This window comes from Benincasa hispida, chromosome 7 (genome assembly GCF_027475165.1).
Source record: "Benincasa hispida cultivar pf3 chromosome 7, pf3_genome.v1.1, whole genome shotgun sequence".
NCBI lineage: Eukaryota > Viridiplantae > Streptophyta > Magnoliopsida > Cucurbitales > Cucurbitaceae > Benincasa > Benincasa hispida.
The window spans coordinates 49,049,518-49,121,606 of record NC_143484.1 but is presented as its reverse complement, the minus strand read 5'-3'; the positions used below and the strand labels follow the sequence as shown (position 1 = coordinate 49,121,606).

The following is a 72,089-nucleotide window of genomic DNA, read 5'->3' as shown; positions in this document are numbered from 1 at the left end:
AATCTATATCAAAATGAAATAAAACTCAACTCTCAGGGGTAAACTTGTAAACATTTTGAAACCCTGTAATTAAATTGAAATCAAACTTATAATTTAGGGACTAAAAATGTAATATTTTGAAACTTATAGACCATGAAAACTAGATTCGAAATCTAAGTATTAAAAAAATATTTTTTCTAAAATGTTATGTAAGAGACCTTTTAAACCTATTTGTTTAAAGTTCAAAGACTAAAGTTACCGATTTAAAAGTTGAAAGACCGATTGCCTCTATTCTTAAAAACTCGAGACTAATAAAATCAATTTTCCTTATTTTTTAGTCCTTTTATATTTGATTTCTACCCAAAAAAGGAAAATAAAAAGAAAATTATCATTTCTTTATTAGGTGTACATTTCTATTTGCCGATCCAAATTCAAACATATAACTTGGTGAATACATATCAACTACTATCCAAAAGGCCTCTATCCCTTCTTGTTCAAATTCAAACAACTAATTAATTAAAGGGTTATTTGGCAAACTATTTGATTTTCTGTCTTCAATTTTGTTTGACAACCCATTGGTTTTTCCATTTTTAAAATCTCAAAAATATTTTTCAATTTTATACTGAAAACATAAAAACCTGTTTTCAGAAACTATATTCATGATTTTTTCATATATCAAATTGTTCAATAGGTTTTTTATTTATTTTTTTCCTTCGAGAAAGAATTTACATCTTTAGAAATAAGAGAATTTAATCAAAAAAGGTAAAGCAATTACACCAAACACCAGACAAACGAAATCTTCTAGCTGGCAGCTTCGTGGGCAACAAAATTTAGATTTCTTCTGATATGCACAAATGAAATGGCCATGAATTCTTGATCTAGCATTCTACCTCAATGTGAGATGATGATTTTTCATTCATCAAATTAACTGCTTCTAAGCAGTTTGATTCGATGACGATGTTCGAAAATCCCCAAATATTTGCCAACCGAAGACCTTCTAATATTACTTTCATTTCAGGTAGAGGAGGAGTTAAAGCAAATGATAAGCAATCAAGAGTGTTAGTTTTTTGGACCTTAATCAATTAATGTTTTGATGATAACAAATCAGCTTTTATTTATTAAAAATTTGAGTGTTTTGAAGTGTCCATTGTGTAAAGCTTGGAACAACACAATTTGAATCACTAAAATCGGAGTTGAAACGAAGAATATATGACCGAAACAAGTTATGACGTGACAATTTTTCTCATTAAAGTGGACCAATCGAAAGGTGCCACTTGGAGCATGGGAGGAAGGACATATAGTGGCCTTTTGAGATTTTGGATTGATTTAAAAAAAATGAATTTAATATTAATTAATTTTAATAAACCCTATTCATCCCCAATGTTGTCATATCGATCCTACAAAGAGCTAATCCTTTTAAAGATCCATTTGAGCTTCTACATACTACTCCCACCCTAAAATTGAAGGAAATTTCCCCCAAGCAGCATCGACGTTAATTTTCAAAGCATCACTAAGAGGACAACCATCTTAAATGGCTTGAATCGATGAGATTTAAAGTTAATTTAGGGTAGTTATCTATAGAAATCTTGTATTTGGAAAATTCTGACAAGTAATTTTGAATCCATGAAGCTCAGATTGAATAATCCGCAATACGAGAATTGTGCACAACCATGTGATCATACCAGATACTCCAGCACGTCATAACAATTAGATCAAATGTGAACCTCGAATCCTAATTTCTCTACTTGAGTATATTCCCTACTGAGACTAGTGTGGTGAGTAGGTTAATGTGGAAACTAGTGTGTTGGTAGAGAAAATGGTGGAAAATTAGAAGAAAAGTGTGTATTTGGAAGCTTGACTTTTCAGGAAAAACTTGGAAAATTGGCTAAGTATAAACCTATATGATGGATGCGTTGGATGCATTGGATGGATGGTATGCGTCCATACGGCTGAAGGAAGGAAAATTGAAGTGATGCGTTGGAAGGTTGGATGGCACAAGGGTAGGCAAGGACCCAGGCAAGGCATGCGTCGAGCGGCCAGCCTATGCGTCGAAGCGCCCTTCCGAGCGGCCATGCATCGAACGCCCCTGCCCATGCGTCAAACGGCCATGCCTATGCGTCGAGCGCCTTGCCAAGCACCCATGCGGCCGAGCAAGCCTTGCGAGCGATGGCCAGCGCCTATGCAACACGCCCATGCGTCGAGCGGCTAGTGCCTATGCCAAGCACCACGCGCCCATGCCGAGCAAGCCTTGCGATGATACCTAGTGAGCCATACGTCGAGGATAAGCGGCCATCCTATGCGTTGGTGGTGGTTGGCTCTTGTGATGGCTAAGTTGGATTGCGATGGTAGTGAGTTGGCTTTCTATGCGTTGATGTCACTATGCGTTGAACATCTAAGGGTTGTGGACGCATAAGAAAGATGAGCTCACCTAAGGACGTCATCAAACATGTGTCTTCTTGAGAGGAAACCTTAAGCCTTAAGAATTTGAGGTAGTTGTATAAGAGGACATGCAATTTTAAGCCCTTGCATTGGCTAGTTAGGAGAAGGACACTTAGGATGTGTTGATCAAAGAGTTGTGTTGTTAGTGTGAGGAGGAAACACTTGGACATGCAGCTAAGTAGGAGATGTCGAGTTTGGAGAGTGTTTGGACGCCTATAAATAGGAACAAGGATTTCTTTTTCAGATCACAACTCAAAATACATTTAAGAAGAGTGGGAAAGCTGAGTAAATATTGCGTTGAAAGCAAAATCCATGCGTTGATCATAGAGTTTCAAAGAGGACGTAGTGGACAGTAAAGTCTAGAAAACAGTACCAACTTGGGACGAGGAGTTCTCCCAAAATACTCTTGCGTTTGGAGTGATTCCAAAACCACCTGAAAGCTCTGAAAGTCTAGTTTTCAAGGTAGGGCTTCTGGAGAAAAATATCTAAGGGTCAGGCTTTCGTGTAAGCTTGGGCCAGTCTTGAAGATTTTGAGATTTCGGCCAAACCACGAGAAGTTCTGATCTTAGATTTTAGGGTAATCTTTCTGATTTAATTTAGAACATATTTGTAGAAGGAAGTGTCTCGAAATAAGGCTTAGAACTATGAGTAATCTAAGTTGTAAATCAAATCTAGATTCTAGGGGTGGAAAAGGGAGCCCGAGGTAAACAAGGAACTTCTAGAGTGAAAAGATCCTAAGCGATCGAGGTGAGTGACTAAAACATTTGACTAAAATTTTTGACTAAAATATTTACAATGTTCTAAAGAAATCATGTTTTAAAGAAGATTATTCTCATGCCAGCTAGTTTTGCAAAGTGATTTCCAAGCAAACCATGAGTTATGTTTTAAACGCATGCATGTGTGGGAAGTTTGTTGAAAAGCTATTTATATGTGTTTAATATACCCAGCATGCGTTAGTATCTTTAAATCCATGTTTTTATATGTGTTATACTTTACATGCTTTAAAGAGAAAGTCATTTATGACTAGTTTTACTTAAAACGCGATACCGAAGGACGTTTGAGAAGGTATCCGCCCAACTAGATACCGAAGGACGTTTGAGAAGGTATCTATTGGTATTGAAGGGCGTTTGAGAAGATACCAAACTAAACGGATACTGAAGGACATTTGATAAGGTATCCTAGCAGCTCGATACTGAAGGACATTTGAGAAGGTATCTGAGCAGAAGTACCTAAGGTATGACGGTACTTAGTATGGCCACGTGCACGTAGATTGTTAGGGTCAGAGATTGAGAAAAAGGGTTCTCTCTTGACTAGCAGTTGGAGTTGGGATTATTTTTACCCACAGTGGGGTTATTCACAACTGAGAAACAGTTTAATGTTTTATGATTAAAACAGCTTTATATGCTTTATGCTTGGAAAATGTTTATACTGCAGTACAAGGTACTGTAGAAGCTTATATTTCAGTTTAAACTCTTTATTGAGATTTTGCATGAGAATCGGTTATCTTTCTTAAGTCACTCACTAGGCTAGCAAGCTCACCCCGTTTTCAAATGTTTTCCTTTCCCCCAGGTAGCGGTCAAATCCTCAGGAGACAGCTCTGCATCTGCTCTGCCACTAAAGGATAAAGATATTGTAACCCATCGGTTTAGGTGGTTACTATAAATATTGTACACATGTTTCCGTCGTTCATATAGGGATTAGGGTTTTGGGGCTTTAGGACTTATGAATCTAGTGTTGTAATAACTCTAAACATGTTTTGTTTCTGAATTAATAAATTTTTGGCCTAAAGACATTCTACTGCATATGAGTTATATATCAGTATCAGAGTTATTCCGCAAAAGTTATTAGGCAGTAAGTGTCAACCAAAGGGTTGATAACTGCTGCAGTCACTCCCTTTCCTAGGCTAAGAGGGTGGTCTGGGGCGGGGTGTGATAGCTTGGTATCAGAGCATAAGTTTCTGGGAAGGTTAAGGAATTAGTTTATACTAGCTTAGTATTAAAGCATGAGACTTTAGGTGAAAGAGAGAGTTCATGCATTAGATTAAGTCCCATAAGTAAGTCTCTAATATGTGTACTTAATAATTAGGCAAAGATGCTGAGGAGAAGTGGCAGGCTGAGTAAGCAGACTAAGGAGAGGAATGTTGACCCTACCAGCGGAGGTCCTGAAGCTAGATGGGACCCAGATCCGAAAGGGAAGAGAGTTAGAGACTCAGTAGAGCAGGAAGCGACTTCTGCAAATGAGTCGAGTACCTCATGAGTATATGTAGATCCCCAGATGGAGAATCGAGTGTTTGATAGAATCTCCCAGAGATTGACGGCGAGTGTAGGATTGATTCAGACTGATCCAGAGAAGAAACTCGACGTCGAGAGGCTGAAAGCTTTAGGTGCCACAACATTCGCTAGAGCCACAAATTCAGTAGATGTTGAGGTTTGGTTGGACTTGATTGAGAAATATTTTAAGGTTATGAGATGCCTTGAGGATCGTAAGGTTGGGTTAGCGACATTCTTGTTGAAAAAAGGGGCTGAGAAATGGTGGAAAGTGATAGAGGCCAGAAGGAGTAGTTCGGAAACTATGACTTGGCCTGAGTTCAGACAAGTACTTGAGGATAAATAGTATCCTAGTGCTTTTAAAGAAGCGAAGAGGGAAGAATTTCTTAGGCTAACTCAAGGAGTGATGACGGTTGCTGAGTATGAGCAAAGATTTACTGAGTTATCTCAATATGCCCTTCTGATCATCACGAAAGAGAATGAGAGGTGTAGAAGATTTGAGAATGGCCTAAGAATGAAGATACGTACACCCGTTACCTCTACATCTAATTGGGTGAATTTCACTCAGTTAGTGGAGACCACTATCATAGTTGAGCAGAGTGTAGCGAAGGAAGATATACTTCAGCCAGATGCGAGACAGTTTAAGATGCCTGGAGAAACGAGAGGCGAGAGTTTTAGACCCCCATTCTCTGGACAGTAGGGTATGAGAATTTTTGGAGGCACGAGCCAACAAAGTTCAGGTTGAAAGAGGTCAAGACCTGTAGCTGGACCGAGTGGTAGATCAGTATCGGGTCGTGCTAGTGAGTCAGTAGCTAGTACAGGAAGGAGACCACTTTGTGTAAATTGTGGTAGGCCCCATATAGGAGTATGTTATGGCAATAGAAAGGTGTGCTTCCAGTGCGGACAAGCGGGGCATTTCAAGAGAGATTGTCCTCAGCTAGGTTATGAAGCACAGAGTGAGCAAAGAGGAGTTACCCAGGTTGTAGACCAACCCAGAGCGACCAGAACTAGAGAAGAGGGATCTGGTGCAGCTAAGCAGAAAGGGGTAGCTGGACGACCCCAACAGCAACAGCAACAGCAGCAGCAGGGTAGAGTATACGCTATGACACACCAGGAAGCGGAAGAGGCTTCAGATGTCGTAACTGGTACGATAAATTTATGTAAACAATCCGCTTATGCATTATTTGATCCTGGTGTTATGCACTCATTCATATCTAGCATGTGTGCATTATATATAGATAGAGTGTCTGAGCGTATGAATGATGATTTGTTTATCTCTATGCCTGTAGGAGATACTCTAGTTGTACATGAGTATTATAGAAATTGTGAAGTAATTCTTGGAAATCGAAGTTTATGGGTTGACTTGATTCCATTAGAATTATTAGAATTTGATGTTATCTTAGGTATGGATTTCCTAAGTAAACACTATACCACTATGGATTGTTTTAGGAGAGAAATAGTGTTTAGAAAACCAGATGAAAAAGAGATAACCCTGGTAGGAAGTAAAAAAATACTTCCCGAAAGTTTAATATCAGTAGTGAAGGCTAAGAAACTGTTGAGTAAGGGATGTGAAGCCTATTTAGCCTATGTGTCAGTTTCATAGGATCAGAAACTATGACCTAAGGATATACTTGTGGTACAAAAATTCTTAGATGTGTTCCCTGAAGAGTTACCAGGTTTACCACCTGACAGAGAAATAGAGTTTACTATTGAGTCAGTCCTGGGTACAACACCTATATCCCAGGCACCATATAGGATGGCACCAACGGAATTGAAGGAGTTAAAAGTTCAATTACAAGAACTTGTAGATAAAGGGTACATTAGACCCAGTGTGTCGCCTTGGGGAGCATCAGTCTCGTTTGTTAAAAAGAAAGACGGTACTCTTAGATTATGCATAAACTATAGACAGTTAAATAAGGTGACCATTAAGAATAAGTACCCATTGCCTCATATAGATGATCTCTTCGATCAGTTAAAGGGAGCCACGGTATTCTCTAAGATAGATTTGAGATTGGGTTATCACTAGTTGAAGGTGAAAGACACAGATGTTCCAAAGACTGCATTCAGAACTAGGTATGGACATTATGAATTCCTAGTAATGCCGTTTGGATTGACAAATGCTCCTGCGGTATTTATGGATTTGATGAATAGGATATTTCATCTTTATCTGGATCAGTTTGTGATAGTTTCATAGACGATATACTAGTAGATTCTAGTAGTGCAGAGAAGCACAAAGAACATCTGAGGACGGTGTTGCAGATGCTAAGGGAAAAAAAGTTATATGCCAAATTTAGTAAGTGTGATTTTTTGTTAAAACAAGCAGTATTCCTTGGGCATATAGTTTCAGCTGACGAAGTTAGCGTAGATTCCTAAAAGATAGAAGCAATAGTTAACTGGGAACGACCCCTGAATGTAACAGAAGTACGCAGTTTTCTAGGCTTAGCAGGTTATTATAGGAGATTCGTGGAGGGCTTTTCTAAGTTAGCTCGAGATAGGCAAAAGAATTATGCCGATAAGCGGACAAGAGAATTGGAGTTTGAAGTTGGTGACAAAGTATTTCTTAAGTTATCTCCGTGGAAAGGAATACTCAGGTTTGGTAGGAAAGGGAAATTAAGCCCGAGATATATTGGACCTTACGAGATAATAGAAAGAGTTGGCCCAATGGCATATAGATTGGATTTACCTCCATAATTATCTCGTATTCATGACGTATTTCATATGGCAATGCTTAGAAAGTATGTGTCAGATCCTACCCATGTGTTGCCTAAGCAACCAGTACAGTTGAAGGAAAATTTGTCTTACGAAGAAGAACCAGTGGAGATCCTTGATTGAAAAGAACAGGTCTTAAGGAATAAGACAATCCCATTAGTAAAGGTACTATGGCAAAACCATAACACAGAAGAAGCAACGTGTGAAGCCGAAGAGCAAATTAGAAATAAGTATCCGCAGTTGTTTAATTGACGGACTTGTAGCGAAATTTCGAGAATGAAATTTTCATAAGGGGGAGGTAAATGTGAACCCCAAATCCTAATTTCTCTACTTGAGTATATTCCCTACTGAGACTAGTGTAGTGAGTAGGTTGATGTGGAAACTAGTATGTGATGATAGAGAAAAGGGTGAAAAATTAGAAGAAAAGTGTGTATTTGGCTTGACTTTTGGGGAAAAACTTGGAAAATTGGCTAAGTATAAACTTATATGATGGATGCGTTGGAAGGATGGTATGTGTTCATGCGGCTGAAGGAAGGAAAATTGAAGTGATGCGTTGGAAGGTTGGATGGCACAAGGGTAGGCAAGGATGCGGGCAAGGCATGCGTCGAGCGGCCAGCCTATGCGTCGAAGCGCCCTACCGAGCCGCCATGTATCGAACGGCCATGCCTATGCGTCGAGCGCCTTGCCAAGCACCCATACGGCCGAGCAAGCCTTGCGTGCGATGGCCAGCGCCTATGCAACACGCCGATGCGTCGAGTGACTAGTGCCTATGCCAAGCACCATGTGCCCATGCCGAGCAAGCCTTGCGGTGATACCTAGTGAGCCATGCGTTGTGGATGAGTGGCCATCCTATGCGTTGGTGGTGGCTAGCTCTTGCGATGGTAGTGAGTTGGCTTGCTATGCGTTGATGTCACTATGCGTTGAACATACATGGGTTGTGGACGCATAAGAAAGATGAGCTCACCTAAAGGACGTCATCAAACATGTGTCTTCTTGAGAGGAACCTTAAGCCTTAAGAATTTGAGATGGTTGCATACGAGGACATGCAATTTGAAGTCTTTGCATTGGCTAGTTAGGAGAAGGACACTTAAGATGCGTTGATCAAAGAGTTGTGTTGTTAGTGTGAAGAGGAAACACTTGGACATGCAGCCAAGTAGGAGATGTCGAGTTTAGAGAGTGTTTGGATGCCTATAAATAGAACCAAGGATTTCTTTTTCAGATCGAAACTCAAAATACATTTAAGAAGAGTGGGAAAGCTGAGTAAATATTGCGTTGAGAGCAAAATCCATGCGTTGATCATAGAGTTTCAAAGAGGAGGCAGTGGACAGTGAAGTCTGGAAAACAGCACCAACTTGAGACGAGAAGTTCTCCCAAAATACTCGTGCGTTTGGAGTGATTCTAAAGCCACCTAAAATATCTGAAAGTCTAGTTTTCAGGGTAGGGCTTCCGGAGAAAAATCTCTAAGGGATCGGGCTGGAAACTGAGAAGAAGACAGAAGGGTCAGGCATTCGGGTAAGCTTGGGTCAGTTTTGAAGATTTTGAAATTCCGGCCAAACCATGAGGATTTCTGAGCTCAGATTTTAGGGTAAGCTTTCTGAGTTAGTTTAGAACATATTTTTAGAAGGAAGTATCTCGAAATAAGGCTTATAACTATGAGTAATCTGAGTTGTAAATCGAATCTGAGTTCTAGGGGTGGAAAAGGGAGCCCGAGGTAAACAAGGAACTTCTAGAGTGAAAAGTTCCTGAGCGATCGAGGTGAGTGACTAAAACATCTGACTAAAATGTTTGACTAAAATATTTACAATGTTTTAAAGAAAGCATGTTTTAAAGAAGATTATTCTCATGCCAGCTAGTTTTGCAAAGTGATTTCCAAGCAAACCATGAGTTATGTTTTAAACGCATAAATGTGTGGGAAGTTTGTTGAAAAGCTATTTATATGTGTTAAATATACCCAGTATGTGTTATTATCTTTAAATCCATGTTTTTATATGTGTTATACTTTACATGCTTTAAAGAGAAAGTCATTTATGACTAGTTTTACTTAAAACGTGATGTCGAAGGACGTTTGAGAAGGTATCCGCTCAACTAGATACCGAAGGACGTTTAAAAAGGTATCTATTGGTACTGAAGGACGTTTGAGAAGGTACCAAACCAACCGGATACTGAACGACATTTGAGAAGGTATCCTATCAGCTCGATACTGAAGGACATTTGAGAATGTATCTGAGCAGAAGTACCTAAAGTATGACAGTACTTAGTATGGCCACGTGCACGTAGGTAGTTAGAGTCAGAGATTGAGCAAAAGGGTTCTCTCTTAACTAGCAGTTGGTGTTGGGATTATTTTTACCCACAGTGGGGTTATTCTCAACTGTTGTTTTAATGTTTTATGATTAAAACAACTTTATATGCTTTATGCTTGGAAAATGTTTATACTACAGTACAAGGTACTGTAGAAGCTTATATTTCAATTTAAACTCTTTATTGAGATTTTGCATGAGAATCAGTTATCTTTCTTAAGTCACTCACTAGGCTAGCAAGCTCACCCCGTTTTCAAATGTTTTCCTTTCCCCCAGGTAGCGGTCAAATCCTCAGGAGATAGCTCTACATCTGCTCTGCCACTAAAGGATAAAGATATTGTAACCCGTCGGTTAAGGTGGTTACTGTAAATATTGTACACATGTTTCCGTTGTTCATATAGGGATTAGGGTTTTGGGGCTTTGGGACTTATGAATCTAGTGTTGTAATGACTCTAAACATGTTTTGTTTCTGAATTAATAAATTTTTGGCCTAAAGGCATTCCGCTGTATATGAGTTATATATCGGTATCAGAGTTATTCCGCAAGAGTTATTAAGCAGTAAGTGTCAACTATAGGGTTGATAACTGCTACAGTCACGCCCTTTCCTAAGCTAAGAGGGTGGTCTAGGGTGGAGTGTGACATCAAGTTCTTCACGATTGCATAATTTATTAATCCGATGTTGATCATTCATGTACAGACATGTGAGCAAGAATATTCTATACTACAAAGGAGTTTGTATAAGACTAGACCACGAAATGTTTAGTATCATTATATAATATCGTTCATAATAGAGACTTACATTTTACTAGGATGACCATAGGTAATATGACCTGAATCCTGAGTGAGTTGTGAACTCCTGCCTATGAGGGCGGTCTTTTGATTTTTATGAGTGAGAGTGGCCAAATCGCCGACTCAATAAGCTTACCATTTTGGGGATTCGTCTGATTGGGGAGCTGGGAACATTGCTACACAAAAAGGAATTCACTCCTTTCCCCAGGTCGAAATAAAAAAATAAATTGCTCCCTTAAGGACTGATTCTGGGGCATGAACAATGTGACGCTACGTACCCCCCCCCCCTCTCCTGGCCCGAGAGGAGTTTAGTCATAGTTGAACTATGTTCTATTATTCATCAGAGCGATCAGTGGTACTTAAAGAGAGAGATGTAACTACAGGGGCAAAACGGTAATTTTGACCTAGTTGTACTTACGAGCAATTTGTGAAGGGTCATTGTAATGTTGATTGGTTATATCCAATGGACACAGAAATATATCTGTAGTGCGAAGAGTGCAGCTTAGGTCTTTAGTGAAGTGTCCGACAATTAATGGATGGTGAATAATTAAGTTAAAGAGTTTGATTAATTATTCATGTACAGTTGAAGCTTCAAATACAGGTCCATGAGGTCCCCTTGGTAGCTCAATAGGATTAAATGAGAATCAATTTTTGGATTAATTTGAATTTTTCAAATTAATTGTGGGATTTAATTATATATGATATATAATTAAGTTATTTTAATTATATATGATATAATTATTATAATGTACTTGATACATTATAGCATATCTAAGAGGAATTAAATATATGAATATGATTCAAATATTAGTTATATGAATTGGATTCATAATTGTTAAATTTAATATAAATGTGATTTATATTAAATGTCATTTGAGAAAGAAAAGAAACTATATGTTATATTGTATATGATACAATATTAAAACTATAGAATATATGTTATATTGGATATAACATATAGTTTAATATATATATTATGTGGTAAGTTAATTATCATATTTATATATATTAATATTTTTTTAATAAAGAAATAAATTTTAATTTTATTTATTTAATTGAATTAGGGAGAGAATTACAACTCCCTTCCCTCTTCTCTCCACCCACGTAAGTGGATGATGGATGATATTTGGCTTAGGAAAAGGAGAGAATCTCCTACTTCTTGGATGCTGGAGGGAAAAGAAAATATTCTGGGTAAAGATCGTCTCAGAGAACAATCACAATTCCTCATCCTTTTCTCTTCTCGTGATCCTTTCCCTCATTCCAAAATAGTCAGGGCTCACCACTCCTGGGTTCTCTACCTGAGAATACCAATGTCACTATCATGGTAGTGCCCGTTTCCAGTTTGAGGGATTCTTGAAGATCTTTCTTCAAAGGTAAGGGTTTCTGAAACCCTAATTTTGTTTATCTAAGCATGTTGTAATTAATTTTATAATTGCATAATCTACTTGTCTATAATGTAAAATTACTTTCTATAAAATATTGGTATTTGGGACGATCCCGCTTCCGCTCAAGGTTCCCTTAAGTTAAGGATCCTTCATCTTGGACATCCAAATTTTAGGAATTGTGAAGTTTTGTAGTGAAAGCGGGGATCGACCCAATTTTCAATTTTTTTACAGAACAATGAAATTTACAGAACCAAACAGAAAAATTATGCATTAATTAGACAAATTTACAACATGTGTTAAAAAGAAAAAGGGAGAAGAAATTCATACTTTTGAATACCACAAATCTTCTTCACGAAATCCCTTCTCCACAAATGATTACGAACGTGTCAGTGAGGGCACCACCACAAATTCATCCTCTATATTCTCCCTATGGTAGGGTGAGAATATGCAAGAGGTGTGGGCTTTGCAGAATTTTGAAAGAGGGAGGGAGTTTGAAATAGGGAAATTTTTTTCTAGGAAAAACATAGAAACTTTTTCACTCTCGTTTCTTCTTTGTGAAGAAGAAGATAGAAAACCAAAAACCAAAAATATCTTATGGGTGAAAAACCACCCACACCCTATGTTGGATCAAGAAAGAAAATATGGGAGGGAAGTTATTTCCCTCCCTTTAAATTTTAAATTAAAATTAAAATTAAAATAAATTAAATTAATTTTAATTTAAATGAATATTATATATATATATATATATATGTGTGTGTGTGTGTGTGTGTGTGTGTGTGTGTGTGTGTGTTATATCATATATAACACATAACCTATAGTTTTATATTATATCAAATACAATATAACCTATAGTTTTAATTCTCTCATTAATTTGTGGTATTTAAGTATACATTATATCATATATAACATATAACTATAAGATTTGGTCACTCCCACCCATACAAATCACAACTCATACAGGATTCAAGTCGTGTCATTTATGGTCATCTTGGTGAAATGTAAGTCTCTATTATGAACGATATTATATAATAAGACTAATCATTTCATGGTTCGGTCTTATACAAACTCATTTGTATAGAATACCCTCGCTCATATGTCTCTATATGAATGATCAGGATCAGATCATTTGTAGCACTTTAGAACAATTGTAACATCTACAAAGCGGGTCATATTCGTAGTGTCATCAGGATAAGGTACCCAATCTTATCCATCTACTACAAACCATTTGAGTTATTACTTAAAAATGATCCACTTGTATGTCTCTACATACATGTTTAAGGTATAAATTATAACCTTGGATGTTAGTTTATTGGTTTGTGGGTTAATACTACTAAATATTGAATAAAACATCTCATATTTTATTAAATAAATAAAATATTTGTATATTACAATTGCAAACTACAGGACCTACGGGATTTAAGGCATCAATCCCAACAATAGCACATGGTTGATGGCTTCATATTCTTCATTACATAAAGGACAATAAGGTGTGATCTCCATCCTTTTTCTTTTTAACATTATTCTGGTAAGAAGAATATTATGTAATGCTCTCCATAAGAAATATTTAATTTTGTTTGGAAGGAAGGAAATTGAATTCCTGCGAAAGCGTGAGATCGTCTTGCATTCGGTTTTTCCGTTTAGAAGAAACAAAATCACAGCAGTCCATACAAAGAACATTGGAGAATAAACATTATATTAAGCATGTTATTGAAGATGATGAAAAGGGAAATCGTAGCTTACCTTTGTTGAATCCCAAACTTCTCGAAAAATCCTCTTTCTTTGATCATGAACACTTCACGATCAAGGACACCACTGTAAGAATAACCTTGTTATTCTCTAGGATTCCAAGGATTTGATGAGTGATCTCCAACATTTTGAAGAGGAAGAGTTAGAGAGAAATTGATGAGAGAGTAAAGGGGATTTTAGTGTAGAGGCTAGGAGTTTTTTTTTGCACAATGAAATCCTTACCCTGAATGGGCTATAAGGATATATTTAAATGGAGAAGGGTTAACTCTCCAAGTATTTCCTTTTATACCCTTAATGCTAATTAATTACATAACTCTTATTTAATTAATTGGTACACTAATTAGATAACTATATATTAAATCCTATTTAATATATAGTTAATTAACATATAAACATCCTGTATTTATATGTATCCACCTCTCTGATATTATAATTAATTAATTCTTCATGAATCTAATTCACTTAAATTTGTTGTTTGAATCTCATTCAAATATTTCTCTCTTACATAATTTGGATTATAGATCACATCTACAATTAACCATTATATATTAATCTCATTAATATATAATTCCCTCAGTTGATTTGAACAATTTAAATCATTCCTCATTACTATTCTTTAGCAAGCTAACAAGGAGACCTTGTGGATTTGAAGCTCCAATGATATGGGATTAATTAATTAAATTCTTTGATTGAATTAATCAATAATCATTAACTACCGTCACTCCACTAAAGACCAATAGCTACACTCTTCGCACTACAAATATATTTTTGTGTTCATGGATATAACCAATCAACAATGAGTCGACCCTTCATAAATCGCTCATAACTACAGTTGGGTCAAATTACCGTTTTACCCCTATAGTTACATCCAACTCCTTAAGTACCATTGATTCCTTTAATGAACAAACAATTTATAGTCCAACTATAAACTAACACCTCTCGGGCCAGTGAAAGGTTGAGACCTTATTGTTCAAGACCTGAAATCAGCTATTGAGGGAGCAATTTATCTACTTTCTCTAAGATCAAGAAAAAGTGTATTCCATCTTGTGTAGTTGTGTTCCCAGTTCCTTACTCGGACAAATCCCCAAAATGATAAGTTTGTTGAGTCGGTTAATATAGCCACTATCACCCATAAAGATCAAAGGATTACCCTCATAAACAGGAGTTCACAACTCATTCAAGATTAAGGTCAATTCACATGTGTGTTGGGGTTGATGCCCTAAAGTCTCGTGTTCTGTAGTTTGTAAACACATTTTGTACGAATGCTTGTGATGTATAATATATGATATTTACTTCACTTCTTGACTTTGCACATTTAGATATTTTATTTTCTTTACCACAAACCAATAAACTTAAAATCCCTAGTTGTCTTCATGTAACTTAAGCATATATGTAGTGACATACAAGTGGATCATGTCTTAAGTGACAGCCAAAATGGTCTGTAGTATATGGATATACAAGGGAAACCTTATCATAGTAACGCTACAGACGCGGCCCACTTTATGGAATAGTTACAAGTGTTGTGACTTGTCACAGATGGTCTGATCTTGATCATTCGTGTAGGGGACATGCGATCGGGGGCATCCTATATAAAGAGTTTGTATAAGACCTGACCATGAAGTATTAACATCTCGACATATAACTCCGTTCATGACAAAGACTTCACTTCACTAGGATGACCATAGGTAACATGACCTCAATCCTAAGTAAGTTGGGAACTTTTGCCATTGAGGGTGGTCCTTTGATTTGCACGGGTGCGAGTCGCCAGAGCATCGACTCAAACCTACCACTTTGGGGATTCGTCTGATGTAGGACCTGGGAACTCAGCTTCACAAGATGGAGTTCACTCCTTCCCTGAAGCAGGGGTAAGTTGATAGATTACTCCCTTAAGGGCTGATCCCGGGGATTGAACGATGTGACACCACACACCTTCTCATGGCCCGAGAGGTGTTCACACATAGTAGGACTATGTTTTATTGTTCATTAGAGGGATCAGTGGTACTTAAGGAGTAAGATGTAACTATAGGAGCAAAACAGTAAATTGGCCTAACTGTACTTACGAGCATCTGTGAAGGGTCATCGTACTGATGATTGGTTATATCCAATGAACATAGAAATATATCTATAGTAAGAAGAGTTCAATTGTTGGTCTTTAGTGGAATGTCTAATAGTTAACAGATGGTGGATATCATGGCTAAAGAGTTTAGCCAGTTATTCACGTACCGTTGGAACTTCGAGCCATAGGTCCATAAGGTCCCTTTGGTAGCTTGGATACAAGTTGAGAATCAGTTTTTGGGTCAGTTTGAAATGTCCAAATTTACAAGAGGGAGTTTGATTATATATGATATAATTGACTTTATGTATGAGATACATTAATTTGGAGGAAATTGGATATAAATATGATTTATATCTAGTGGAGAAAAAATACTATGGTTAATATATGATATTAAGCCATCGGTTATGAATATAATGAGATTATATTTATTAATTGGACAGTTATGGGATAATTGGCTGGCGTCTCTTCTGTTTTGATAACGGATGAGTAAGATGAAGATCTCTTTGAGATGTTTAAATAGCTCATGTTGTGTTAAGCATGTTAAAGTGTGGACATAGTGTTTATGTGTGTCATCACTTAGTAAAAATCAGAGCCTATACAATAGTGCTAAACGATCGCTTAACGCTTACACCCGCACGTGCCTTGTACTAAATGATCGCTTATCTTTTACTAAGCAATCGTTTAGGCCCGAGTTTTACAAAACGATCGTATAGACGATTACTTAGCTTTTCCTACACGATCGTTTAGACGATCGCTTACCTTTTCCAACACGATCGTATACTGCATTTTGTCTATACGACAGACGAGTCTTTCTTCCACTTGCTTGATCGTTATATATGATCTCTTTACCTCCTCCCCTCTACCAAATCCGAACAAAGCCCACCCTTTGGATTCTCATTTCGAGAATACTGAGGGCTGTGAGTAGTAGTGTCGTCCCCATTTCCTTCTGTTCGTGTGGAGACTGTTCATGGTAGACGATTGGGTGTTGTTGAATGATAGCTTGTCGTTCCAGCGAAAGTGAGATTTGCTGTGAAGAAAAGTCTTCAACTGGTATGATCTCACGGTCTCTTATTTATTGATCCTTTAAGCATGCTAGTAATTTAGCATTACAATGCGTATCTGTATGTTTGAATGTATATGTGGAAATTCTATCACAATGAATTGAAAAGATCCGCTTCCGCTCAAAGGTATTCTTGAATAAGAGTTCCTTCAATTGGTATCAGAGATAGGTTTCTGATATTCCAATTCATTACTTCAAAAGAATTGCATTTACGTTCTTGGTGGGTGCAGCATGTTTATTCTCTGTTTTAATTGTTAAATCATTTGTGGATGTGTGGATTAATGGAGTATTCTAGGATGTAACCTCGGTTTGTTAAAGTCTCCAATTAATTGTAAAGGCCCCTGCGTTTTTGGGCACAATTAATTGCTATCGAGTCTGTAATTTCAAAGTTAGTTTGGGTCTTGAGTAGTTCATGAAGAAGTTCAGAGCAAGGGTTGTTGTTCTTCGAGGAAGAAGACGATCAAGCGTTGGTCGAGTCGTGTAGACAATCACTGAGTATCGAATGCTCGACTGTCGTTTAACGCACGCGCACACTAGACAATCGTATAGCTCAGCAAGCCTCATCGCTTAGTTACTGACTATATGATCGCGGAGTAAATGTGTGGTAAATCATTTACCTTTCACGTGTTAAGCGATCGTCTAGATGATCAGGCTTTGCGCCTCGTTGTCGTCTATGCGATCGTTTAGCTTTCGCGCCATCGTCTAGTGTGTGCTACACGATCATTTACCTGGAATCAGTTTGCTCAGTGGAATAATGTAATAGATAGAATTTTCATTTCGATTTGTGTTGGTTCATCCTGATCCATTAATTTATGGTTTTATATATGTGATGTATGTTTTTTATGTCATATGGTATGTACATATAGAAAATTTCACCTTAGGTTATGCATTGGTCATGCATCTTCTCTTTATTATGAGTGGTATGATTTAGAGAAACATGATTTAAATTACGTAAGTGCATGCTCATGCATCATATAATATAAGAGTTATATTTATGCATGCATTATTTATTAGGCGTTATAAATACCACGTCATGTGGCAATATATATTTTAGTTGTTTCTTTTATAAAGGTTATAAAATGAAATTAGAACTAAAATCAATAATAAAATGTTAAAGTGCAGCAAATCTATCTATAAGGGACCTTTTGTCTAAGGCGGGTTCTGTCTAGGCTGGGATATTTAAGGTGACGGCAACAGAATACCCCTACTTAGGAACCTACCTGGAAAGGTGAATTAGATAGATTTGGTTCGTGCATGCAAGTTAAGGACAGTTCATTAAAGAGTTTAATGTGACTACTTGAACTTGTTTTATTTCAAAGACAAAAGTTGTTTTTTAGTAGACTTAATAAATAACTTAGATTTTAATTAGTAGTCGGATTGTCTAGGTTAATGAACCCCTAGGTAGAACATTTGGTGGGAGCTACTTGTGGCATTTGTTGCTTCATTCAAACCTCTCGTGTTTCTCCCTCATAGTCCACACCATGAGATCTATTCTCGGCCTCGTGACACCCTAGGAGTGTCCCCCTAAAGAATGGTGTTTAGGTAGGTCAATATCAAAGTGGATGGAGAGAATGTCCATAGTAAGTGGGAGCGAGACGTGCGACAGCATATCCCACAATCTCTCTAATTGGATTAAATAAAATTTATGTGCATCGCCTCGAGGCACCTTGGGAGTGTCGCCCTATAGGATGGTTGTTTTGCACGTTTCTTTATTTGATATCCTGTAAGAGGATATGGTTACTTTGTATCTTGTCCTAATATGGTTTTTTCCTACGGTGGGTGCATTAGGGCGGGACTCTGGGACCGAAAACGAGCGGAATTGTTAAGGGTTAACAGTTCTGGACCGAACAAATGGTGGCTATTAGGTTCAATTCCAAGAGTTGGTTCTGCCTAATGGTTGAGAATGTCTCATCTCAGTGAACGGACATCTGATCACCCCACCGGTGACGTTTGTCCTGCCTTGCTGGGGCATCATTGCAAAATAAAAGTCTTATCACTTAGGGTACTTAGAAATTGTTTTGCTAAAACTAATTGGTTAAAAATGTGGTTTTGCAAAGTCTTATAAAAGTTTATTCATTTTTCAGCAACAGTTTTAAATGGCTACAGCCACTATCAGTTTACTTAGGGTCGAAAAACTCAATGGCCAAAACTATTCGAGTTGGAAACATATGCTCACGATGATACTCATCATCGAGGATCTGAAGTTTGTCCTTACGGAGGACTGTCCTCCTATTCCACCTCAGGACGCTACTCAAAATGTTCGAGCGATGTACGTGCATTGGACACGGGAAAACGAGAAGGCCTGAGCCTATATCTTGGCCAGTCTTGGTGACGTGTTGGCAAAGAATGGTCTCAGCACGTGAAATCATGGAGTCCCTGCAGAGAATGTTCGGACAACCATCTGGACAGCTCAAGCATGAGGCTTTGAAACACATCTTCAGCTCTAAAATGGAGGAAGGCACCTCTATTCGTGAATACATGTTGAATATAATGGTCCACTTTAACGTGGCGGAGATGAATGGGTCTAAAATCGATGAGGGCAGTCAGGTTAGCATTATCCTGCATTCATTGTCGAAGAGCTTCCCCCACTTTGTTAGCAATACGATTCTTAACAAAGTGGAATATACCTTTACTACTCTCCTCAACGAGTTGTATACTTACCAATCCTTGTTGAAAAGTAAGGAGAAGAAGGGAGGTGAGGCAAATGTTGTCTCGTCTTCTAAGAAGTTCCATCGAGGTTCAACCTCAAGGACAAAGTTTGCACGTTCAACTTCTAACTCTGGAAAGGGGAAGAAGAAAAAGGGTGGTAAAGGGAAAGGGAAAGCGCCTGCTAAACTGCCACTTATCACCCAGAAGAAGCGTCCACCGTCGGTTGAAAAAAGAACATGTTTCCACTGCAACCAAGATGGACACTGGAAGAGAAATTGTCCTTGCTATCTGAAGGAAAGGAAGGCAGCCAAGGCAGACAAAGGTAAATGTGATTTACTTATGTTAGAAACTTGTTTAGTGGAGAATGATGATTCTGCCTGGATAAGTGATTCGGGCGCCAATAATCATGTTTGTTCTTCTTTTTAGGGGATTAGAGCCTGGCGACAGCTGGAGGCTGGTGAGATGATGTTGCAAGTAGGTACCGGACATGTCATCTCAATTGTGGCAGTGGGAGGCATCCAGTTAACTTTACATAATAGGTTTCTTATATTAAAAGATGTCTTTGTTGTTCCTGAACTAAAAAGGAACCTTATTTCTGTAAAGTGTCTATTACAATGCAATTACACTCTTTCTTTTAAATTGAATAAAGTGTTTATTCATAAGAATGGTGTTGAAATTTGTACAGCTAATCTGGAAAATAATTTATATGTGCTAAGACCATTAGCCTTAAGTTCCCTCCATAACATAGAGATGTTTAAATTTTTCGTAACTCAATCTAAACGTCAACGAGTTTCTCCAAAATAAAATGCCTAAATTTGGCACTTTCAATTAGGGAACATCAATCTCAATAGGATTGAGAGATTGGTGAAGAATGGCCTTCTAAGCGAGTTAGAAGAAAATTCTTTACCAGTGTGTGAATCTTACCTTGAGGGTAAGATGACTAAAATACCATTTACTAGAAAAGGTTATTGAGCCAAAGAGCCTCTAGAATTAGTACATTTTGACCTTTGTAGTCCTATGAATGTGCGAGCTCGAGGAGGCTATGAGTACTTTATAAATTTTATGATGATTACTCTAGATATGGGTATTTTTATCTGATGCAACAAAAGCCTGAATCTTTTGAAAAGTTCAAAGTATTCAAGGCTGAAGTTAAGAATGCTTTGGATAGACAGATTAAAACACTTCGATCATATTGAGGTAGAGAATATTTTGGATTCTGAGTTCCAGGACTATTTATTAGAACATGGAATCGTTTCCCAACTCTCAGCACCGGATACACTCAGCAGAATGGTGTAGCAAAAAGGAGAAATATAACCTTGTTAGACATGGTTCGTTCGATGATGAGTTACGCTTCCTTACCGGACTTGTTTTGGGGTTTCCCAGTGGAGACTGTGGTATACATACTCAACTATGTTCCTACTAAGAGTGTTGCGAGAACACCTCTGGAGTTGTGGAACGGGCGTAAAGCTAGTTTACATCACTTCCGCATATGGGGTTACCCAACACATGTGCTTGAGGCAAATCCCAAGAAGTTGGAATCACGATCGAGGTTGTGCCTCTTTGTAGGCTACCTCAAAGGTACACGAGGGGGTTACTTTTATGATCTGTCCAAAAACAAGGTGTTTGTTTCCACGAATGTTACTTTCCTGGAGGAAGATCATATTAGGGAGCATAGTCCACGTAGTAAAGTTATGTTACGTGAGCTTTCCAATGAAACTACTGAAACTTCAACAAGAGTTATTGAAGGATCTGCATCATCAACCAGAGTTATTGATGATAGTTCATCTGGCAGGTCGGTTCCACCTCAAGAGTTTGGGAAACCTCAACGTAGTAGGAGGGTTACGAGCCCCCCTGATCGCTATCTGGGTTTCACGGAAATCCTAACTATGGTAGCAGATGACGACGTTGAGGATCTGTTGTCTTATTAAAAGGCAATGGAGGATGTTAACCGGGATGAATAGGTCAAAGCCATGAATCTTGAGATGGAGTCGATGTACTTCAACTCAATATGGGATCTTGTAGATAAGCCTGATGGGTAAGACCTAGGTTGTAAATGGATCTACAAGCGCAAACAGGGTGTTGATGGGAAGGTACAAACCTTCAAGGCTCGACTTGTGACAAAGGGTTATACCCAGGTGGAGAGAGTCGACTATGAGGAGATTTTCTCACCTGTTGCCATGTTAAAGTTGATCTGAATCCTCCTGTCCATTGCCTCTTATTATAATTATGAGATTTGGTAAATTGATGTCAAGACGACTTTTCTGAATGGTTATCTTGAAGAGACCATTTACATGGTGCAACCCGAAGGATTCATTGCACAAGGTCAAAGGCAAAAAAATTGCAAACTAAATCAGTCCATTATAGGCTGAAACAGGCGTCTCGATCTTGGAATATTTGGTTTGATACTACGATCAAATCGTATGGCTTTGACCAAAACGTTAATGAACCTTATGTCTATAAGAAGATCGTCAACAGTTTAGTAGTTTTCTTAGTGTTGTATGTAGACGATATACTACTCATTGAGAATGATGTAGGTCTACTGACTGCAGTTAAGAACTGACTAGCAACCCAATTCCAAATGAAAGATTACCATTTTGGGTATAAGACCAGATGAATAGTTGGGAACATAGCCTTGCAAGATGGAATTCACTCCTACCCTATTTAGGGTTAGAAGATAGGTTGTTCTCTTAAGTACTGATTCCACGTCCTGAACAATCGGGTCCCCGCCTTCTCATCATAGAGAAAGGATTTGATTCATAGAGATTATGAATCAGAATTGTTTATTAAAGAATTAGTAGGAACTTAAGGAACAAGATGTATTCAAAGGGGTAAAACGGTATTTTTTACCTAGTTGTGATTACGAACAATCTGTGAAAGATCGACTTACTGATTATGGTTATTAAGTTGACATAATATATCTACAATGAAAGGAGTTCAACTATGGGCTATAGTGGAGTGTCCCATTAGTTAACGAATGGGGGTTAGATCGGACTAATGAGTTTAGCCGATTAATCTCGAATCGTTGGAGCCCATCATTTGTAGGTTCGCGAGGTCCCCCTACTAGCTTATAAATGGTTAAGCTTTAGAGTAGCTTGAGAAATTGATTTGAAACGTTCAAATTAAACGGAATTTGAGAATATATATTTAAATATGGTCTAAATATATGAAGATGATTATTGTGCAAAAATTAATTTAATATTTTATATTAAATTAATTAATTTAATTAATTTTAAAAAATCATTTTTCTGTTTTATCAAATCAAAATTGGTTTTTTAAATCAGTTTTGATTTTAAAAGAAAATTGGAAAAACAGTTTTGCATGATTTAAAAATGGAAAGTGTTGTTTTTCCATTATCATCTTCATCATACTCACAAAAAGCCAATTTCCTTCTCTTCATTAATACTCCAAGCATGAGCTGCAAGGAATGAAATTCACTTCTTTGCATGTTCATCTACAATAAATAAAGAAGTTTGGAGTGATTTGAAGGAGTCTAATACATAAATTTTGAGAGAAAATTTCAGAGAGAAGAAGTTGTTCTTCAAAATGAGCTGTTGTGACTTCTTCACTATTCTTCATTGGTTCAAGTTGTTCTTGAGTTCCACAACTCTATCTAAAGCTCCAAAAGGATAGTGAGGAAGACCTTAAGGTGGTTCACGGTGATCTTTGGTGAAAACTGCTACTGTACAATCAAGTTCTTGGAGAGTTCTTCAAAGGTATGATCTTAAAACCCTCTTTTTAGAAAAGCATGCTTTAGTTTATGTCAAAATTAGAGAATTTGATGCTTATGGATCCTTGATACTTCCGTTACATGTTAGTTAACTCTTATAATTGGTATCAAAGCATCGTTTAAGCATTCAATTCAGTTTAATTTTGGTGTGGTGGGTGTTTTTCATAAGATATATGAAATGATGCACTGGTATGGTTTTCTGAGTTTTCGCATCTTAATTCTCTTTAATTTCTCAATTAAATTTGTAATTGGCTCTTGTTTGATGAGCTTTTATGTGTTAGCAAGAGTCTATAATTTATTTGGAGCCATTAGAGTTGAAATTAAAATGTAATTAAAGAAACAAGTGAAAAAGGTCGAGCTGTTGTTCTAGTTTTTTCAGCTTCTGCTCAAATTTGTTGTTGAGGTTCAGTTGCTAAGCGATCGTTTAGTTCTAGAAGTTACACGATGTGAAGAAAAGCTAGACGCTCGTTTAGCAATAGGCGCTGTTCATTGTGATGTTGAATACTAAACGATCGTGTACCTGCGGGAGCTAAGCGATGCATTTATTTACTATACGATAACACTACGCGATCATTTAGCTTTGGCGTGGGAACTAAACGATACGTTGGATTTGCTAAACGATGGCACTATACGATCGTTTAGCTACGACGCGCACTAAGCAATGTGATGAAGTGCTATGCGATAGCACTGAGCGATTGTTTAGATACGGAGCTAAGCGATCGTGTAGATAAATGCTAAGCGACGCAATGATGTTCTATACGATAGAGCTAAGCGATCGTTTAGCTGCAGTGGATACTAAGCAATGACATGAAAGCGTTAGACGATGGTGTTAAGCGATCGTGTAGTTCTACGCGATGGAGCTAAGCGATAGAAAGGCGATGGAACTAAGCGATCGTGTAGTCCTATACGATAGAGCTAAGCGATCGTTTAGCTTCAGCAAACACTAAGCGATCGTGTACTTCTTCTCAGACACTAGATGATTACCTTCAGCGCTACACAATCGGCCTTAGCAAGCTTTTGAGGTTGGACCAAGAGTAGTCGATTCGATTGATTTTCTCAAGGTCCAATCCGGTTCAGCCTTAAAGGGTTTTGGCTGGTCTGGTTCAGACTTTGTTGGTCCGGATCAGACTCATCCAGTCCAGTTCAAGATGCTTGGGTTCGATTTGGAGTGGTTCGAGCAATTTAAAGATGGTTTTAAAGCTGTTTGTAATAGTTAGGCATCTGTTTACTCGTTTTTGTCAAAACGAAAACTATATCAGTTAGTATTTAATCGTTTATGCATGAGATGTATGTAATAATTAAATATTCATGTATATGCATACAGTATGCCATGTAGATTTAAAAACCCACCATAGGAAGCATGTTACATGCATTGAAAGTATGTTATAATTGTTATAATATATAGTATGCATGTTAGGGTTATGTTTAATATAATGATTATATTAGATACCTTTGTTGAATGTTGTGGATGTTAAGCATGTCTAAATTTTGTAAGTTGTTATAAAATTTGTTAGACATTTAAAATTGATAACAAAGAACAGTTGCATGCTTACTTAGGTTAACAACTAATTTTAAACGTTAAAATAGATTGTTACCTTATAAAATACGGTTACAAACTCATATCGGTTCATAAACCTATCTAAGTTTGGGGGTACTTAAGTTGACGGTTTACGGAACACCTCCTACCTGAAGATTATGACCGAACTATTGAGAGTTGTTAACTGATTTTATGAGCTTGCGTGACCTTTATGAGCTTGCGTGAGCGATGTGAGGTAATAAAATGGTTTATCAACTAGACATTGTAGGTTAAATCCAATTATAAGAGTTATACTTGGATAAATCATATAGACTTAGTTTGTATGAAATTAGCCATCATGCCAAAGTAAATTACCCAAACATTTAGAAATTTTCAATAGAAGATTAACAATATATTTGATATATAGTTATTAGCTCTCACGTCCTCAAGAGTTCACACCGTGAGATCCATGCTCGGCTTCATGTCGATTTTACCTCGATTGCTCTGTACAAAAAGTGTTTACATGGGTCAATAACAAGGTGAATGAGGGAGGTGGTTCATAGTAAGTGGGTGAAGGAAACGTGTCAACATTGTCCTATGGTCTCCTCCATTAGTTTGAACTGTGAGATTCCTATGTTGCGCCTGCTGTCGTTTTTATGCGGCACTAGCTAGTCGTTAACGCGGCGATCCTTACGGAAGGTTGTAACATAGGATTCAGAACAACCCAGGCTTCAGTAAAATGAATATGGTCATATAGTTCCGTCTTGGATATTGTCTTCTACCTCGAAGGCATATTCCTACCATTCTATAAGATCTAAAAATGGCAGGTTATACTTACAAGAATTACTAATTGTTAGTAAAGATCTTGATCGAAAACGATAACCAAAAGAACTATTGGAATATGAGTTATTCTGGAAATAGTATTTGGTCAAGAACTGTCTTGCTTTTGTGAAGGAATTCTTAACTGCCCCACGGTAGCATTTGTTCTAAATCACTTAAGTATTGTTGCAAATAAATAAAGATTTATTGGGTACTTTATTAGTTTTGCTAAAAATAGATTTAGATGCATATTTAATAGAGTTTGTTTAAAAATGTTTCAGCAATGTCGAACTCAATCATACAATTGCTTGCTTCTGACAAATTTAATGGGGAGGTTTCTTCGAATTGGAAATCAAGCATCAATACGATATTAGTAGTAAACGATCTGAGGTTTATGTTGACGGAGGAATGTCCTTCAGTTCCCAGTTCAACGGCTACCCAAAATGTTTGGGACGTCTATGATAGGTGGGTGAGGGCGAACGAGAAAGCCCGAGCCTATTTCTTGACAAGTATATCTAATGTACTCAACAAGAAATATGAGATCATGCCCACAACCTGTGAGATTATGGCATCATTACAGGAGATGTTCGAGCGACCGTCATCATCTGTTAGACATGAAACCATCAAATATATGTATGTGACTCGCATGAAAGATGGAACCAACGTAAGAGAACACGTTCTCGACATGATGGTTCATTTTAACATTGCGGAGGCTCGTGGGGCAATGATAGACGAGACAAGTCAAGTGAGCATGATACTGGAATCTCTACCTGAGAGCTATCTATCGTTCAGGACAAATGCTGTCATGAACAAAATCACTTATAACTTAAGGACGTTGTTGAATGAGTTGCAAACTTATCAATCTATCATGAAACTGAAGGAAAAAGAAATAAATGTTATTTCGAAACCAAAATTTTTTTACAAGGGGTCCACGTCAGGTACGAAACCCGTTGATGATAAGAAAGCTAGTCTTTCTTCTTCTAAGGGTAAAACCATACAAATGAAGAAGAAATGAAAAGGGAAAAAGAAAATCACTGCAAAGAAAAACAAGAACAAAACTCCCAAGGTAAAATGTTTCCATTGTGGAGAGGTTGGGCATTGGAAATGAAATTGCCCAAAATATCTGGCTGATTGAAAGTAGAAAATGCTAAACAAGGTAAATATGATTTAATGGTTGTTGAAACATATATAGTGGAAAATTCTCACCTTACCTGGATATTGGATTTAGGCGCCGCTAATCATGTTTGTACTTTTCTACAGGAAACTAGTTCTTGGAGAAGACTTTCTGAATATGAGATGACTTTCAAGGTGGGAACAGGTGAAGTCATTTCAGCTGAAGCAGTGGGATATGTGAAGTTGTTTTTTGGAGATTCTTTTATCTTGCTCAAGAATGTGTTCTTTGTACCTAAGATGAAAAGAAATCTGATCTCCATTTCCTATCTTTCAGAGAATATGTATAGTGTATCTTTTGAATGTACTGAAGTGTTTGTTTATTCAAGATGAGTTCATATTTGTTCTGCTAGACTTGAAAATAACTTATACATATTACAACTAACTGAAGCAAAAGCCATTTTAAATATAGAAATGTTTAAAACTGTTGAGACTCATAATAAAAAGTGAAAAATTTCTCCTAACGCCTATCTTTGGCACCTCAGGCTTGGTCACATTAATCTCAACAGTATTGATAGATTGGTAAAAAAACGGTCATCTAAATCAATTAGAAGACAGTTCCCTATCTCCATGTGAATCATGTCTTGAGGGAAAAATGACGGAAAGATCTTTTTCTGACAAAGGTCTTCATGCCAAAGAACCTCTTAAACTTATACATTCAAACCTATGTGGTCTGATGAATGTTAAAGCTCGAGGAGGATATCAGTACTTCGTTAGTTTTATTGACGATTACTCTCGATATGGTTATATTTACTTAATCAGTCACAAGTCTGAAACTCTTGAAAAGTTCAAAGAATTTAAGGCTGAGACTCAAAATCAGTTAAGTAAAAGAATTAAAACACTTCGATCTGATCGAGGTGGTGAGTATATGGATTTGCAATTCCAGAACTATCTAGTAGCTCAAGGAATTCAATCTCAACTCATAGCACCTAGAACACCACAACAAAATGGTGTTGCAGAAAGGAGAAATCGAACCTTATTGGACATGGTTCGATCTATGATGAGTTATGCTCAATTACCTCAATCCTTTTGGGAGTATGCAGTACAGACTGCAGTTTATATTCTGAACGTTGTTTCGTCCAAAAGTGTTTCAGAAACACCATATGAATTGTGGAAAGGACGCAAAGCGAGTTTACGTCATTTCCGTATCTGGAGTTGTCTAGCACACGTGTTGGTACATAATCTTAAGAAGTTGGAAACATGTTCGAAATTATACCTATTTGTAGGATATCTCATAGAAACAAAAGAAGGATACTTTTATGATCCCCAAGAAGATAAAGTATTTGTATCGACAAATGCAACGTTCTTGAAAGAGGATCATATTAAAAATCATCTACCTCGCAGTAAACTAATATTGCAAGAACTGTCTAAAGATACTATAGAAAGATCAACAAGAGTTGTTGATCAAGCTAGTCCATCAACAACGATTGTTGTCCCGTCACGTCCATCCCAAAGAGTTGGGGATGCCTCGTCGTAGTGGAAGGGTTATTCAACAACCTGAACGCTACATGGGTTCAATAGAAACTCAAAACATCATACAAGATGATGGTTTAGAGGATCCATTATGGATAAAAGCCATGGACGATGAAATGGAGTCTATGTACTTCAACTCAATCTGGGAACTTGTAGATTAACCACACAGTGTTACACCTATAGGTTGTAAATGGATCTACAAGAGGAAACGAGATCAAAGTGGCAAGGTACAGACCTATAAAGCTAGACTCGTGGCAAAGGGTTTTACCCAAAGAGAAGAAGTTGATTATGAAGAAACTTTTTCTCCTGTTGCCATGATCAAATCAATAAGAATACTTTTTGCCATTGCCACATATTATGACTATGAGATATGGCAAATAGATGTCAAGACAGCTTTTTTGAATGGCTATCTTGATGAAAGTATTTTTATGTCTCAACCAGAAAGGTTCGTCGAAAAATGACAGGAACAGAAAGTCTGTAAGCTTAATCGATCCATTTATGGATTAAAACAAGCATCCAGATCTTGGAATATAAGATTTGACACTGTGATCAAATCTTATGGCTTTAAACAGAACATTGATAAACCTTGTGTATATAAGAAGATAGCCAACAAAATTGTAGCATTCTTAGTTCTATACATTGATGATATCTTGCTCATTGGGAATGAGACAAGTTTTCTTACTGGCGTAAAGAGATGGTTAGCAACATAGTTCCAAATGAAAGATTTGGGTGATGCTCAGTATGTTCTAGGAATGCAGATCTTTCGAAACTGAAAGAATAGAACATTGGCACTATCTCAAGCATCTTATATTGACAAGATGTTGTCAAGGTACAATATGAAAAATTCCAAAAAAGGTTTATTATCTTTCAGGCATGGAATTCATTTGTCCAAGGAACAATGTCCTAAGATACCTCAAGAAGTTGAGAAGATGAACAGAATTCCATGTGCATCTACAGTTGGGAGTTTGATGTACGATATGTTGTGTACACGTCCTGACATATATTTTGCAGTTGGAATCGTCAGCAGGTTCCAATCCAATCCTGCACACGATCATTGGACCGCTATCAAAAATATCCTCAAGTATCTAAGGAGAACGAGGGACTATATGCTTGTGTATGGACCTAAGGATTTGATCTTTACAGGATACACTGATTCTGATTTTCAAACTGATGTAGATTCCAGGAAATCTACATCAGGATCAGTTTTCACTCTTAACGGATGAGCTATAATTTGGAGAAGCATCAAGTAAAGTTATATCGGTGACTCCACATGGAAGCGAAATACGTGGCTGCATGCATAGCTACTAAGAAAGTAATATGGCTACGCAAATTCTTGGCTGATTTGGAAGTCGTTCCAAATATGCACCTACTTATTACACTGTATTGTGACAACAGTGGTACAATTGCCAACTCAAAGGAACCCATGAGTCACAAACGTGGAAAATACATTGAAAGAAAGTATCATCTCATCTGGGAGATCGTACACAGAGGAGATGTGATCGTCACAAAGATAGCTTCTAAAGAAAACCTTGTTGATCCATTCACCAAGGCCCTCTCGGCTAAAGTTTTCGAGGGCCACCTAGTTGGACTAGGACTCCGAGTAGTGTAATCTAGGGCAAGTGGGAGAATGTCTATGGTATTTAAGATGCCCTAGTTTATTGTATTTTTATCATTATGTTTCTCAACATTATATTGTATATATTTTTTCTCATTGGAGTTTTAGTCCAAGTGGGAGATTTTTGGGAATGTCTTAGAACTCTCAGTTCGTGTTAAACATTCTATTTATCAATAATAATGACTTGTTGATTTTGCATCTTATTATAGAAATCCAATAAACACATTCTTGGTTATAGTCTGAATGCAGTAACTTTATGTAATGACATAAACATGATCAAGTTGACAGTATATAGTCTAAATAGTCTAATAAGTAAATGGATGAAATTGGATATCTCATCCTGGTAACACTATTGGATGTAGCCCACTTTGTAGTTGTTACAAGAAGTAGTAAGGTGCTACAAACGATGTGATCCACAAATCGTCCATGTTGGCATCCCACGGAATGAGTTTTCATATAGACTGGACCACGAAAATAGTCACTTTTCTTTATAACGACTGTTTACTGCTAAAACTAACTATTTCATTTATCATATAACCTAGGTTAACTCGATCTTAATCCTGAGCTAGCTATGAACTCCTGTTTGTTAGGGATTATCCTTTGATCTGCCAACGGTGAGAGTAATCCAATAGCACTGCTCAATAAGCTTACCGTTTTGGGGTAAGACCGGATGAATAGCTGGGGACATAGCGTTGTAAAATGGATTTCACTCCTACCCTATTTAGGGTTAGCAGATAGGTTGTTCTCTTAAGAACTGATTTCAGGTTTTGAACAATCAGGGCCCCGCCTTCTCATGATAGAGAAAAGATTTTATTCATAGAGATTATGAATCATAATTGTTCATTAAAGGATCAGTAGGAACTTAAGGAACAAGATGTATTCAAAGGGGTAAAAAGATATTTTTGACTTAACTGTAATTACGAACAACCTATGAAGGATCGACTTACTGATTATGGTTATTAAGTGGACATAATATATCTACAGTGAGGGGATTTCAACTATAGGCTATAGTGGAGTGTCTCATTAGTTAACGAATGGGGGTTAGATCGGACTAATGAGTTTAGCCGATTAATCTCGAATCGTTGGAGTCCATGATCTGTAGGTCCGCAAGGTCCCCCTACTAGCTCGTAAATGGTTAAGCTTTAGAGTAGCTTGAGAAATTAATTTGAAATACTCAAATTAAACGGAATAGGAGAATATATATTTAAATATGATTTAAATATATGAAGATGATTATTGTGCAAAAATTAATTTAATATTTCATATTAAATTAATTAATATTTTAAACTAATCTATGAAATTAATTTTAGAAAATCATTTTTCAGTTTTATCAAATCAAAAATGGTTTTTGAAATCAATTTTGATTTTAAAAGAAAACTGGAAAAACGGTTTTGCATGCTTTAGAAAATGGAAAATGTTGTTTTTCCATTATCATCTTCTTCATACTCACAAAAAACCCATTTCCTTCTCTTCATTAATACTCCAAGCATGAGCTGCAAGGCATGCAATTCACTTCTTTGCATGTTCATCTACAATAAATAAAGAAGTTTGGAGTGATTTGAAGGAGTCTAATACAGAAATTTTGAGAGAAAATTTCAGAGAGAAGAAAGTGTTCTTCAAAGTGAGCTGCTGTGAGTTCTTCACTATTATTCATTGATTCAAGATGTTCTTGAGTCCCACAACTGTCTAAAGCTCCAAAAGGATAGTGGGGAAGACCTTGAGGTGGTTCACGGTGATCTTTGATGAAGACTGCTGCTGTACAATCATGTTCTTGGAGAATTCTTCAAATGTATGATCTTAAAACCCTCTTTTTATAAAAGCATGCTTTAGTTTCTGCCAAAATTAGTGAATTTGAATGCTTATGGATCTTTGATACTTTCACTGCATGTTATTCAACTCTTACATTGTAGTGTGGCGGAGTACTAAGTAGGGGTGTATCACCGACTCCACGATGGAGGCCGAGTACGTAGCTGCTTGTGAAGCTGCTAAGGAGGCCGTCTGGCTCAGGAAGTTCTTGACAGAGCTCGAAGCTGTTCCAGATATATCTAGGCCCATCACCCTCTATTATGACAATAGTGGTGCTGTGGCGAACTCCAAGGAGTCCAGGAGTTATAGGCGCGGCAAACACATAGAGCGGAAGTATCATCTGATCCACGACATAGTGCATTAAGGAGACGTGATCGTCACGAAGATCGCCTCGGAGCAAAATGTTGTTGATCCGTTTATGAAGGCTCTCACGACTACAGTATTTGAGGGTTACTTTCAGAGTATGGGTCTACGGAACCGCCCGCGGTTGGACTAGGAAAAGTGGGAGATTTTATTGTACTAGGTTTTTATGCCCTAATTTATTGTTTTGTACTTGTTTTTGTACACCTCACTTCGTTTTAGGACAAGTGGGAGATTGTTGGGGTTGATGCCCTAAAGTCTCATGTCCTATAGTTTGTAAACACATTTTATACGAACGCTTGTGATGTATAATATATGATATTTACTTCACTTCTTGACTTTGTACATTTAGATGTTTTATTTGCTTTATCACAAACCAATAAACTTAAAATCCCTAGTTGTCTTTATGTAACTTAAACATGTATGTAGTGACATAAAAGTGGATCATGTCTTAAGTGACAACCAAAATGATCTATAGTATATGGATACAGGAGGGAAACCTTATCCTGATAACGCTACGAACGCGGCTCGCTTCGTGGAATAGTTACAAGTGTTGTGACTTGTCGAAGATGGTTTGATCCTGATCATTCGTGTAGGGAACATGCGAGCGGGGGTGTCCTACACAAAGAGTTTGTATAAGACCTGACCACGAAGTGTTAACGTCTCGTCATATAACTCCGTTCATGACAAAGACTTCACTTCACTAGGATGACCATAGGTAACTTGGCCTCAATCCTGAGTGAGTTAGGAACTCCTATCATTGAGGGTGGTCCTTTGATTTGCACGGGTGTGAGTGACTAGAGCGCCGACTCAAACCTACCACTTTGGAGATTTGTCTGATTTTGGAGCTGGGAACTCAACTTCACAAGATGGAGTTCACTCCTTCTCCAAAGCAAGGGTAAGTAGATAGATTGCTCCCTTAAGGGCTGATCCTGGGACTTGAACGATGCGACGCTACACATTCTCATGGCCCGAGCGGTGTTCACACATAGTAAGACTATGTTGTATTGTTCATTAGAGTGATCAGTGGTACTTAAGGAGTAAGATGTAACTATAGAGACAAAACGGTAAATTGGCTCGATTGTACTTACGAGCATCTGTGAAGGGTCATCGTACTGATGATTGGTTATATCGAATGGACATAGAAATATATCTATGGTAAGAAGAGTTCAGTTGTTGGTCTTTAGTGGAATGCCTGACAGTTAATGGATGGTGGATCTCGTGGCTAAAGAGTTTAGTCAGTTATTCACGTATCGTTGGAGCTTCGAGCCATAGATTCATAAGGTCCCTTTGGTAGCTTGGATACAAGTTGAGAATCAGTTTTTGGGTCAGTTTGAAATGTTCAAATTGACAAGAGGGAATTTGATTATATATGATATAATTGAACTAGTTAATTATATATGATATAATTGACTTTATGTATGAGATACATTAATTTGGAGGAAATTGGATATAAATATGATTTATATCTAGTGGAGGAAAAATACTATGGTTAATATATGATATTAAGCCATAGGTTATGAATATAATGAGATTATATTAATTAATTAGACAGTTATGGGATAATTGACTGGCGTCTCTTCTGTTTTCATAACGGATGAGTAAGATGAAGAATTGCTTTGAGACGCTTAAATAGCTCACGGTGTGTTAAGCATGTTGAAGTGTGGACATAGCGTTTATGTGTGTCATTGCTTAGTAAAAATCAGAGCCTATACGATAGTGCTAAACGATCGCTTAACGCTTACACCGTGTACTAAACAATCGCTTATCTTTTACTCAACGATCGTTTAGCACCCAAGCTTTACTAAACGATCGTTAGCTTTTTCTATACGATCGTTTAGACGATCACTTACCTTTTCCTACACGATCGTATTCTTCACCTAAACGATCAAGCATTTTGTCTATACGATAGACGAGTCTTTCTCCCACTTGCTTGATCATTATATACGATCTCTTTACCTCTTCCCTTCCACCAAATCCGAACAAAGCCCATCTTTTGGATTCTCACTCCGAGAATACTGAGGGCTCTAAGTGATGTCGTCCCCGTTTCCTTCTATTCGTGTGGAGATTGTTCGTAGTAGACGATTGGGTGTTGCTGAACGATAGCTTGCCGTTCCAGCGAAAGCGAGATTTACTATGAAGAAAAGTCTTTAACTAGTATAATCTCTCGGTCTCTTATTTATTGATCCTTTAAGCATGCTAGTAATTTTGCTTTACAATGCATATCTGTATGTTTGAATGTATATGTGAAAATTTTGTCACAATGAATTAGAAAGATCCGCTTCCGCTCATAGGTACTCTTGAATAAGAGTTCCTTCAATGTGGTCATCTTAGTAAATGTAAGTCTTTTATAGTAACGGTATTATATCGAGAGATTATTCATTTCGTGGTCCAGTCTTGAACTCTTTTTATAAAATACTCCGTTCACATGTCTCCACATGAACAATCAAGATCAGATCATTCATAGTACTTTACAACAATTGTAACAACTACAAAGTGGGTCGTATTCATAGTGTCATAAGGATAAGGTACCCAACCTTATCTATCTACTACAGACCATTTAGGTCATTACTTAAACATGATCCAACTGTATGTCAACCACATACATGTTTTAAGTTACATGAAATAACCTTGGATCTTAGTTTATTCGATTGAATTAATGCAGTTTAAATGTTAATAAAATATCTATTATTTTATTAAATGTATGATTTGTATTTACAAACTACAAGATACATGAGATTTAGGACACCAAATCCAACATGAAATCTTTAATTTCCAAATATTTTCCCAAACATTTGCCATACTTTTGTTACTAGAGCATTCCATGTCGATGATATTCTTCATAAAGAGTCAATAACCACTTTTAACGGAGTGTGAACCAAACTTTTTCATAATGCCAAATTAACTTTTCAGAAATTCGTCTATTTGTTGGTATTTGTTTGGTAAACTCAGCATCATCCTCAATTAGCAGATTGATAATAAATCTTCATTCCATCCTCCCATAGAACGTAAAAAGTCACCTACTAATAAAGATGAGGATAGTGGATTAAGACAAATTGGTCTAGGTAACCATGAATCTGAGAAAAAACATATTGATCTTCCATCACCTACCCTATATCACAAACCTTTGGATAACATGTCTCTCCCTCAAATGAAACTTCCCATATAAAAGAAGAATTAAGACTCACAACAGCCTCCATGATCGAGCAATTTGCAAAATAAATGCTTTTTAAAACAATAGAAACCAATGCATTTAGATTTTCTACAATCCTCCAAACTTGTTTGACAATTAATACTTGATTGAAGCCACTCAGGTCACGAAAATTAAGTCCACCCATTGCCTTTGGTAAACACATCTTCTTCCAGCTCATCCAATGGATCTTTTTCTTATTACTCTCTGATTCCCACCAAAATCTTGAGAATGATTTGGTTATGGCATCACAAAAAAAATTTTAGAAGTCTAAATAAGTTCATTGCATATGTAGGAATCGATTGGCCAATACTTTTGATTAAGATTTATTTTCTAGCTTTAGGGCAAAAATGATCTCTTTTATCCTTGGACAATTTTTCGAATCTTTTCTTGGATATAGTTGAAAATCAACAGATTTGCTCCTTGTAAGTGAAGAGGGAGACTTAAGTATTGTCCTAAATGATCAACCGTTGAAATTCCTAACAAACTGCTTAAAAAATATGCACGATCTTGGTTAATGTTAGCAGAGAAAATCATAGATGATTTATCAAAATTAATACTTTCCCCTAAAGCTAATTAAAAAAGAAAGAGGATATTTTTAAGATCAATCATTTCCATTTTAAATGCTTTATAAAGGATAAGACTATCATCAACAAACAGTAAATGAGAAGTAGTTGGACTAGAATTATTTAAACAAAAAACCTGAAAGACTATTAGTTAAAATAACATTTTGAATTAATGAAGATAGACCTTCTACAGCAAAAAGAAATAAGTAAGGTGATAAAAGATTGCCTTGATGGAGGCCTCTTGATGGAATGATCTTTCCTTTATATTCTCTGTTTAATAAAACAGAAAAACTTGTAGAAGATATGCATTCCATGATTAAAGACACCCAAAGAGAATCAAAGCCCATTTTAATTATTCCACTCAACTCTGTCATAGGCTTTGCTAAACATCAAGTTTAATAGCTACAAAGTCTTCCTTACCTCATGTGTAATTTTTTGGAAAATCTAAGCATTCATGATCTAGAATGGTATTATCATAGATTACACGATCAAGAATAAAAGCTGCCTATGAAACGAAGAGGTCCCCAAACCCTAGCCACCGGCCTTCGCAACCCACCGTTCGACCATTAGAGTCTGTCGCTGCCCGTCCAGGCATTAGCCCAGCCATCCAATGAACGAAGCCGCCACCACGTCCGCCTAGATCTGAAGTTGAACGCCAAGCCCAGCCATCCGCCTTCAGTCGCACGCTTCAGTCGTCATTGTCGCGCCTCTTCCAGACGCCGTCCATCGCCGCCACGCGTGAGTCCGATCCTTGTCCAATCAGTCGCCAACGCTTACCGCCCAACCTAGGTGCTCATCGAAATTTCAATTTTTGGGTAAGATTGAGCTGGTTTCGACAAATTGTTGGTTGGTACTTGAACACTCGCTATGAATTACGTTTAATTTCGTTTTTCTCTTGGCATTAGAATGTTAAATGGAAATTTTGGAGAGGTTTTGAAGCAATTTTGCATTATGTTATGTTTTAGATAATTGTTTGGAGATTTTGAGACGTCATAGAGATGGACATTGTTAAGTTGGTAAAATTGGAGAATTTCAACACTTTGGGTCTTTTGGATTAGAGGTATTTGTGAAAATCAAGTTGTTAAATATGAGTTTTGTTTTTATGCTCAGGTTTACTAATTGATTTGAGTTTCAGAACTAATTTTGGACCAAGCCTCATTTTTAGTAAGTTAAATTGAGGATATTTGGACCAGTTTTGTTAATTGAATTTAGACCCCAAAGGATTAATTTAAAATTTTGGATTCATGATTTTATGCCATGGTTACTAAATCAAATTTGACAATTTATGTTTTAGGATTGATTCAAATTTTTTTAAGGTTTTAAAGAAGACTAATTTTGTGGACTAATATTCATGACCAAATTTGAGGTAAGTAATCTTACTTACTATAGAACCGCCTATGTGTCAGGCGATAAATATAAGATTAATTTTGAGGATTCTAAGACTGCTTACATCGAGATGCATAAGGATAAATAAGTTGACCTTGATTATGTTTTGAAGCATATTATGAGTGCCAGCATGAACAAAGTTAATTTGTTATTATGAATTATTAGATGAACATTGAGCATGATGATATGTATTTGCATGTTGTGGGACTATGTTTTATGATGCATGTTATGTTTATGATAGTGGTTGTTATCCTTACCCGTAATTAGATATCCACCAAAGGTGGTGATCTCCTTCAGGATTTCACCCGATGTTTGTGTTTCCTTCAGGATTCACCATAGGTTTGTGTTTCTTTCGGGATTCACTAGAGGTTGTGATCTCCTTCGGGATTTCACCAAAGGTTTCATGTTTCCTTCGGGATTCACGAGAGATTCGTGTTTCCTTCAGGATTCACTAGAGGTGGTGATCTTTTTTGAGACTTCACTAGAGGTTCATGTTTCCTTCAAGATTCACCAGAGGTGGTGATCTCCTTTGGGACATCAATAGAGGTTTGTGTTTCTTTCGGAATTCACCAGAGGTTTGTGGGTACACCTAATCTACGGTAGAGTGGGTTCAACTACTTCACTAGTTAGTCATCCCATGGAAAGTAAAGGTCTATGCACGTCCCACTAGAGAGTGGCATCTAGAGGACATAGATGTTTAGCGTGACCTTGATAGTGGGGTTACTTACTGAGTATTTTATACTCATTTTTTCTCATGTTTATTTTTCAGGTAAGGGTAAGAGCACACCGGCGAATGACAAACAGAATCCGTAATCGAGCCATTTAGGACCAGTCATATGCTTCCCCTCAAGTTTTCAAGATTTTATGCTTTAAAATATGTAGTCTTGATGTTTGAACTTGAAATTTTGGTATTTGTGCTTTTAAACTTTTCATGAGAATTTTCTAATTTTGTTTTAGATTTTAAGGGTACCATATTAAATAAATTTTAGTTATTTACTTTTGATAAAGTTATTTATTTCATAGTATTTAGTTGGCTTTTACCAAATCATGGAAATGTGTCGATTTAAAATGTATGCATACATGTAATAACGGCCTAGTAGAAGTTCTAAGGAATCGAGTTGTTACATCTACTAGGCGTAAAATTGAAAATTGAGTGTTCCATTCGATATAAAATTAAAATTTGGTCAAAATGAGGATAGTTCAACTAACATAGTACTCGTATTATCAATCTCAAAGTCAAAGATTTGGTTCTCTCATCCTTCATATTGTAAAGAAAAATAATAATAATAAAATCAATATCTAACAAACAAAAAAATTATTAAATATAAAATTATTATCAACCAATTAATTTTATATGTCAAAGATAATTAAAATTTAAAAGCTTATTAGGTCCTTTGGAAAGTCAATTTTGAAAGTTTTATAATCAAATAAACACAAGATTAAAAAAAACAAAATTCGTAAGTAATGGCTAATGGGACAAAAAGTTGGGGTCGACCCGTACCCGCTAAACCGATTTGGATTTACAAAGCCAACCGCCCCATTGTTAAGAAAGAAAGTTTCTAGAGGCGTCTCGCTAGGTAACGCTTCGACGGCGAACGGATAGTGAGTCTGAATTTTCCGGCCGGATACGACGGATATTGATCGAAGAAGAACCCTAAGAGTTAGGTTTCGAGGTCTTTGACAATGGCGAGTCTCTTTCTCTCTTTAATTTCCCGAGCACGGGACTCTTTTGTGTATAATTTCCACTCCTGCTTTTTTATCCTCTCTCACTTGTATATTCTTACTTTGAGTTTTTATTTTCAGGCGGATTCCGCTGAAGAATTTGAGCCCTTGTTCGATTATAGCCGTGTTCAGCCTCGCTCCGTTGTTTGTCTCGATGGTAATAGTTCTCAATGATATTCAAATTTCACGAAAGTCGGAACTTTCTATTTTATTGTGTTTGATGTCTTTATAATTCTCGTTTGAGCGAGAAATTTCGAAATTGAGTTGCCTTAAGCTTGCAATCTTCCAAACCGATGGTAATTTTGTGCTTTTGTTTTTCTTATATTTGGATTAAACAACAATAGACGAGGATTCAGACGCAGACAAATCTCCGGCACCTTTTTCAAAGCGAGTGAAGATTGTAAATCCGGCGGTATGTTATTCCCTTCATGTAGTGAAATAGACTCTGTTTTCTTAAGATTAATGTTTCGTTGGAACAGTCAGTAAAGCTAGTTTTGTATGATTATTTCCTTTCAATCAATATTTAGGCTACGAGTTTGGTGGATAGTAACCCAAAGGAGAAACAAGTGGAAATTGAAGATAAAGAGGAAGATTGGTTACCTCCTCCACCTAAGGTGTTAGTTGATGCAGAGAATATGTGTGGGGAAGATTCCACATTGAAGGAGTTAAGGTATTCCAACTTAGTGGTATGCATCTATTGCTTTGTTAATCTATTAATATATTAAACTGGAACTCTTATTTGTCCTGTCCATAAGCTGCCATGGCATGTGTCTCGTGCCATTTTGCCTTTGTATATCATATGCAATCTGCACTGATAGGTTAAAGAAGCAAGAGTTGGCCTCTGTTGCTTTATCTGCTAAAAACTTGTTGCGAGAAGTCGAGGAATCTGCAAAAGTAGATGTTGGAAACAAGCCCGACTCCTTGGAGCCTGATTTGGATGTCCAAACTCCAATTGCTTCTAAAGAAAGAGCTAAGATTGTTATTTCTGTACGAGACAGTGACAAGGAAGAGCTCAAACAGTTTCGCCTGTTTGTGGTATGTTCTTGTGCATGTCTGCGTGTTATTCACAACTCAGAATTCGCCTTCTTCAATTGCAACCATCCTGTTTTGTAACATATCTCATGGTTTGTGATTACTGTTCTTTATATGCATGCGAGATGCCTTTTATTTGCCCTGTACTCGTGCATTAGTAAGCATGTTTAGATATAGGGAAATGAATGAATGAATGTGATGAAGTTGATTTGACTAGTAAGAGTGAGAATAGGAATAAGTATAGACCATGGTAAGTGAATCTTGAAAACATTGATTAATACAAAACGAGGTTTAGCCAAAAACTGTGATGTTTCAATTGATTGTTAAAAAGCAGAACAAATTGAACTTTCTCATTTGAATTCCCAACTTTTCTGTGGTAGTCTCTTTACTATCTAGAAAAAAAGAGTGATTCAGATCTCTTTTTAGTTGCCAATAGTGATTAGCCACATGCACCCTTTAATTTGATTTTCTTGTACTTCCTTTCCACATCATGATTGCCTTAACTTCGTTATGTGGTGATCATTAGATTTGAAGTTGAATGAAGACGTTGGATGTTACTTCTGTTACATTAGTGCTCTGTATACAGTTTCTGCGATTATGAATGTGGTTGTTTTATAACAATGGGTCTTTCCACAACTCATCCACATTTAGGCTATGGTGAAAGTACTATAGGTCTCCCATGGTGATGATACTTCAGATGTTATTTGATTGATTTACTTTAGGAGAAACTCCCTAATCATAATACAAAATATATGCACCTTGCCTTGTTGGATCGGTCTGTGCACTCCTCCAAACATACTCTAACATGGTTTTGAATTTTAATGTTTGTATAGGATGACAAGTTTGAGCGACTTTTCAAAATGTACGCAGACAAGCATAAAATCGACCCTAAGAATTTGATTTTCGTTTTCGACGGGGATAAAGTCGGCCCAGACGATACCCCAGTTAGCCTTGGCATGGAAGACGATGATATGATCGAAGTGAACATCAAGTCAAGTTGAGTAAGGTGTCTTTTAAGTGTATATTTTGTGAATTAGTTCACCAGTTTTGGGGACGGGAGACTTGGAAAATGCCAAATTCAATACTTTGTACCATAAGATGAACAAATCGCTTATGGAAGGCTGTGAAGGTTCCTTATTGGCAAGCACATTGAGATCAATGAAAAAAATAAAAATGATATCAAATTCATCTGTAATGTTTTTTTAGTTTCTTTTCCCATCGACCTTCATAAGATCATGGTATTATTTCTTTTATTTTAACATTTTTGTCCATATTTCTACATTTTTTTTGAATTCGACATAAATATGAGAGGAAAATTAATGAAAAATATAAATAAATAAATAACAAAGTGTCACTAATGTAGATGTGATATAAAAAAAAAACTAAATATTTTGACGAATATTTATTTCTTAAGTTAAATGTTTTTATTTTTATTTTTGGTGTTTTTATAATTTTTTTCAAAAGTATTTATCGATATTAATATTTTATCAATATTTATGGATGTTTTTATTAAATTAAGATTTTAATATTTTCATTAACATAAAAATAAGGTTAAAATTTTGAATTCCAATCCCAAACATTGTTGAACTTAAAAAGCCCAACATAAACATAATAATTTTCTTGACATTTATCAAGTGCCAAGTTACTAAGCAAAAAGTCTCCAAGAGAATTGCAGAAGAAAAATAATAATGGGAGATTGTTACAATGTGATTGCCTCTTGATAACAGTTGAACAGAAGTTATGCATCCGTAATCACTACTAAACATAATTTGAAACATCAATATAAAATTGTGAGCAAAAAATGTCGGTCCCTACCGTTCATTCTGTGCGGGACCTGAAACGATGGTTCATTGTCCGTATGGAGCCGTAATTGGTAAGCCCTTTTATCCAATGGCAGAATGGCATTGGTCTCTCAGAGTAGATAAGATTGTCGATCACACAATCGAATCTACGGCCTGTCTTCTGGTCATAGGATCTTCATAGTTCACATGCACTTTGGATAACTTGGTCGATCATCAATGGTGATGATGGGTCCCCATTCTCAGCCACGTGCCCACCTCCATCCTCCAAAAGCTTCACGGCTCCCTTGCTCACGTCACTCCCCAAAAAGTCTCATGACTGTGATTGTGGACCAATCTTTTGATGATGATGATGATGATGATGATAAAGGAAAGAACCAGGCTTCAGTTCAGATTCAGAAACTCCCCTTCTGTTCTTTTCCTAAGTCAGAGCCCCCAGCTGCATTTTCCCGTGTAAGATTTTTTCCCCTCACGGCTTCCCCCATTGAAAACAGTGGTCAAAACCCACCTTTTTGTTGCTCACCCTCCTCAATTTTCTTATGTTTTCTGGTTAATTGATGTGAATCTTCAAATGGGTCGATGCTGGTTTCTGTTATTTCAATGTCGTTGGCTGAGTTTTTTATGTTTGAATTCCAGGTTTAGTTGATAACTTGTGGAATGTCTTTCTGATTGCTTGTTTGAGTTGAATCCTCACTTGGGTTTTGTTTTGTTTCTGATTTTGATTTGTTCTCTAAATGATTGCTTGTTAGACAGAGTTTGTTGCATACCGGTGCTTATATTTTGATTTGAAGTCTTGCTTGTGGAAGGATTGCTTGCGGTTTAAGAGTTCATAAGCAACAAATTGGCTTGAATTGGTTGTAAATTGCGATGTAAATTGAGTTCTGGATCTTGGAAAGTAATGGCAGAATACTTTTCAATGGAATTGAGCAGCTTCTTCCTCGTTTAGGCGGATCGGCTCGGAAGAAGACCGGTGGAGTTGCCATTTAGACTTTTTTCAAACATGAATATGTGGACTTTGAATTGACAGAGATCTTGAATATGAGCCAATGGAGAGAACTTGTGAATTTTGTGCTGCATTGAGGCCAATTATTTACTGTACGCCTGATGCAGCTCACCTTTGCCTTTCCTGCGATGCGAAAGTTCATTCAGCCAATGCACTTTCAAGTCGACATCTTCGGACTCTCTTGTGCGAATCTTGCCGAAGTTTCCCTACTTATCTCCAGTGTTTAGATCATCAGATGTTTCTGTGTCGTGGCTGCGACCGAACCCTTCATGTTTCCTCTTCCCAACACCAGAAAAGGACTATTAGAGGGTACATGGGATGTCCTTCAGCCAACGATTTTGCAGCACTTTGGGGGTTTCATGTAAATGAAGTTGACAAAGATAAGTTTGTGTCTACTTGTGGCTCCGAAACTTCCAGTGTTGTTAAGGCTTTCGATGCACCAGGACGAAGTCATTCACATATAACTGCCGCTAGAATGAGCTATCCCCCTCATGTCTCTATTACTGAAGCTGAAAACAAGGTTGGATCATTAACTCATGAAACTTATGTTAAGGGAAAGTTTCATGTAAATTTTATGGTTTTCCCTTTAAATGGCAATTGCCTCTTGAAATTTATCTCACTTTTTGTTCTTCATTACTTTATCAATCATGTTTCAAAAGCACTAGGCTTCTAATACTCTGGTTGACTTTATTTTATACCTACAAATAGAATAACACATCTTGCTTCCAAATTGGTTGACAATTTTCCCCCTTCTTTCTTCTGATTACTCAGAAAGAAATAAAGTACTGCTAAGAAGTTAAGGCGCAATCCACTGAAAACAATATTTTTCAGAGTTGTTGAATGTAAGCAGAGAAGTTGCATTTTAAAGACACCAAGTCAAGGACTAAATCTATCCTTTCAGTTTGTAATTCGTCGTTTTTAAAATCGGACATAAATTATACGATTAATTAGCTTAGATCTGTCATGATTGTGCTGCTTAAATCATGAACTGCAGACTTTGTTTCTTTTATATGGATATTCTTCTGTATTTTATTCATGAAGGGGGGCTCGGTTTCTGCTTTCTACTGCAGGTGCTCTACAAAGCTCAAGAAAAGGGCAGTTCATTCATTTTACAACAAATTTTAGAGTTGAATCGACTCCAGCTTGTAAAGAAGAATGGCCATTCGCCTTTGATTCTTGGTGAGGGAAAAGACAGCGCGACTTCTTTAAGGCCTTGCACCTTGGAAAAGTTTGAGCAATCTCTTAATCAACATGTGCACCATTCTGAAGATTTCGGTACTGATCTTCAGCAAAGGGACAGCTTACTTCAGGAGCTGAAAATGACTTCGTTTACTCAGCTCGAAAATTTTCCATTGTCATCCCCTATTTTGCTTCCTTTCCATGGAGAATCACTTTGGCATTGTAAAAGTCCAGCTGAAAGTAGTCAGGTTTTTCTATCAATCGTTGGTTATAAATCCTTATTGTCTTGTGATATATATCATCTGTTTTTGGAATTAAGCATCGCTTGATCATATGGAAATGAGAAATCATCGACAAACTTATGGCTAAGTTGGCTGTCATTATCGAAACGAAGTTATGTCGAAGTTGAAAAGGAAAAAAAAAAAGTTTGAGGCTAAATTGTTGAAGAAAAGTAGATTTGGGACTTGAATAATGGGGCCAAAAACATAGAGTTTCATTTCATGAGTTGAAGATTTTACAGCTTCCTTTTCAGTACATGACCATTAACATCCCACTTCAACTAATCTGTCAATGACACTATTTTCAAATGAAACAAAATCTGGGCATTTTAGTAGGATACTTTTATCTGAACATTATCAATCTGTTGAACAACTTGTGGATTTTGACTTGTGGAGTTCTTTTTTTTAACATTCTTCTAAATCTTGGCAGCTATGGTCTCAAAATATGCAAGACCTTGGAGTTTGCGACGAGCTTGTTTGTCGGGATGATTTCAACATACCTGAAGTTGATTTAACATTCCAGAACTTCGACGAAATATTTAACAGTGATCAAGATCCTACCGGTGGGTTGTTTGATAATAAAGATGAGTCGTACTCCTCAATCGAGAAGGATATGTCACTCAGTAAATCAGATAATCACAATGGGAAAGGGATGGAGGTTTGGAGTGTTCTTTAGTTTTATTTTGCTTTAGATCCTTGAAAAAGAACAATCAACTTTCAGTTTTTTTAGTATAGAAATAGATCCAGTTTATGAAGAGCGAGCATTTGTTTGTATTGCCAATCGATATTAATCTATATATGACAGGCAAGCTCGGCGACGTGGTCATCTTGCATCTTCTCGTATGCTCTCATGGATAAAGATAGTGAACCATCTGGTGAAGTTTGTAATCTTCCCATGAGTACAAGCATGGAATCTGCTCGTCCAATCCGACCTTCCCTTTCAACTTTGTCATTTGCTGATTCAAGGATGAGTGTTGATAGTGCAGGAACAGATTGCCCTGATTATTGGGCAAGAGGCGAACCTTCATGTAGCTCGCCTTACCATCGTGAGCATAAGCACTCCATTCCCCTCGACCACGGCGACACTGCGACAAGAATGTACAAAGAAAAAAAGCAGTCTCAACAGTGAGTGAAAAAGTGCATAAATACTCCTATTTTTATGCAAAATATCCTACACCATGAACTAGACTATGCCTCTTGTATAAGATCTGTTTCTTTTTTTGTTCAGAAACATACATTTCAATCCTCACCATGTCACAACCATCTTTTCTTTCTTCAGGCAAGATAAACAAATCCGACTCAAGGCCAGATCTCTCGTCAAGAAACGGGTAAGAGGAAGATATGAAAAGGCTGAGCGATACGACTCGAGTACCATCGCTATCAGTCGAAGTTATTGAACTTCAACTTTGTGTATCATTTAATCATTTTCAACATGATATGGTATCTCTTCACTTTAATTCTTTTCAATCAGTTCTTTCAGTGCACAGCCTTTGGAGTTAGCAGCATATAATGCTGCACTTTACTAAAGCTTAGTGCAAACCTTGATAATTGAATCTAATTGACAATCATTGCCTTCTTTTTGTTGGAAGCTGCTATTCATTAACGAAATTCAACAAAATCAAAATTGATTGTCATTAGAATGGGAAAGCATTGGATTCCTTGTGACAAATACTAGGAACCAATCTTTCTCAACATAAAGACGAAGATGGGAAAAAGAATAAGGAAAAGTTTGGGTTCAAATATTTTTCAATTTTATTTTAACCTATGAATTTCAAATTATTTTGATATAGTCTCATCTTTGATTGAAAAATGAAAACTCACTATGATATCATTTTTTTAAATGCAGTAATATTGGTTTTTGTGATTTCTTGTTCTTGTATATGGAGTGAACGAGCTTAGAAAATGGAGTATGAATGTTGAAAATTAACCCTCAATTTTTTGTTGGTTAATAATTTCGTTTTTAAAATATATATATTATATTTGTTTCTTTCCAATTTTCAAATTTTTGTTTTCACACTTCTTAAAGGAACACTTGAATTTCTAGTCAAATCCTAAAAAGAAAAACTAGTTTTTGAAAATGATTTTTTTAGACCTCGTTTGATAACTATTTTGTTTTTTAAAATTCAGTTTATAAACACTACTTTTGTGTGCTGTTATCTACTTTTTAGAAATGTTTTAAAAAATTAAGTCAAATATTAAAAATTAATATAAAACAGTTTTTAAAAAGCTCATTTTTGTTTTTAAAAATTGGTTAAGAAATTAGTTAGGAATGATGAAACTATGATAAAGAAGTTATAAAATCAAATATAATTTTCAAAAACTCAGATAGTCCTCAAACAATGTCTTTTAAATTTTTAAAACTTAGACTTGATTTGTAACATCCGAATTTTAGGAAAATTTAAGTTAATTATCTAAAATTATTGAGTTCAAATTTCCCTTTCTTTTGGAAAATTGGGGTTAAATTGAAATAATCGAAAAACTTTTATTGATTAAATTTAATTTAATTAATTAGATATTCGAATTGATTATTTTGAAAATATTGAATTTTGCTTCCCTTTGATTTTAGATTTTAGGGCCAACTTAAAAAAAATAATAATGAGATAATTAATTTCATGTGGTTTAATTGATTTAAATATTTGAAAGGATTTAATTTGTATCGAATTGATGGATTTTATGCCCTTTAATTTTGGTTTTTGAAGCCTAAATTAAGATAATTTGAAAAGTTAATTGATTTATAAATTTAATAAAATCTTTGCAGATTTTGGAGATATTGTGATAAAATATTTTATTTATCTTTTCAAAATTGGAAAAAAAATAAAATAATTGAGATTTTTTTTTTCGAAATCAAATGAGAGTGAAAAGAGGTCAAAAATTGGGGAGAAAACAATTCGGTTTTTAAGCGACAACTTCCATAAAATTATCAATTTCTGGAGTTTGAACCGTTGATCGTGCTCAAATTTGGTCAGACTGTTCGAGATATATAGAGTTTTATTTTGAACGGTTGGATCGTTATTTAAAGCTATGGTTTGTTCATAATTGCTGCTAAATAAAATCTGTAAAACTAGAAATTATCCTTCTCTCCCACTCTCGCAAACCCTCCTCATGCAAGACCCTCGCTACCAACCACTAGCCTAAATAATTTATGCCATCCGACAGCAACACTTGCTGCCTATCTATAGTATCCACAGCCGACGCGCCATCAGCCGCCACTTGCCCGATCTTTGCCAGAATCTTGAGAAAAACCTTGGTAAGACTTATTTTCCTTATAATTTGGAAGGTGAAATTCACCCATTTGATTTTGGGTTAAATTAGTAACCTATCTTTGGATTGAAACTTAGATTCAAGATTTGAAAGTTTTGAGGCATTGACCATCAAACTAGAGACCATTTTGTTTTGCAGAAAATTGGTAAAGATCGGTAAGTTTTGGGTAAGTTGTTGGTTGGTTATTCTTTTGGATTGAGAGTAATAGTGGAAAAATTAAGTTATTGATTTTGGATTTAATTCTGGATCAGATTGGCTAATTAAATCGAGTATTGTAATTTGTCTTGGACCAAGCCACAACTCTAGGTTGATTCAAGTGTGCTAAAAAAGTTCTAAGGAGATTTTGTTTTGCGTTTTTTTACCAAGTTGAGGTAAGTGATACTATTACCGGTGTCTTCGTGCCAGGCGACCTAGATTAGACCTATCAAGTTACTTCTGGAGCATGATTTTGTTTGACATTATGTTTTGCTAGTTACATGGTAATTACAAGTATTATGAGCATGTTAAAATTTCAAATCAGTACTGATATTATGTATGTGATGCATAAATAAACCAGTAGAGCGGTTTATTGTCTCGCCTTGACGCATGTTATTATTATGTTTGACGGTGTACCGACGGGCCGCTAGACATGCGTGAACCTACATGTTAACATTCATGTTATTATCATGTTTGACGGTGTGCCTAGGGCCGCTAGACATGCGTGAGCCGACAGGTTTACGTTCATGTTACTTTTATTTTCATGTTTCATGTTTTGACGGTGTGCCTATGGGCCGCTAGACATGCGTGAGTCGATTGGTTCACGTTCATATTATTATTATGTTTGACGGCGTGCCTACAGGCCGCTAGATATGCGTGGGTCAATGGGTTCACGTTCATGTTATTATCATGTTTGACGGTGTGCCTACGGGCTACTAGACATGCGTGAGTCGACGGGTTCACATTCATGTTATTATCATGTTTGATGGTGTGTCTACGTACCGCTAGACATGTGTTTCAAGGCAAGATAGTACGTCTTTTGGTTTTCCTTTCATCATCAAAAAGTCGATGTAGCTGTATAAGCCACGGGCTATCTTTCTTTGCTCGTGGATACATAGCCTGATCCCGGTAATAGGATCACTTGCTGAGTATTTTATACTCAACCTTTCTTAATTTATGTTTTTCAGGTAATGATAGGAACAGACCGGCGGGTGACGAGAGAGACCTATGATCGTGCCATATGGGACATGTAAATCACTTCCGTCCAGTTTATGTTTTCAAGTTATTTAAAAGTTTTGATTTGAAACTCAATGTTGGTCAAAATTTTATTTGTTTAAGTTATTTTTTTATCTTCATTATTTTAGGGGTCCCGAACAAAGGTTTTACTTATTTGTTATTTATTTTAGAAAATTGTCTTTATTATTTTAATAAAATTTATTTTCTTCAATGGTCAAAATGTTTTAAATATAAGTGTGTAATTATGAGTAACGACCCTTATCAGAATACTCAAGGTCAGATAGTTACATAATTTTTTTAAAACAATAGAAACTTATATGGGAGTAAATGTGTGTTTTTAAGGTTATCTTTTAGGAACTAAGAACTAAAAATCAAATGACAGTCAAAATGAAACCATTTCTTTTTCTTTTGGTTGATTAATGAGCTTTCTAATAAATAAATAGTCTCAATTAAACATTTATCTAAACTTTTCTTTTTTTTTCATAAATAACCTAATGAACTACCATTTCATCCCACTTATTTAATTTTTAAAATATATATATAATAATGAAAATTTATTTTAAATAACAAAAATGCTAAAAATATTTACAGCTAATAGCAAAATATCATAGTTTATCTGTGATAGACCACGATAGACAACGATAGACTACTGTGTCATGATAGACATAGATAATAGTCTATCATTGTTAATTGTGGTCTATCACAGATAAACTATGATATTTTACTATTAGTTATAAATATTTGGACTCATTTTTTTATATTTGAAAACAACTCTATAATAATATTAATATTGCATTTAAGAGAAATTTCTTGACGTTATGAACTCCTTAAAACGGTCTTCTTCTCAAACCTGCACATAATATGTTATTTGAATTTGTTTAGAAATGAATCATGTTGTATACAATATACCTTTGTATTTTTCAGCATATTCGATATATATTTGATATCTTAATGGAGAGATGATCAATTTTCAACTAAAAATATGAAAATAAATGAAGGAAATCTTCTAAAACGAATAAAACATTTGCATTAAATCAATATCAATCGAAATTAATAAATAACAAACAAAATCAAAATTAAAAATGATGTTAAAAATAAAAAAATTTAAATATTTCGATTTTTTTGAAATAACAATGAAAATTTTAAATTGGTAAAAAATTAAAGTAAAAATTCTTGACAAAATAATTTAAAATCTTTGACATTCATGATGTATAAATTATCGTCCATGTAAAATAATTATATTCAAGTTCCTTCTCATTCACATAAGTGAGACATATAAACGTTAAAAATGAAACGAAAATGGATAGAAAAAGTAAATAAATATTGTATTTCGGGGGAAAATAAAAAAGGAGAAAAAAAACGCTAGAAGGAGGGCTTGAACCTCCGACCTTGTGGTTAACAGCCACACGCTCTAACCAACTGAGCTATTCCAGCTATTGAAAATAAAGCGAACTATTTTTATATATCTTGTATTTATCAAATTCATAATAACCATAAATTAAAATATTATTTTGGTTTGTGTACACTGAAAGCTATGCTAGTTTATTCCTGGTATTTCTTTTAACACTCAAGTTTAGTCTCATATTTTCAATGAATTGGTTTAATAAAAATTAAATACAAAATCGAAAGTTTAAAATTTTATTACAAATAAAAGAATATGTGCCACTTTGCAAAAAAATTTCTCATTGTGTTAGTTTTTTATACCATTATTTTTTTTTTCTATTTTTTTCTTTTGATAGTATAGAAAGTAAAAAATCGAATTGATAGTACAAGGCTGATGTTGACCTAACATTAATGTTATCCACACAAGGAAGTTCCATTTTTTTTTTCTCATCTTTCACTTTATCTACCTTTTTAAAATTTCAATAAATAAGTTTTTGTGATATAAATTTGTAATTTAAATTTGCATGAAATTATCACCTTTTATCGTTTAAACCATCTCAAAATTTAATTAGAAAATGACAGAGAAAATCAAAAGTTAGAAAAAGTGTTCCAGTAAGTGGGAGGAAACTACCTATTAAATAGGAAAAAAAAGGTGAAAATAGTTATAAATCACTAACCAGGTGTCTAAATTGATTCATATGTTGGTCTTCTATTTCAAAAATTAAAATATTAGTATTGAAACTTCACAATTATTGAATCTAATATTGTTGAAATTAAAATTCATTAGAAAGCTGAACAAAAACCGAGACATGGATTAGCATATAGTGGTGATCTGAAATGAAAAATGAGACCATTTCACTCTTTCAAGATGCTTCACATGATGTCTCAATTTTCATCTAAAATTATTAAAGATGTATACTTGAAAAATAATATTGAAGCATTTATAAAAGGTCAAAATAAAATTACATATATAATATTACAACTTTTTTAGATTTTCTTCAATATTTTTAAGAAGGAAAAAGTAAGTTAAAGAACTTTTATCTAAGTTAAAAAATACTTTTGGTCCTATATTTTTATGGAAGTGACGATTTGGTCCTTAAAATTTAGTTTGTAACGATTTAATTATTGTACTTTCAATTTTGTAATAATTGAGTCTCGTAACAATTTAGTTCTCGTACTTTGTAACAATTTAGTCTCTAACATAAAAGAAAATCATCAAAATTAGAGGAAAAATTATAAGGATATTGTTCTTTTAGAAACTATTTAGGAAAATATTGTTGTTTTCAAACTATTTGTAAAAATATTGTTTTTTTTTTTATTTTAAATAGGTCGAATTTTGAACGTTCGACCTTCCCCTTTCGTATTTTTTGTATGTCGAACTTTGAATCCTCGACCTTTCCCTAACATTATTATTGAGTTTGTTTAATTATCATTCCAGAGACCTTCATCATAATTATTTGATGTGGAGAGAACGAAAGACATTCTTCATTCCGAAGATCTTCCTCATAACACTCATAATTATTTGATGTGTTAAAAATAATTTTGTATTGGGAGAGAACGAAAGAGGGAAGAGTAAGAGAGAGAGCGAGATTTTGAGAGAGAGAGTTTCCAGTTTTTTTCTTTTTAACTTGGGAGTTTCCAGCCTGATATGTTATTCTTTCTAACCCATTTGGAAACACACTCATTTGGATAAATCTTTTAGAATTTAACTGCTATTGCTCGAGCCATTTCATCTAGTTAGTTCATTATATTCTTATACTTTTTTATTGTTGCTTGACATCATAAAGATTTTTTTATTTTTATAATTTAAAAAAAAATGCATCAAAATCTTGACCTCACCACTGTGATATTTCTGTTCTTTATATCAATAATATAGTCTTATTTATAGACTTGCATGTGAAGGTTTTGAGTGTTGATTTGATTTATTATGTCCCCAAATTATTATCTAAAATATGTAAATTTGAATATCGAAGTTTTTTTTACCTAACTTTTTAGATTTAGACTATCTTATGTTACTATTTATGTCAGTGACATTTAAAAGTTTCTATATCAAAATAATTACTATTCATAATATATAAAAAGAATAAATTAAAAAAAATAATATCTCATAAAAAATTAAAATTAAATATCTCATTTATATAAAAATAATTACAAAAATTAATGTGTCCCACAAGGACGTCGTCGATTTCGAGCTGGTTGTCATCGTTGACTTCGAACTTGAGGTTGCTCGGGTTCTTCTTGATGTTGCTCTGGTATCTCTGCAGGCACTTCATAATACTTCCACGACCCCGACCATGTCCATGCACGTATGAAGACGAAGGACCAGCCTCTGAGTCATAATATCCTGAACCAAATGCTGGAATCATCGGACTAGCATAATCAGTTTGACTCTGCGTCTGCATCATAGAGGGCAACTCTTCCACATTATGTGCAACCTCATCAAACTCATTCTCTTCCTGAATAGGTCCTCTACGTCTAGGAGTTGGTGGAGAAACAATAGGTATATCGTACATATAATGAATTTCCTCTATATAGCTTTGGTTGTCACTACATATAGCAAGAACCTGGTTCGGATCATTCGCATCCTCACGGAGTCTACGGTTGTTCGATCTCTGTGAATTATAAAACAATTAGACAGTATTTAAAATAAATTTAAATTAAAAATAATTAGATAATATTCATTTACTAGATGACCCACAGTTGCTCCCGGACAAGTGACGTAGCACCTTGTGATATTATTATACCAATGAATATATTCTGGAGTGACATTTGTGTCAAACTATTCAAGAGAAACCCCCATTGCAATAAACCTTGCACGATAGTGCCATCGCACTACCAAATGTGCAACTTTTTCGGACCAATCTCCAGTCCTTAGATCAATATCATGCAGTACGGGTTCAGTATTACAAGGCGATGGGACATTCTGCTGAAAACCGAATTGTCTCATCACCCAGTCAGGAAGATGCCACCACCAATATGAAAACATATGAGAGGACTCATCGTCCACCATATGTTTTGACCATTCGTACAAAAATTAGGCAAAGTATGCATATGTTTTGACCATTTGTACAAAAATTCGATAAAGTTGTTATTGAAATTGTAATCTTGAATCCAATAAACTAAGTTCCTAAGGCTATTTAATGTAGTTTGAACATTATGTAGTAACATAAATGTGGATCAAGTTCAAATATATAGCCAAAATGGTCTATAGTATATGAATAAGGTTGGGCGCCTTATTCTGGGGACACTATGGATGCGACCCACTTTGTAGTTAGTATGTGATCCTAAATCGTTCATATAAAGATATGTGAGTGGGGGCATCCTATGTAATAAGTTTGCATAAGACTGTACCATGAAATAGTCACTTTTTGCATTATAAATGTCGTTTTATGTATAAAACTGACTATTTCGTTAATTGATGACCTAGGTAACTTAATCTTAATGTATAAAACGTAGGTCTTGAACAAGGGTCCCCACCCTCTCCTTGGCCCCAAAGGGATTCGGTTTATAGGTTGGACCTTAAACCAATTGTTCTTCTACTAGCTCATATGGAATAAACTTAGAAAAGTATGATAGAATAATTCGAATTGTTCGAATTAAGTGAAGAGAGAGAAACCAACAAGTATATGTGATATAGTGGTCGGGTTTTCAGTTTAGAGATACAGCTTTAATATTTAAATGTGATTTAAATATCATTAATATGAATACGTTCATATTCGGAAGCTTGAAAATAATGGAAATGGTCAAAGATGTAAAAAGTCAAAGAGTTGACTTTTTTACTTTGAAAAGTCAAATTTTGACCAATCTTATATTCAAATGTGATTTGAATTTCAAGAAAATGAATGCGGATTCATGCTCGGGAGGTCCAAATTAGTCAACACGAAAAAAATCAGAAAAAGTAAAAAATATTGACTTTTTGGTCAAAGTCTCGAGTTCCATCACAAACATGTATCTATACTGGCTGGCTACATATGTGGTTGTCCTAGTCACACAAAATTTGTCTCTCCACCTAAATTTTTAAACTGATAATTTAGAATTTAAATATCAATTATCTGAAAACAGACTTCCACCCATAATTTATAGTATATATGCTCGTGCATATCTTATGATGGTTTCCTCATCTGCATCATCTGTAAGCTCACGAAATTGTGTTTCTAACCATATTAAATTTAACCTGGATCCTTTAATCTTGTCGGCAGGTGGGGTCGCACCGAGGTACAGTTGATAAACTTCTAATCAGTCATCGTACATCACTCTGGTGACCAGCTCACCGTCAATAGGTAATCCCAACAACACTTCTATGTCTTGTAGAGTGATAGTACACTCTCTAATAGACATATGGAATGTATGCGTCTCGGGCCTCCATCTCTCGACCAAGGCTGTGATCAGATGCCAGTCCAACTGAAAAAATCCTAATCTGGCAACCCCATAGAATCTAGATGTGCACAGTAGCGGTAGTATTCGAGGGTAGAGCGGGATAGTGCGCTGGAGAACTGCCTCTCAACACCTGCAAGATATTTCTCCAGTAGTACGATCTCGCCATACAACAGATGATCAATGAATGGACTGGTCGTACAAAATATCGGGATCAACAGGTCCTGGGTTTAAAGTCATGATTTGAAAAAATATATATATATTTATTTCTCAATTAAAAAAATGTACAACTTAATTAAAAGAATAATGTATAAGTTAATTAAAAGAATAATGTACAAGTTAATTAAAAGAATAATGTACAACTTATTTAAAGAAAAGAATAATGTACGACTTAATTAAAAGAAAAGAAAAATGTACAATTAAAAGAATAATGTACAACTTATTTAAAGAAAAGAATAATGTACGACTTAATTAAAAGAAAAGAAAAATGTACAATTTTATAATAAAAAAAATTGAATATACAATAAATTTATTTACTTTCCATAGATAGAGCGAGATTGTAATCATTACTTTCCATATATACATGACCAATGAGGAAAAAAAAGCTAGTAGTCATTAATGAAAAAATAACAACAATAACAGAGAGAGCGAGATTTATAGCAAGATTGTAGAAGAGAGCGAGATAGTCTTCACTTTATTTGAACTTTCCATAAAAATATATATAAAAAAATAGATAGTCTTCACCAATGAGAAAAAAGAGCTAATAATCATTAATGAAAAAATAACAACAATAACATAATTTGTCCTAACTGGTTACAAAATCCACAACAATAACAAATATATTAGATTATTATACTATAATTGAATATACAATAGATTATTATAAAAAAATTGAATATATTAGATTATTATACTATAATTGAATAATCATTAGACTATAATTGAATAGTAGAGAAAAGTGTGAGGGTAAAGAATAATGTAAGACTTTATTGATTACAATAAAAAAAATTGAATATACAATAGATCTCGCTCTCTCCAACAATCTCACTCTCTCCTACAATTTCACTTTGAATCTCGCTCTCTCTTACAATCTCACTTTGAATCTCGCTCTCTCTTACAATCTCACTTTGAATCTTGCTCTCTCCTACTATCTCTGTTATAGTTGTTATTTTTCCAGTATCGCTCTCTCCTACAATCTGCTTCACCCACTTATATTCCTTGTCAAGGGTTGAAGTTTCGACTTATATGTGTCGAAACTTCAACCTTCAACAACCTAAAATACAAAATTAGCGAGATTCGCGAGATTTCTTTCCCTTGTCGAAGGTTAAAGTTCCGGCTTATGTATGTCGAAACTTCAACCCTCGACAACCCTAATTTGCGTATTGTTTCTAAGTTTTTCTTTGTTTGTTGAGTTCTCAACGTTTGACCTCTACATTAGTCAAGTTCTCAACGTTCGACCTCTAGCCTCGAACTCCCAAAACAACAATATTTCTCTAATAAGTTTTGAAAACAACAATATTAATATTAAAGGTCCAAAATTAGATGTCAATTTTTATTATTTTATGATCTAGATCGTGTATTTTTTAAAAAATAACGAGTCTATAATTAGATTATAGATTTATTAACGCAAGAAATCTTATTAAATTTTAACACTAATTTCTACCATATGGACTAAATCGTAACAGACTTTAAAATATAAAGACTAAATTGTTATATAATAAAATTCAAGGATTAAATTGTTATAAAATTGAAAGTATATAGAGTAAATCGTTTCAAATCAAAGTTTAATGACTAAGGTTCTATTTGGTAACCATGATTTTTTAAAATTAAGCGTATTTTCTCCAAATTTCTTACAATGAATCTTTTTTAAGTACAACGATTGAATTTTTAACCAAATTCCAAAAACAAAAACAAAATTTTAAAAGCTATTATTTTTAGTTTTTTAAAATTTGACTTGATTTTTTAAACTATTGATAAAAAATAGATAATAAAAAAAATTGAAAATGATAAACTATTATTTTTAGTTTACATGCTTCATTTTCAAAAACAAAAACAAGAGGTTGTTACCAAAATGTGCCTAAATTATTACTTGTTAGAATAAAAGTGATTTTTAACATTTTATTTATTTATTTTAGCCTTTATATTAATTGGCTAGAAAAAAAAATGATGTGGGATCGCACGCGTGCATTGTACGCCACCGATGTTTGGGCATGAAGTTTGGAGAAATGATCTGGTACGTTGGATTAGATTTATATTAGATCGCCGTGCGGCGTGAAAACGCCACAAGATACGGCATCGAGTCTCACGCGCCACTCCCCATCCACGGACACATCCATTCTCCCTTTTTTGGAATTTCGCACCCCACTTTCCACATTCTTCCTTTGATGGGGGTCTCGAGTATCCAATCATTGTTCTCCTTCCTTTCCTCTTTTGCCCCTCCTCCGAAATTTCCGTTTTCCATTCCCACGTTTTCTACACGCGCCCCTTATTCTCCACTTTTTTTTACTATTATTAAAATAAATTAATCTTAATTTACATGTCTAATACGGATGCTTTTGTATGTAATTAATTAATTACGATAGAATTTTTTTTTGACCTGTGAATGACGTCTTGGTGACGTTTGGAGGTAGCAACGGCTCTAATGCAACTAGGAACGTATATGGACGGTGGGGATTGACGGCAAATACTTTACGGTTTAAATAATATTTTTTGACATTTAGGCATTCACACTACCATTAGGCTTCACATTTCACTCTTGTTTTTCAGTTCAATAATTACAAGATAAAAGAATGAATCATCACATTGTCTTCACTTAGTTATATATTTAAGTTTTTCTTTTTTTCGTTTCTAAATTTTAGTAAACATTATAATATAAATTGTGCTCATTTTAATTTTTATGTTTTACTTTTTTTTTTAAATTCAACAACAAGGGAAATTGAAGGAATCTTAGGGAAAGTTTGGAATACATTTTCAAGTGTTTAATTTAAAAAATAAGTCATTTTCGAAAAAATTGGAGTATTTGACAATCACTCAAAATAACTTTTTAACTATATTTTAATCGATCTTTATTAAAAATATTTAAATAAAAAATGAGATTTTTTTTAAAAAAAAAAAAAAACACTTTTTTCTCAAGTCAATCCAAACGGACCCTTAATCAATGAGCTCATGGGACTCATAATCAATGAACTCTGAATTGATGACATATACTTCAACCAACTAAGCTAAGTTCATGTTTATTTGTTTTTTTTTTTTTTTTTATTTAGAATCCCTTTAATGAAACTAACAAAGATATAAACATGAAGCGTGATTAGTTAAATCATGTATTCATACAAATGAAGGTGGGGGATCGAACCTTTGACTTCAAAGTTGGTAGTATACATGCACTATGCCAAAACGAGCTAAACTCTCATGAAAATGTTCCAAAGATAGTTTTCTTTTTCAATGTCATCACATTATGTTCACGTAAATTCATTTTGTAATTAGCTCAAGACATCTCAAAATTACATGTATAGTTCTACATACCAAAAAAAAAAAAAAAAAAAACCAAAAATCAAGACCAACCTCAATTATAGTGAACATCGATCATACAATGCAGCTTTAGAAAAGAGAGAAAAAAAAATCAATGCATCACACAAGTTTATATTTATCTACAACGGTATGATCTTGTTCTCTTTAAAAATAAAAATCTTGGTGATTTTATTTTTGATTAATTTAAAATATCTCATATTATTAAAAATAGTTATTTTCGCTTATCAACTCACAATATTTCTTTTACATACTTTTTTCTAACACGTCTTATTGTTCGATATATTGTAAGTTTCTTTAACTTTAGCTTGAAAAAGAATACAAATGAAAAACAACAAAACACATATACCTTTAGAGGACGATATGGGATGAATTATATGGGGAGAGAAATTAAAAATAACAATAATAATACACAAATAAATAAAAGTAGGAAAAAAAAGGAGATGAGAGAGCAAATAAAGGGTGCAAGTAAGTTGCATAAAAAACGCTGACTTTTAAAACATGGGAATTTCGGCTTTATCTGAATGCTTTTAATTGATGTGGTTGACAAATCTATAATAAAGTGATTACAAGACTTTCCCTCTTCCTTTTTTTAAAATTTTTTTTTATCTTTTTTTTAATGATTAGATACAGTCTAAACTATACCCAATCATATATATCGTTTTTTTATTTACAAAGAAAAAACATATTAAATGATTTAAATTTGTTTTTTTTTTTGTCAAATATCAAAATTTGATTAGACAAATCCTTAGGATGACCAAGGAAAAATTCAATTTTTTTTTTCTCTTTATGTGTTTGCTTTTATTTAAAATGATATTTTTTTTAAAGTGGTCGTATCTTCTTACCTCACATACAGTTACCACGTTTTTTTATTCATCGTCCATTTTCTTTCTAAATGGTGATTGTGAGGATTTTGACTTTTTTTCCTTCCTCCTTTTGCTTTTTTTTTTTTTTTTTTTTTTTTTTTTTTTTTTTTTTGTCTTTCCTATCAAAATACAATAATTTATTTTTCCTCCCTTTCTCACCAAGTTTTTTCTCTATAGATATTTGATGTTTACTTATAAGGATGTATCTAAAATGAGTATTAATTGGACGCTGAAACTTAAGCTATAAATTAATTGCAATAATTGACGTATCTTTATAAAGGTAAATGAAAGAATAAATAGGCCACACCAAAAAAACAATAAAAGAAAAATACTAATTAGAAAAATACAGAAAATCCATAATCGGAATAAACCTAAATCATGTTAACACAATTGGTGCAATATATATATATAGTTCAATTCACTTAAGCATATTAGTATACTAACACTTTTATAAAAGTTGGAAGGCCTGTCATGCCACATGGCCCATAAGGGAGCATGATTCTTTGCATCCGACCAACAGCTACGGATTTCTCCATCTCTCCTAAACTTCCCTCAGTCTACAAACCCGAGATATGAGGCAAACATATTAAAAATTATAACGATGATGTATTAATTGAGGTTATATAACAATAATCGGAGATGGAGAATAGTACATTAATACTCCTCTTAACCTCATTTTAGGTTAAAAATTTGCAATAAAAGGATAAATTTAAAACTTTTCTTAATTTTTTTCAAGTGCAACACGTATGCATAGATATGGAAGATTCGAAAATTCAATCTTAAGAAATTGAATACATGTCAATTATTACTTATTCATTCTCTTTTAAAAGTTGAAAGAATGTATATATATTAATTTGTTGCATATAGAAATATAACCAAATACTATCTTGATGAAAAGCTAGATTAGTTTGTCCAAACAAGAACCCAGGAGTGGATATAGTGTAAAAGACCAAAAAGTGTAAAAAATTTAGAGCCAAAAAATATGTAATTATGATTTATCTCAAAGGCCATGCATATATAAGGTCATTTCCAACTAGTGTCACATCAATCACTAATTTTGTGGGGGAGAAGGTTTTTAAAATATATGGGAGAGGCTTTCGAGTGCCCAATCATGAAGTTGAATTTATTCACACACAAATAAATAAATAAATAATATAAATTTATTGATATATATTTTCGAATTTAATTAATTAGTGGAAGATATAAAAGTTGAATGATAAAATAAAAACCTGCTTCCCATTCCACTTTTCCAACAGTCCTCATCTCGTCTTTCTTTCTTTCCATTTGAAATTTTTATACACAAAGTTCTATGTATGTTAGTGTGGGTCCCACACCCCACCCTTCTTGAAAAAAAAAGAAAAAAAAAGTGGTAATGGAAAAAGGAAAAACCATTACATTCTTTCCAAAAAGGAAACTCAATATATTTTTCTACAACCAAATTATAAGTTCATTGACTAATGTGTATTATTTGGTATAAAAAATATGAGATGTCCATTTCTATACATTTTTATGAGTTCCACTACCGGTGTATATGAATTGAGTTAGGTTGCATTTGAGAGATTTTTTTAGATTAATTCGAATTTTTATATTCATTTGGTTGACTATCTAAATGATCCGAATAAGATCTCTAACCAAACCCTTAAAATTCGGATGTGCACACACATAATAATAATAATAATTAAAACTTCATAAAACTCAAATATTAAATATCAAAATCCAAGATATCTATTACAAACTTTATACAAGCATCTTCAAAATATATATGAGTTATAATATATATATATATATATATATATATATATATATTTAATAATATTAGAAATTCGGGTTGCGTTGGGTCAACTCGAATTCTTAAAAGTGTATCCCGGACCCAACCAAACTTGAGAAAACTTAAAATATTCAACCGAACCCTTACAATTTTGGTTGGATAGTCCGTATTGTTGATTGTTGGGTCATTTGAACACCCCTAGATTTCATCTTCTATGTTTGACACTAAAAGATTAATCGATATTTTTATCGTATTGTAAAAAAATTTATGAAACACAAAGAATAAATAACAAAATACCACCGATATCAATATGATATAAATAATAAACATTTTTGCTTGATTTTAAGAAAGTCGACATAATTTTTATATATTTACCAATTAAATGCATATTTTTTTCTTCTAAATTCTCTATTTTTATAATTTTTTAAAATATTAATTGACATTGATATTTTCATTGACATATTTTTATAAAATCGAGGCATTATTTATATTTTTATCAGCATCGATATTTTAAATATGGGTTATAAGCATAGTTTTAACTAAATTATCATCGACATCTCGATATTTCCATCGATATTCCCATGTTTCCATGGGATCGATATCAACATGAGGAGTAAACCGATATTTTCACTATAATTTATACAAATCCACGAAACATAAAAAAGAGCATGAAAAACCATTAATATAAATATAATATAAATAATAGACATGTTTACTTATTTGAAATAATAAAATATTTATTTACTTATTAATTTTTTTTGAATTTTTTGTTTCAATAATCTTTTCAAATATCCATCGAAATCAATATTTTATTGATATTTTCATCGAAACTTTGATAAAATGAAGATGTGGATATTTTAAATTTGGTTATAAATGATATTTAAATTATTATTTACATTAATAATTAAAGAATAATGTGTGGAATTTGAATATTTACATTATCGTGCTTGATTTTCTTTTTCTTTTTTGTTTAACGTGAGGGTGGTGATTCAAACACATCTAATATTTTGCTCGAGGATATCTATCCAAACTAGTTACTTATATTTTTATTATTTTCATGAATCTTTCACTTTATCGTGATGTAGTTATAACAATTGAGTCCAATCGTATTGAAAATTAGAAATAAAAATATTAAAGATGAGTCACATCAAAGAAAAAGGTTTTCAAATTTAAATTTTATTTTCAAATATTGCAAATTTTATTTTTTAAATTATGATGTAAAATCAAACCATACTTACGCATCTGCAACATTGGCTACTGGATAACGACTATTAGATCCAATGGATTTTTATAGTTCTTTTTTTCCCATATAAAACAACTTATCAATTCGGCCCATCTCAATGAATTGAAACTTCTATTACTTTTCTTGTGGTTATTAGTATTTAAAAATTCAATTATTTGTAGAGGAGAGGCAAATTAAATATAGAAAAAATCTGACGGATAAAAAAATATCAAACTATTTATAAAAAAAAATATCGATAGATATTGATAAACTTCTATCAACATTTATCGCATAGTATTGATGATAAACTTATATTAGTTTATATCACCGATAGATCTTGATAGATTTCTATCAACCTTTATCATTCTCTATCAAAGAAGATTAAATAAGCTTGTTATTTTGTATAAATAATTTTCTTTATTTTTCTATTTTGAAAAATTCCTTAAATATATAAATTTTAATTAATTTACTTTTTTAGTATAACATCTCGAACTAAAACAAGCTCCCCTCTTCCCTTTTGTTTGTCTTACCTTAATCATCTGACCTTAACATTTCAAAAAGAAAAAGATAAGTAGTTTCTCCTATGAACCACTAAAAACACACCACTTTAAAAGGTTAGAAATAGTTCAATCTAACTAGTGGGCTATATAATATATATTTTTCTCATTTCCCTTTGTTCTTCGGAAAATATTATTAAGAAAATTAGTATAATGTAATTGTAGTTTAAATCACCGAGATGTCAATTTTACGAAAATATCATTAATATGTCGATGTGGATAAATATTTTTGAAAAAAAAATTTAAAAACAAAAAATCAATAAATAATAATAAATATATATTTCGCACTATTTAATTAGACCTCTTGATATGTTGACACGTTAATGGCATTTTATTATTATTTTTTAATGATATAATGAAAATATCAATGTTCCATGAAAATGTGAATATATCACTAAAAATAAAAATAAAAATATCAATAATATCGACAAAAATTGAGTATTTTTTGTTTTGTTTTCTTCTTGGTCAAATATCAATTTATACCTATAAACTTAATTGTATCAATTTAACCCCTAAACTTCAATTTAAACCTTGAACTTTGAGATTTGTATCAATTTAAACCCCAAATTAATAATTATATTAATTTAAATTTTGAACTTTCATATGCGTGTATTAATTTAAACCCTAAACTAATAATTTTATCAATTAATTAAAATTTTGAACATTAATGAGTATATCCAAATAAAACACAATGAAAGATTTAAATGGATACAATTATGAAAATTTAAGATTTAAATTAATAAAATTATTAATCTAGGATTTAAATTCATACAACGCTCAAAGTTTAGAAATATAGATGGATGTTTGTCCAATTTTTTTTCCTATCAATTCAATAGTTTAAATTAAAGATCCTCACAACGGTATTTAATTTCCCCCCTCCTTTTTTTTTTCTTTTTATGTGTGTGTTGCTGAACACAAAACCCCACCACCATTAGCATCCCCTCAAGAAAAAAAGCTCACATGCTGTGTCGACATTGAAACCCACCACCATTTTCTTCTCCTCCATAAATTAAAAATATATATATATATATATATATATATATATATATATATATATAACAAATAAATAAAATAATAGACCAACAAAAATAAATTAATATTTAAAATTCAACAAACAGGCCCCCCTCGATTTACGAGCTAGTGGAATTTTTTCCCATTTTCCCACAAACATGCCCTAACCAATCCGCCTTCTGCCCAACAATTCCCATAACCAACCCTACATTTCCCCCCCCCCTTTATAAACCCCTTAATTTCCCCTTATTTTCCTCCGCCATTAACCCCCCCTTCTTCCACCCCTCCTCCTCCGCCGCCGCTATGCACTCTCCGGCCACCCTCTGCGGCGGTGATTGGGTGAACAATAATATTATTGGGGATTACCAGAAAAGAAAAAAAAAAAGAAAAAGAAAAAAAAGAGAGAATTATTAGCTGTGCAACTTTCTCTCTCCTGAGTTTCTAAGGGCAGAAGTGGGAGAGTGAAGACGACGTCGTTGCATTGCGGGGAATTGAGGTGTAGCGGTCCGAATTATATTTAACTTTAAATTAATTAAATTACTTCTCCCCCCCTTTTTTTAGATTTTAGTAATTTTAATATTTTAATTCGTATAGTTACGTTTTAATTTAATTTCCCACGTGGTTCTCTTTTAATTCTCTTTGTAATTTAAATTTTTGCAAGGTGGCTTTGTTGTTAGTTATTGTTAATATATTGTCTGGCTTTGAAATGGGGATGTAAGAGATGCATACGAGGTAGCTTTAATTTGTTGTAATAATTTTGTAGTATTGCTGCTACTGGAAATGCATAGCTTACACTCATCTTTCTACTTTATTTTCTTTTTCCCTTTTTCTCTTGTCTCTCTCAACAACCCGTCTAAGATTGATATTAAATTATAAGTAGGTGATTACCATAGATTGAACCAATTTTATTTTTTACCTCTCTCTCTTTTTAAGTTTAATGAAAGGGAGTCGAGATTCAAATATCTAACTTCTTAATTGATGACATGTACTTCAATTAAATGAAGTATATTTAAGTTAATTTTGCTATCGACCACTTATATTATAAACTTCGGCCAACATAAACATAACTCAATGGTAATTTATATGAATTTTTTCAGTCGTAATATTAATAAACTTCAAAGTGTTTTTTTTAAAAAAAAAAAAAAAAAAAAACAGAAAACTTTAGTTACTGTAGTTTTTTTTTTTTTTTTTTTTTTTTTCATTATTGTCATTATCACTTTAGATAGTGTAGCTATATTTATATAATTTGGTACATTTTTCGAATATTTGGTTGGTTTCATTTTATATATTACTAAATTTCAAATTATCACACTTGATAGTTAATAATTTATCTAGTTGTAGAGTTCGAATATGATGACGGTGTTATGAATGTGTCAATTTAGTTGAAATATTTTATATATCTCAGTTGAAATATTTTATATATCTCAGTTGGATATATTAATCGGTATGCACCTATGTCTAGTCAAATATATGATATGAATTCACTAATTTATTGAAAAATAAATGGAACAAGAAAGTTACAAATTCAACTTTTTTTTAAGGTATTGTAATTAAAGTATGAGGGTGGGGGAATCAAACTTCAAATCTCGAGGTCGATAATATAAACACTATACCAATTGAGCTACGCTCTTGTTGGCATTACAAATTCAACTTATTGACATTGTATAATAATGCTTTTATTGTACGAAAATATCAAGACCAGGTTGTCCTATTGCTACAATAAATGTATTTACGTCTAAAAAAACAAATTTATAATTGAAAAAAAAATAACGTAATTGTATTTATTTATAGTACAAACACAACTTTAAATTAACTACAAAGTAAGTTAATTAATTACCTTGGTCTAATGTTATAGATCATGGTTTAGCATAGACTATAATTATAGAGTGTTCTTAAGGAAAAAAATATATATAGATAGTAAACCATAACTGCTTTCAATGTATTTTGTTTGCTTTTTTGCTTTTCTTCTTTTTAGTTTATAATTGCAGTCGAATTAGAGATCAAACCATTGAACTTGTAGATCGTAATCATTGTTTTATCTAATAAGTTATATTTGGATTGTCAATTTATATAATTTATTTGTAGACTACACTAAGTTATAATTTTTTTTTGAGTGCCACTAAATTATAAAATTTGTAGTATACTTTCCTAGTTGGATAGACTAAAAGTGTTTTTTCTTTTTTCTTTTCCCCCCTTAATTTTTGGGCATTATCCAGATTGTACTCAAAAGGACTATATTCGCAACAATAAATTGATTGGAAAATACAATTTTACCCCTAAAAGGGGTATGGTATCAAGACTATATCAATAATTGCAAGGAGAGGGGAGGTCACTTTGGAAACAGAGTTTCATTCACATGACATCTGAATACAGAGGGTGGTTAGAACATCCTAAAACCTTGACTTAATTGTATTTGAACATAACAAATTAATTAAGATGCATATTATTGATTATTTATTTTTATATATATTAGTAGAATAATTGTATAATTGGAGGATTGAACCTTCGACTTCAAGAGAAAGAGTGCTAAGGGATGTTAGTGATATGATGTGAGTGAAGAATGTGACCAATATGAATATAGTTGAATTGATATAATATACGAATTATTTACTAAAAAGATCAAACATTCAAATTTCTACCCAACATTCTATAGTAAAAAAAAGTGTAATTGAGAATGAGACGCCACAAAAGCCTAATCTATGTGTTCCTAAACAAAATGAACCCTAATGTTGATGAATTTACAGCCCAAATTTAATTATTTCAGTGGCCCAAATATGCGATTGAGACTTGCTCTCTTTGCTGGCCCAACACCCCCCCCACAAATACAATATTGAAAACTATCGTAATTATTTTGATATTAAATATCTAGTTTAGGTTTTGGTAATTATTTGTTTTTTTTTTTTTTTAAATTAAACCTATTTCATCTATATTTCTTACAATAATTTACGTCTTTCTTAAGTACAATGGTTGAATTTTTAGCCAAATTCCTAAAACGAAAATAACTTTTTGAAAACTAATTTTTTTAGTTGGTTTGGTTATTTAAACTATTGGTGAAAAGTAGATAAAAGAAATAAATTTGGAGGTGGAAGTAGTGTTTATAGGCTTAATTTAAAAAAATAAATAAATAAAAAACAAAATGGTCACCAAATGGGGTCTTAGTCATTGACATTTAAGTTTATTTAATATTTAAAATTTTAAATTGTCTAATAGGTCTCTAAACTCTCAATTTTGTATCTCATAAATCAACAAATGTTAGATGTTGTGCGTCTATAAACTTTCAATTTTGTCTCTACTTGAAATTATGATATATTCAATTTTATAAAAAAACATTAATTGATAATTGGTATATTAGATAGGATTGTTTTCGAATAAAAGAAATGAACCAACTATTTACAAATATAGTAAAATGTCATTATCTACTAGTGATAGATAGGGTCACTTTGCCATATTTGAAAATATTTTTAGTAGTTTTACTATTTAAAACAATTACCTTATTACATATATAAGGTAATCTTATGAAATGAAACCCCAAAATTGAACTTTATGTCTAACAGATACATGAATTAAAATTATTAAATGGGTTAATGACTATTAGATGCAAAAGTCAAAGATCTAAAAATTTAAGAATTATTTGGAAACTCAAAATCAAAAAACTTAATAGATATAAAATCGAAAGTTTAATAATCTATGGACCATCATACTTGTTGGAAAAAAAAAAACTAACTAAACTTGTAATTCAAATATTTAAATATCAAATATGTGACTTGAAAGTCGAATGACAAGTCTATAATCAATAAGTTACATTTTTACATATATTAAAAATTTTTTTTTACAATTGGTGGATTTTTTTAAAAAAATAAATTTTGCACTTATTTAAATGTTTACGTAATTATATTTTTATTAAGCATGTTGTTCTCGACATGTCATTTTATATCGTTAACGGATAGAACGACAATAGTAAAATTAATAAATAATTTATTGATAGACTACTTTTTATTATATTAATAATAACATCAATATAAGTCTATCGTTTACACCTATTAATGATACGTACTTATGACAGGTCGAATGGATTATATACATAAATCAATTAATGTGAGGATGTCTAAATAGTCATTTTTAATATATCGATCTAGCATATTGACCATAAACCTAATAGAAGATGTATAAACAAGCCAAACATAAACATAATTACATAAATCATATATTATTGACCAAGAGATTAAATGTTCAAATTTTCTACAACAAAAAGGAAAAAAAAAAAAACGAATATACAAATAATTATTGATAGAAAATAAAATCAAACATCCCATGTATACTTTTTTTTGTTCTATTGATACGGTTAACCAACCCTAACAACATATGAGTATGTAAACAATCATCGATAAAAAATGAAAGATAATACTAAACTTATCACTTTTGATATATCAATATAGTAAATCGTGATGAACTTGATAACAATTTAATGATAGATGTTTATCAATGGAATACGTCTATCACTATAGATGTAAACTATTCATGAATATCTTAGAGCTACTTAAATTACTTAAATATAGTTATTAAAAAAAAAACTTAAATATAGGTGTACAAATTATTGTTATTATCATCATCATCGCAACAAATAAATTTATAAAGAACTAGTCAAAATGAGTACAAGGATAATCTGCCTCAGAAAACTGATGGATCCAAAGAGGAAAATTGTCCCACCAGACATGAGAATAAAACTCACTCGTCGCTCATTTTATAACACGATCCGCTACCTGATTTTGAGACCGCCTAATATTTCTAAATTGATGCACAATTCCATTATTACTCACTTCCAAAATCTCATCCACCATAGAACGAACATTAGTCAAATAATCTTTTCACCCTGCAATAAATGCATCGCAGATAAGCTATCAAACTCAACAATAACAAAACACCAACCTTGAAAGGCAATGGCCTTTAACCCATCAACAATAACCCAAACCTCTAATATCGATGGATCAAACTCACCGCACATATGATGGCAACCCACCCCATGAAGCCTCCCATCACATCTCGCAAGACCCAACCCAAAACCCTTACCTCGTCCCTCTGTCTCCAACCTACATCACAAGACAAAGTGAAGGCCAGAGGAAGGGGGTAACCAATGAGGTATGTTTTCAACACCTAATAACCCAACACAATGATTCAAAACAACTGCAGTCGAACTAGCAGGCCCATTGAACGCAACCAAAGAAGTGCGAATTGTCTCAACCAACATGGAAATAGAAGCCTTCCCTCTTCTCCCCACGTAACACCACATGATTCCAGAGAGTCCAAATCTGCCACAATGCCACCAGCAACAACGGGACATCACTTGGTTCACCATGTTTGTGTAGCCAGGCCAAGCAATCCAACAATGTTCTAGAGTCACTGTCACACAAAAAAGAACCAACATAAGGGCTAAAAAGACAATGCCAAACACACCTCACCTTCTTATATCTCCAAAACACATGTATCGACCTTTTAGGCTTTCCACCACATAGAGGACACCTAGGATCAAGATCTACCCCCTTCCCCACCAAATTTTCCCTGGAGGGAAGAATATCCAACAACACTTCCCAAAGCAGATGTTAACCTTTGTAGGGAGAGCACTATTCCAGAGGCAATTCCAAAACTTAGTAGTCGCCTTGATAGATGATGACGAAGCCTCCCGAGGCCAAAGAGACACCCAACTTATACGCACTCTTAACTGAAAAACCCTTCCTCTTATCCAACGCCTAGTAAATCTCTCCTCTCTCTAAAGACTTTTAACTAGAATTGACAAAATCACTTTGCATCCTCCTCCATGAAGCCTATATGGAATTCCAGCATTCCACTCCCCATTACATGTCAACAGTGAAGCAACTACCCCTCCACTAAGACATTTGTCAACCCATTTGACTAACCCATTCCCAGACGCTTAGGGAGCCATCGGCCATCGATAACCTCTACAAAATACTTCTCCAAAAAAAAAAAAAAAAGAAAAAAGAAGAATTTGTCTCTAAGCCAACATGTAAAAAAGATCCCAATTGAAAATACCTTTCCCTTAAGATCTTATACAAAAGGATCTCAGAATGTCTATACAACCGTCAACTCTACTTGGCTAATATAGCTTGGTTAGACTTTTTTAAATCATGAAAATTGAACTCTCCCAAACCCTTAGCACACATAACCGTTTCCAACCACAGCAATGTATCTTCTTATGCCCACGCACCCTTATAACCCCACCAAAAATTAGCACACAAAGAATTTAGAATTGAGATCTATGTCCTAGATCTTATAATCTATAAATATTTATAAATAAATTATTAATAAATAAAGTATTATTTGTTTTACAAATAATTGTTATTTATTATTTGCATAACTCAAATCCAATAAACTAAAATCCATGGTTATTTAATGTAACTTGGATAGTATGTGATTGACATACAAGTGGATCGTATCCAAGGAATAACCTAAAAAGTCTATAATATGGATAAGTTTGGTATCCTATCCTTGTAACACTATGGATACAACCCACTTTGTAAATGTTATAAATATTGTAAGTGTTACAAACGGTGTGATCCAAATCGTTCCTGTGATGACATGTAAGTAGAGGTATCTTATACAATGAGTCTGTATAAGACCGGACCACGAAATATAATCTCTTTTTGGGAACTATACCAAGTGAGAAGCTGGGAAAATAGCTTCACAATATGAAAATCGCTTGTTCCTTATTTTAGGGAAAGTAGATAGGTTGTTTCCTTAAATGCTGACTCCAGGATTTGAACAATGAGGCCTCACCCTCTCACTGGCTCGAGAGGGACTTTTTTTTATGGTTGGACCATAAATAAAATTGTTCATTAGAGGATCATTGGTACTTAAGATGCAAGAGGTAATTACATGGGTAAATTGGTAATTTGATCCAACTGTAATTACAAATAACCTATGAAGAATTGACTTACATAATATGGTTAAATCAATAGACACATAAATATACTGCAGTTCATAAGAGTGCAACTATGGATCTTTAGTGGAGTGCCCCATAGTTAATGAATGGTGATTAATTTAATTAAAGAGTTTAAATAGCTAATCATGTATCATTAGAGCTTATAACTGTAGGTCCATTAGGTTCTTCTACATGTTCACAAACGAATTAAAACGAAGATTTCAAAGTGAAAAAAATTTGAAAGGTTCAAATTATTTTAAGAGAATTAATTGTATATGGTACAATTAATATAACGTGTATATAGATACATTGTAATATAAAGTTAATTTTGAATAAGATTCAAATTGAACTATATAATATGAGAAAATTAATATTTGAATAAGATTCAAATATTATCTCAATATGAATTGGATTTATTTTAAACTATAGTTTAAAATTATATGAATTGTAGTCCATATTAATATTATGGGTTATGGGAGATATGTATATTAGAATATGATTTAAATATATATGATATTAAATATAAGATATTTAATAAATATATTAATTAAATTTAGATTTAATTAATAATTAATTAAAATCAATTAATTAATTAACTCTTCTGTATTGCAGGGGAGTGGATTAGTTGGGATGAGGAGAGTTACAACTCTCCTCACGTATTAAAGTTGCATAACAGTTTGTAATAAAAAGAGGATGGTTTTTCTTGAAAAAACTCATCAATCTCTATCACTCTCTCGCTCTCACATTTACTGAGAAATAGATATCTACCAAAAAAGTTTTCCCTTCTATAAACTTCCCAATTAGATCCCACCATCTTCCTTGTTCCAAACAGAATAGTAGAGAAGACTAATGGTCGTGTCTTGCTTAGAGCTTCAAGAAAGTAGTTCGCTTGATCATTGTCTTCATTCAACATTGGGAGAAGATTTGAAAAAGAGTTTCTTCAAAGGTTTGTTACATTTTTTCCCTTAACAATCCTCCAAAATCATGCTTAACATCATAATTGTTCTCGTTCTATAAAATTTTCCTATAACAAAATTGGGCAAAAAGCGATTAAACGCTTCTATGACGGGATTCAATCCCTTCCATTGGTATTCGAGACAGTTTTTTTTGCCTTCAATTGTTGTTTTGAATTTCTACATAATAGTATGGTGGGTTCTTTTATGCACTTGATGTATGAAAATGGTTTCCGTAATAGATGTTTGCAGGATTGGCACAATAGATTTACAACTTTGATCTTTTGGTTTGATCAATTGTAAGGGTCCGTTTGTTTTGGACATTATTTTATAAATCGATTCAGTAAAGTCTCTATGGAGATTGACTGAAAATGGAGCAAAATCGAAGAATTTCAAGCAGACAGAAGTCGCAGTGTTGCGACGCCCTGTCACAGGGTTGTAACGCTCAAGGTTTTTCAAACAGAGCGTCACGACACTATCCCTAAACATTGCAATGCCTTGCCCCAGCATAGGGCTACGCTTCGGCAAATGGAGGCCAGCATCACAACGCTATATGGGGGCGCCGTGACGTTGGTCTGGTGGTTTTCCAGATCATGTAGTTCCAGCAGAGGGCGATTGTGCAACTATTCGTGGCCTTTTTTTTTTTTTTTGAAAAAAAAATTATTATTGAATTCAATATAATTTTTTTATTAAAATAATATAAGTTAGTTATATTAATTAAATTTTTCTAGGGTTCCAATTTTTGATTTATTATTGCTATTATATAGTCTCAATATGCATGAGATGCATGTTTAATTATATTGTTTATATGTTGCATATCGTATGCCATATAGATTTAAAAATTCCACTATAAGTTAAGCATTATCATGCATCATATTTATATATTTAAAGTTTAGGTTATTTCCTAAAGTATGTACATACATGATGTATATTATATAGCATGCATGATTATAATATAAATGTTATGTTGTATAGTTTAATGTATGATTAAAGCATGTATACTATA

At 34.1% G+C, this 72,089-nt stretch overlaps 2 protein-coding genes, 1 long non-coding RNA gene and 1 other non-coding gene across 8 annotated transcripts; 3 read left to right on the top strand and 1 right to left on the bottom strand.

Moving 5' to 3' along the window:
- Positions 1 to 36,090: 36,090 nt before the first annotated feature.
- Positions 36,091 to 38,011, top strand: LOC150035219 (uncharacterized). The gene is made up of 2 exons (XR_016530735.1): positions 36,091 to 36,433; positions 37,774 to 38,011. It is a non-coding gene; the product is annotated as an uncharacterized LOC150035219 (long non-coding RNA).
- Positions 38,012 to 38,487: 476 nt separating this feature from the next.
- On the top strand, positions 38,488 to 40,953 carry LOC120080907 (Ubiquitin-like superfamily protein). Of its 2 annotated transcripts, none has more exons than XM_039035583.2 (6): positions 38,488 to 38,690; positions 38,808 to 38,883; positions 39,071 to 39,138; positions 39,254 to 39,396; positions 39,545 to 39,761; positions 40,592 to 40,953. In XM_039035583.2, exons 1-6 carry the CDS (start codon positions 38,688 to 38,690, stop codon positions 40,757 to 40,759), a joined length of 675 nt encoding a protein of 224 aa, XP_038891511.1. In that variant the 5' UTR covers positions 38,488 to 38,687; the 3' UTR covers positions 40,760 to 40,953. The 2 variants fall into 2 exon arrangements, with proteins under 2 accessions (XP_038891511.1, XP_090171804.1); XM_090315678.1 differs by having other exon boundaries at positions 38,521 to 38,690; positions 39,545 to 39,850.
- Positions 40,954 to 41,672: 719 nt separating this feature from the next.
- On the top strand, positions 41,673 to 45,605 carry BBX27 (B-box zinc finger family protein). 4 transcript variants are annotated; one of them, XM_039036573.2, is made up of 6 exons: positions 41,673 to 42,010; positions 42,311 to 43,080; positions 43,631 to 43,987; positions 44,448 to 44,675; positions 44,823 to 45,142; positions 45,297 to 45,605. In XM_039036573.2, exons 2-6 carry the CDS (start codon positions 42,604 to 42,606, stop codon positions 45,412 to 45,414), a joined length of 1,500 nt encoding a protein of 499 aa, XP_038892501.1. In that variant the 5' UTR covers positions 41,673 to 42,010; positions 42,311 to 42,603; the 3' UTR covers positions 45,415 to 45,605. The 4 variants fall into 4 exon arrangements, with proteins under 4 accessions (XP_038892501.1, XP_038892502.1, XP_038892503.1 ...); XM_039036574.2 differs by having other exon boundaries at positions 41,709 to 42,010; positions 42,307 to 43,080; XM_039036575.2 differs by having other exon boundaries at positions 41,950 to 42,193; positions 42,307 to 43,080.
- Positions 45,606 to 49,850: 4,245 nt separating this feature from the next.
- Positions 49,851 to 49,924, bottom strand: TRNAN-GUU (transfer RNA asparagine (anticodon GUU)). Its single transcript has one exon. It is a non-coding gene; the product is annotated as a tRNA-Asn (tRNA).
- Positions 49,925 to 72,089: the final 22,165 nt, after the last annotated feature.

Bases quoted from the DNA above. Each gene is read 5' to 3' on its own strand.
- BBX27 (XM_039036573.2), top strand. From the start codon at position 42,604: ATGGAGAGAACTTGTGAATTTTGTGCTGCATTGAGGCCAATTATTTAC. The intron at 43,988-44,447 runs GTTTTTCTATCA...AAATCTTGGCAG, and splicing joins GTCCAGCTGAAAGTAGTCAG to CTATGGTCTCAAAATATGCA. The intron at 45,143-45,296 runs GTGAGTGAAAAA...TTCTTTCTTCAG, and splicing joins GAAAAAAAGCAGTCTCAACA to GCAAGATAAACAAATCCGAC.
- LOC120080907 (XM_039035583.2), top strand. The intron at 38,884-39,070 runs GTAATAGTTCTC...AAACAACAATAG, and splicing joins CTCCGTTGTTTGTCTCGATG to ACGAGGATTCAGACGCAGAC. The intron at 39,397-39,544 runs GTATTCCAACTT...CTGCACTGATAG, and splicing joins TCCACATTGAAGGAGTTAAG to GTTAAAGAAGCAAGAGTTGG.